The 67042-nt window shown below is 28.7% G+C and overlaps 4 protein-coding genes and 1 long non-coding RNA gene across 5 annotated transcripts; 2 read left to right on the forward strand and 3 right to left on the reverse strand.

The window, feature by feature from the left end:
* The first annotated feature begins 4549 nt into the window (after window positions 1-4549).
* LOC114397260 lies at window positions 4550-5445 on the forward strand. The gene is made up of 2 exons (XR_003663342.1): window positions 4550-4762; window positions 4883-5445. It is a non-coding gene; the product is annotated as an uncharacterized LOC114397260 (long non-coding RNA).
* A 13936-nt stretch (window positions 5446-19381) lies between these two features.
* LOC114397264 (transcription factor RF2b-like) lies at window positions 19382-22324 on the reverse strand. Its single transcript, XM_028359353.1, has 4 exons — window positions 21733-22324; window positions 20982-21114; window positions 20361-20445; window positions 19382-20251 (listed from the first exon to the last, which is right to left on the reverse strand). Exons 1-4 carry the CDS (start codon window positions 22239-22241, stop codon window positions 19884-19886), a joined length of 1095 nt encoding a protein of 364 aa, XP_028215154.1. The 5' UTR covers window positions 22242-22324; the 3' UTR covers window positions 19382-19883.
* Window positions 22325-27356: 5032 nt separating this feature from the next.
* LOC114397270 lies at window positions 27357-30627 on the reverse strand. The gene is made up of 3 exons (XM_028359358.1): window positions 29921-30627; window positions 29508-29611; window positions 27357-27779 (listed from the first exon to the last, which is right to left on the reverse strand). Exons 1-3 carry the CDS (start codon window positions 30404-30406, stop codon window positions 27524-27526), a joined length of 846 nt encoding a protein of 281 aa, XP_028215159.1. The 5' UTR covers window positions 30407-30627; the 3' UTR covers window positions 27357-27523.
* A 13515-nt stretch (window positions 30628-44142) lies between these two features.
* On the reverse strand, window positions 44143-52217 carry LOC114376695 (B3 domain-containing transcription repressor VAL1-like). The gene is made up of 12 exons (XM_028334935.1): window positions 52017-52217; window positions 51775-51931; window positions 49852-49933; window positions 49652-49753; window positions 48413-49038; window positions 47784-47880; window positions 47463-47637; window positions 47106-47182; window positions 46684-46995; window positions 46529-46578; window positions 45163-45230; window positions 44143-44673 (listed from the first exon to the last, which is right to left on the reverse strand). The coding sequence occupies exons 2-12, from the start codon at window positions 51885-51887 to the stop codon at window positions 44219-44221; spliced, it is 2157 nt and encodes a 718-aa protein (XP_028190736.1). The 5' UTR covers window positions 51888-51931; window positions 52017-52217; the 3' UTR covers window positions 44143-44218.
* A 10164-nt stretch (window positions 52218-62381) lies between these two features.
* On the forward strand, window positions 62382-63017 carry LOC114376704. The gene has a single exon (XM_028334945.1). The coding sequence runs from the start codon at window positions 62382-62384 to the stop codon at window positions 63015-63017; it is 636 nt and encodes a 211-aa protein (XP_028190746.1).
* The last annotated feature ends 4025 nt before the right edge of the window (window positions 63018-67042 follow it).

Genomic DNA, 67042 nt, shown 5'->3' on the forward strand with positions numbered 1-67042 from the left:
TAGAAATATGAAGAAAAAAAGTTTTTTTTATCGCCTCTTAATTTGATAAGTGAAAAAGAGAGTGATAAAATAAACAAGTTATACAAAATATATTTTTATAGTACTTGAAAAAAATGTTTTTATTCCGTTTTTTGTTTCTTGATATAAAATCAGTTATTAAGTGTTTATTTTTATATTTAAAAATTATATAATTTTTAAGAAATTAAATAAAAAATTAAAAAGGACAGAAATAATTTAGGGAAGAAGTATTTTCTGGTGACTCTAACGAAAATAGTTTTCTTTCTTTCTATTATTCCTCCCAAATAAATTGTAGAAATTTGATATTTTTTTACTTTCTTTCGTTCTATTTTATTTAAACAAACAGAGGGCATTACTATGTCTCATTTATATAGCATATGAAAGATGAGACATTGAGAGTAATAAATCTCAACTATATATACAGAGACATACAGGTTCTTATATTTAATATAACAAACGTACAACAGTTTCGTTCAACTTTTGATGTGGGTTTGGGGATCAATGCCAGTGCCCTTCACAAGGGATTGTCCCAAACATGGTCACATTGTCATAGCAAATTAATTAAGGATCTTGTGAAAAGGACAAAAATTAAAGAAAAATTTCTCCATCATTTTCAACCTTTGGAGTTTGTAGAGGCAAGCTAGCTAGCTAGTGAGCTTCTGAAATGCAGTGCGGTAACAATATGAAAAGTTCAACTGCTTGAAAGAGAATCGGATTACTCACTTTAGAATGAAATTCCTTATTTTTTTGATTGATAGGAATCAAAACAATACAGAGAGATTTGTAACACATGTTTTACGCTATACAATAAAAATTTGTAACATATGTTGGGAAATAAATAACTATCTTTTCATTGGTCAATTAAGTCCACAAAAAATCTGTTCATTTTAGAAAAGAGTTTTCATAAATATATTGTTCTTACTTGCCTAACCGCAAGGTGAAGATCCATGAAACAAAGACTGGGATGGGGTACCCGCAAGGATTTTGATGTTAAATACTTAAATTCAGTTCGAGATAAGATGAATTATGTTTAAACTTATGCAAATTATTTTGATATTTTAAAAAAAATAGATTTGAAGGGTTTGCTTCCATCTTGCGTTGGCTGGCTGACACTAGTGTTAGGTTCGGGACATGGGACAATGCAATGAAACTAATGACTTTTGTCCCCTTATTGTTCAAGTGAGTGACATGAATAAAAGTAATAAGAAAATACATTAAACAAATTACCCTTTCTCATTGATCAATGTAAAGGAACAACGTCTGTAGTGACCACATATAGACAAGCATGGGCATGGGTCTCCATGCTCACATTAGGGTTCCTCATATTTGTTGTGCTAGCTGCAATCAGAGGGGTGTGACGACTAACCCTAATGCTGTTACAGTGTTATGTATAACCACATCTCATGTAGCCCATACTAATAGGAGGAACTTTCCAAAAAAAAAAAAACAATACTAATAGGAGGAAATTAGAGTTAAAGGAGCGTCATCCAAAATGGGTTCAATTCAATTCTAGTGAATTTGCCCATTAGTAGCAATTATAGTCAAACTAAATTTTATTATTTCTAGTAGGGCTTGTTTTAAGTGTCTCACCCAATAAGTTATCTTAATAATGAACTTTTCAACATTAAATATCTAGATTGTTAACGACAAACCAAGAAAATCAAATATTTTGAAAACCACTACATTTTCGTGGATCAAAGTTAACCGCGTTCTACAATGGTTATAAGACAAGTTTTCTTTTGGATCCTGAGGTCTTAATTTGTTGTTATCATATCATGTTAAGGAACAAGTCCATACTAAATGCTTGATTGTTAAGAAATCTCCATGGAGTTGTTTTTGCATTCATTGATTCATATCAATTGGAAATATGTAAATTGTTGGTTATGTGATTGGTATATGAGATGTTGTTTATATAATATATGTCTTGCTGTTTGTTTCTTGTTTATGCTGATATAGTGAATGTAGACATATATCTGTACGTAGACATACATGACTTATTTTAATTTTATGTAAGCTAAATCATGTAAGTTCATCCATGCATTATTGATGTATAAATAATTGATTGTGATGATCACGATATCGTGTTTGTGGGAACAGATGCCAGAGACCAGCACGCCTGAAATATAATTGCAACCAGCACGCTTTTTTTTTTGTGAGAAAGTGCATCGCCCTAACTATCTACATCAGAAACACCCACCTTCAATTGCGACTTACCCTTTCTCCCCTTATTTTTCCTCCAAAGAGAACTTTACTTAATTTGTTTAAACTTATTCCTCATCAAATATTAATATAATGTAGGCGAATTTATAAGACAATATAACATTATTTGAATATAAAGGATTGTCAGTACCGACCGATCTGATTCCATCTGCCAAGTGGTAGAATCGTGATATCACCATTAGTGTAAATTGTAATAACCAAAGAGGTGATAATTTGTGTAAACATTATTGTTGGGCACTTTCAGGAGAAAGAAAGTACACATACTCTAACTTTCAATATTTACACTTGAATGTCGTTCATGTTTCTTACTATATATACCAAGTAAAGTGCACAATTAAACTTGTCTCATGCTTTGTTTTTCTTTTCCTCAAACTCAGATGTAATTATATGTGGAAAAGAAGGTGTTGTTTTAAATTTCAAGCTAGCATACAGAAATTAAAAGTTTTAAACACCAAGCAACAAGCATCATGAAAGTGTCCAATGACCAAAGCGTAAATGGAAAAGGTCTAGTACTGTATATCAAGATATAAAACCAAAATAAAAGCCCTAAATATTATTATTACTATAAGATACTTCATGATTCGAAAACACTACCAATACAAATACATGGAATCAAACCAAACACCAAGAAATTGAACTATGCAACAACCAAACACTAAAAGCACATACGAGACTTTTTCAATGGATAATTTAGCCAAAGACACTTTAGAGATTGACATCACCAAATTGCAATGACTAATCCACACATTGATTAAATCATTAACTAATTAAACACATCTTTGATCTCTATTGCATTAACGGCTTCCATGAGCAATTCCAATCCCTCCCCACCTTCGACAACGACACATTTCTTCCCTTTGTACTCGGTGATGACCCTGAATACCGTCAAGTTGGGGGACCGCTCATGATCCCATATTTAGAGAGGAACCAATTTTTTTTATTGGCAAAATTATATTTTTAGTCTATCAGTTTATCTTTAGTTTCAGATTTTATTTTCCAATAATTTTAAATTTAGTCCTCCAATAATTTAATTCATGAATTGAATCCTCCTATTTTATAAAATCATGTAATGTTGATCCTCATGTCACAATTTGACATTGATCGTTGGCAAGTGATGTTGATTGCCATGTGTCACGTCTTTATTGGATGATGACTATCACGTGTCATGTTCTGATTGGTCAATGAAAACAAAAAGGTATTTAATCTTTCATGGAGTTGACATCCAATCAGAATATGACACATGACAGTCATCATCCAATAAGGACGTAACACAGTGGTAGTCAACATCACTTGCTAACGATCAACGTCCAATTGTGGCCTAGGGGATCAACATTGCACGATACTATAAAATAGGAGGACCCAATTCATGAATTAAATTACTGGAGGACCCAATTCGTGAATTAAATTACTGGAGGACCAAATCCGAAACTGAAGATAAATTGGGGGACCAAAAATGCAATTTTATCTTTTATATTTAGTCCATAAGTATTAAATTTTTATGTAATGATATAATTTAATAATATCAACGTGAGTCAGAAATTATTTTGTTCAGTTAATGTAAAGAGTGATAAGTTTTAAATATAAAAAAACAATAAAAATTGAAACTTTTAAGGTTGTTCTAAGAACGGTCTTTGGTGTCATGAGCTAACCAAATAAAAATTAAACATTCATAATTATTGAAATATTGTTTAAATTAAATTTTTTGTTTTTTTAAAACTCATTAAGAATATGTTTATATTATAAGATTATTTAAAGTAACTATAGCATGAATAGTTAAATTATTCTTAAAGTTGTTACTAACAATAACATGAACAATTAATAATTCCTACAAAATTATTGTAAGTAAAACAAAATTAATTAATCTACTTGTTACATAGTAGATCACAAATAAAATTTTAATATTTAATTTCAATTTTGATAAACTCTTTTAGAACAAGCAAAAATGTTAAAATTATATTTGTGATTTACTATGTTACAAGGTAGATATATTAAATAATTTTATTTTGCTTTAAATGACTTTGTATGAATTATTAAGTATTCAGGTTATCATTAATAACGACTTTTAGAATAATATTAACCATAGTTGAAAACCTGGCTCGGCTCGGCCGATCGTATCGGTTCAACCGGAACTTGGTAGCATAATCGAGCCCGTTTGACTATTGGATCAGTCATGCATCTAATCTGGGATGACACGATCAAACCCGACCAATTTTGAGTAAACCTGACGTTGTGACCAATTTTTAAAACCCGGACTGGGTTTTTCACGTTAAAAAAAATGCTAAAAAATGACGTCGTTTTGAATCAACCCTAAAAAAAACCTCAGTCTCAGTCACTTCTCTTCTTCACGCTCACGACTCATCTTCACTCTCGACCCTTCTCTTCATCTTCACAATCGCGCTCTTCCCTTCTCTTCATCTTCACGCAACCGCACCGTAAGTCGTTGTGCCACCCACCACAAGCTCATTGCTCCACTAGACCAGGTCTACGACTTGCCAGCTGTCGCTGCACCTGGGTCCCATTTTCGGTGAGTTTTCTACTTCTGCACCTGGGATTTGAGGAAATTGAATTTGGGGGAAGATTTTTGCGCCACTGTATTCAGGATTTTTTTTTTGGGTTAATTCATGGTGAAAATTGATGTAATCAGAGGATTAGGGTAATTTGGAAGCCATTGGATGGGTTTGAACCCGGCATACGAAGTGGAGGTGAAGCGTGTGTCACAGATATTAGTGGCGTTCGTTAACGACATTGAGGAAGTGTTCGATGCGATGGTGATGCCGGCTCAAAGCATACAAAACTTGATTCCAGAAAAGGGCTAGCCCCTCGAGACGGAGCAGATGTTCCGTGAAGCAGGGGAACCCTGACCCATTGTCATCCTCGACAAGGAGCTCTCGCAAATCGCACCCCCTACCAAAGTGCGTTTCCATTTTCTCTTTTTCAATTTTATTTGTTTGGCCTGTAATATTTAAGCATGTGATTAGGCTTTCAAATGTAAGTATCAGTTCCTTAAGCATGTGATTAGGAGTTTGAGCCATAAGTCTTTGTGTATGGAAGAACATCTATTTAGAGAAATCGGTTCGTTAAATGGATCTATTTACCTCGAAAGATTAGAATTTTACTCTTGAGTGGTGGATAACTTGGACACACTAAAAAGATGGTGGATACCTTGGATACACTAGTGAATTAAATTTAAGTTTGTATGATTTTGAAGATGGAAGAGTAGTAATGATTTGAAAAGGTGTAGTTCACAAAATTGTTCTTAGTTTCGTTAGCTCTGGTTATAGGTGTGTGCATTATAAGTTGTAGTGGAGAATTTTTTGGATTCATGACATTTTAACCAAAGTTGGTGGCTATTAGAAACCTATGAATAATACCTATGTGTTGTGTGACTATAAGGCTATGACATTATAATTTCGGTTTGGGGAAAATAAAGCAAGAAACAACTAAGGTTTTGGTTCTTCATTTTTTTTAGTTTTTTTATTTTTCAAATTTTATCTACATTGTTTGAGGACTTTGGTTGACAAAGTATTAAGTTGGTTGAAGTTGTAATTGTTAAAATGCTCTCTCCACGGTCTGTTTTGTCAATTTTGTGTCATGTTGAATTTCTAACAATTTCTTTAGGAATTATATTGATTTTGTTAGCATTTAAATTTCTCATTCAACATATATAATTTAAATTTTTTTAATATATACCGGATTAAACTGTTGGCCTATCGGTTAAACTACTGACCCACTAATCTATTACCTCGTTCGGGTCAATAATCGTACCGATTTTCATAACTTTGATATTAACTATCAATGTTATTATTGTTTTAAATAATCTTTATTATGAATGAATGAATTTTGCAAAAACAAAATTCAAGGTGGTGCGGATAATATATTAATAATTATGAGAAGTTAATTTTTCTGGTTTGCCTAAGACATAAAAGATCTCAGGACCGGCCTTGACGACGATTGTAAATAGATTTTGCCCAGACTGCATTAGTTGAAGCCCATTGTTAATGGATTCTGCATTTATATTCAGTGTAATAATCTTTTTAGATTTTTTTTTCTTTCAAATGGTGCTCCCCTAACATCATTATCGTTAAGTTTTACTTATAATTGTCTTACGTCTCTATGTTAATTGCTCCCTTGAGCATCTTTGTTGAGATATTGATCATGTTGTTAAGTTCATCTTTTAAATCCAACTGCTTGTCTTCTCTTATATATTTTTGTCCTTGTTATGCCTGGTGAATGCTTTGAAAAAAATTCGCGTTGAAGAGTAAAAGAAAAATCCAAAGTATATGTTTGACCTATTTTGAAATTGTCATACAATAGCTAGCTTTAGTGCTTTCCTGAGACATTGATCTTTTTTTGTGGAGGGACTTGAAAATGGTCTCTTGGGGAATGATTTGATAAACGGAAAGTGGGAAGTGGAGAAGAGGTGAGATTTTGGCTTTGCCCACAATGCAAGTTCGATTCTAAAATGAGTACACACTCGGTGAGGATGGGTCGTGTATGGAAGCGAAAGGTGTATGCTATTAGTAACTTGAAAGTGGCCAAGGATTAATGGTGATGTGGGGGAAGGTTTGAAATTTTATGGAAAGACATTTTTTAACCATCTAGTATATGACAACTTAATTTTGATCCCCATTGTTGTTATTGTGCAAAAAAAAAAAAATCAGATTATGGATGTAATTATTTATTAAAAAAATCTTATATATTTTTTTACTTTCTATCTAATCAAATATGTGATTTTTTTTAAGTAATTGATTATACTAAACAACTTTAAAATCTATTGATTTCTCATCTTTTTCATTTTACTCTTTTATCCATTTTTAATTATTTCTTTTTAAACTAAACAAAGTCTAGGTGAATATTTCGATCTCAGATATATTCGACCCAAACTTAAGGCTTAAAACCAATAATTCCTCCTGGCAGGCCTTAGTTATTACAATATCAAACTACTAGTTTTAGTTGAAAAAAATGCTATCTGATAAAAAAAAGTTGCTAACTATATAATTAAAAAATAAATTATAATTAAAAGATCCTAATTACCTGACCCCAGGTTTAATATGCCATTAAGTCCAGTTTAAAATATTTCATTTTGGTATTTATAGTTCTAATTTTTTTTTATCCATTTGATTATTTTCATCTAAAATCACTTAATGTCGTTACATCTAAATCCTTTAAAATCGCCACAAAACTAAAATTGCAGGTGTAAAATGCCAATTTTTTTGTGACCGAAACCTTCAGTCCCTAATATCTTTATAAAAATCAATTCAATAATTATAAATTTGTGAATTCACAAAATCTAAAATTTAATATTTTAAATATAAATAATGATAATAACATAACAAATATACAATTTTTTTCATATCGTAATTTTTTACATTTTTATTTAAAAAGGAAAAGAAAACATAACATAAAGAGGTTTACAATATACAGTTTAGTTTTTATTTTAAAATAAAGAAACTTAACATGTAGGCGTCTAATAATAATAATAATAATAATAATAATAATAATAATAATAATAATATAAATTAAAGATATCAATATTAATTATATAATAAGTATTTTATAAAATTAAAATATAAATAATAATATATCTATTTTAATTTTTTTTGGCACACAAAAATTCTTTAAAGTTAGTAATATAAAATGATATTTCATATCTGTTAAAAAAAATATAACATAAGAAATATAAATAAGGTACAAGGCTCAATAATTTTCAAATGTCCAAGACTCAATAGGTCCATTATCTAAGGTCTAATAAGGCTCAAGCATAACTCTAATATTTACCACTACCAAATAATGGGTCATTAATACAATTAATTAGCCAAGCCTCAAAAGGCCAAATATAACACTAATGATTGAATTAGATCGAAATGTGACATTGATAATTGATTAAGATCAAATAGAGACTAAGTGTGAAATTAGTGATTAATTAAGATCCCATGAGGCCTATTGAAGAATGGTTAATGCTCGTTTAGTCTTAACTATAACACTAATGATGAATAAAGATCTCATGATAACAAGATCAATTATATTATTATACAAACATTATTTTTTCTTTTTATTCATCATTTTTTTTATTATAATATATAAATTCAAATACACACACCAATATCTCTTTTCTTTGTTTCTTTTTATAATTATAATTAGTGCTTTTTTTACTGAAAATAATTATAATTAATGTTAGTATTTTTTTCCTTTGATGAAATATTTTTTTAAGTGAAAAATAATAAAAATAAAATGTAATATAATTTTATTATCAATAATATAATGTTAAAATATTTAATTTTATATCTATTGATATATAAGTAAAAATACTTTTAAATTTTTAATTAAGTCTCATACTACATGTAAATTATTAGCATAATTATCACCATATCCCCTCATATTTTTACCTCCATCTTTCATATTTTATAGTTCATTTTCACTTTAATATCCACCATTCGCATGCAAAGTTCATCACTTATTCAACGGTAGGAAAATAACACAAAAATCACAAGGTATATACACATATCACAAAAATTTAAATGTAATGGTTATTTGAGAGTATTGAAGAAGTTATTTGAAATTTTTTATTTAAATGAAATGGAACTTCTTAGAGTTGGGTAGTTCATGAAAACAACTTTCATTGTTTATATTTTTTATATGCTTGATCCTTTCAATTTGATCATCGATATTGTGTTAATTCATCATCGCATGGATCTTATGTCACCCCTCCCATTTACAACTCCTCCATCCTTAAATTTTTTTCTCTCTACACTTCAAATATGATCAAAAGAATGAAAAAGGACATGTGCTTTGTGTACCACTAGAGGGTCATGTCCTCTAGTATCCTACCATTGAACAATAATGTGAAAACTATAAACACAGAAAAAAAAAGTGATAAGATGTACTACACTTTCTCCATCGAAAGGGTATGTAAGGAAGTGATTCTAATCAACCTACACTTTCATTTTCTTCCTTTGAGATTCTCAAGTTTTTTTTATTTGTCTTTTCGTCATTCACATTATTTCATAAAATAGATTAATTAATTAATTAATCTAACATTCTACACATATTATATAACTAATAACATATAAGATAATAACTTAATTTGGATAGAAGATCTGATTTGGAACTTTTTATAATCTTGTTAGCATTATCACGGATTTAGTTGTTTATTACTACTATGTAATCAGTCATAATTAAATTAAATTAAGTTCATATTTATATTATAATTCAAATTACAGAATTGGTAAGAGGAAGGTGAAAAATGAGGGATAAAAATATAAGTAATAGAATATGATAATGTCTATACTAATAATTTATATGTTACATGGGACTTAATTGAAATTTTGAAAGTGTTTTTAAGGACTAAAATGACAATGTGTTGAATTCAACATAGATAAAACATGTCAATAAGTGGTTAACTTTAGTGACCAAAATGACAACAATTTATTAAATTTAAAGACTAAATTAAAAAGTGAATTTTTAGATACTTGATCATCACGTAGATGCATGATATGTGATAATCACCTATACACTTGGTAACCACATGGATGACACGTGACGACCGTTAGTTACATGTACATTGTCATCGGAGGTGACACATAAACACAAATATTTGAGTTAACGGAAAAAATTAACAATATGAAAAATTTAATGCATTTTTTATACATTCATAAACAAAATTTTAATATCATCTTGCATGTACCTAACTTTTAGGTGTTAGTGTTTCACACTTTTAAAGATCAATATAGATATTTATTCTTAATATAATCTTATGAATCTCACTTGAGTACACTAAGATGAAAGCTGATAGATAAAAACTTCCAATTAAGCATGATTATTAAATCATAAATATTTGGTAAAACTATATTTTAGTAGTTTAAAAATATAAAATAAAATAAATAGGCATATTTAATTTATATATATATATATATATATATATATATATATATATATATATATATATATATATATATATTTAAAACATCTTTAATCAAGTTTAAAATATAGTAAAAAAATACATGTATGTAGAGATTATAATTTTATTACGTTAGTTAGCATTTAACATTTATCTTTATCAATGTTGTGAAGTATAATGTTGGAATAATAAATTAAATATGATAAATATTACAATGATTAAAATAAATAATATAATATAGAATATATAAAATATAATAACACAAGTAAAATAAACTTATCATCTATCTATAGTTATCAATATCTTGATGTATAATGTTAAAATAATAAAATAAATAATGCAGTCATCAAATTAAAAAAGGAAATTAAAAAATTTGATAAATAAGATAATAAGAAATACATATTTTAAGGATAACGAACAGAAAATAAAATATAAAAAACTGGAAGCTACAGATTATCATTTTAAAAAACACTATATCAAATAATGTTTAAAAAACATAAAAAATTACTTAAAAAAAGCATAAAAAACTGATGGAAAGGAATCATGACCGCATAACCAATTATAAGAAAATATAACATTATTTTCGCACCGCTGTGGCTTCATCCTTCTTCAGTTCCTCCATTTCTTGCGTAATTTTTTTCACATTTGCGTTAATCAGATCCTGCAACCCTTTAAGCTCCTTCTTGGTTACACCCTCAAGAACAGGAAAATTTCCTGTCTCAGCACGAACACGAAACATGTGAATGAGCAACTCCTTCGTCCTGTTCTCCTCCTCCAGCTTCCTCAGCTCCTGCTTGGCTTCCTTGATCATTTTCTCCAATTGCATCTCTTCTTTGCTCTTCGTAATTCTTCTCTGTTGCTCTTGATCTGACTTAACGGTGGTTTCGACCTCTTTAAGCTTCTCCATGATGCTATTGTTCTTCTTCCTGAATGTCGTTTTCCTCACTGACTTGTTGGTCAAAATCAGTACAAGCTTCACTCTCCTTTTAATAAATATGGCTTGTTTGTAGTGAGAAAAGAGAACTAATAAAGAGATAGGGCAAGTACTTGTTTGTTTTGTGTCGTTTTTGGATACAAAGGAGGTCTTAATTTATAGACCTGGGTGGGGTGCTGATTCTTTGACGCCTCAGTTAGTATATGCACATCTACTTGACATTCTCTATATCTATCCTTTTCTCATGTGGAGTCAACAATTTAATAAATTACTTATTTAATAAATTAGAGCAAATTAATAAATTAAATCAATAAATTTAATGATTACTATTAGTATAAATGAAATAAGTAAATTTTAATAATTATTTATAAATTTGATAAACAGTAATAAATTGATATATTTAATAATTATAAATAATAAAATAAGTATAATTCAATAATTATAAATAATGTTTATAATTAGTAATAAATGAATAATTAAATATAATAATTATTAATAAATTTGATAAATATTCATAAGTTAATAAGTTAAATATAATAAGGATTAATTATTTTCTTTAATTCTGGAACTTTTTTTAAATTTTACTTTTAGTCCATAAACAATTTTTAATATTGATTGCTTTGTTAACAGTTTTAATATTTGTTTTCAATTAAAAATATTAATTGATGATGTAATAACACTGAAAGTCTAATGATTTTCTTGGTCATTAATAACTTTTACAAGACCGTCACATATAATTTGTTTATGGTAAAACGTGTTTTGAATCTCATTTCTACTAAAGCTATTTGATGACATTTGAATTGCTAAGAAATTAAAACACAATCTATAAAAAAAATTACATCTAACTATTCTGTTAGACTTGATGATATGATAAGTTATTAAACGACCAAAGTGTAATTGTTATGTTATACTTATTACTTGACAATAAAAAATAAAACTATTCACAAAGGAAATTACAGGGACAAAACATGCTAAAAAAACTGTTTTTGACGAATATTGAAATTCACAAACACTTTAGAGATAAAAACATAATTAACAATTGTTATAATTCGTATTGAAGTTAATAATTAATAATAAATTATTGCATTTAATAATTAGTAAGGATAAACAAGTAAAATTTAATATTTATTAGCATAATAATAAGTAATAAATTAATGCATTTAATGTATTAATAATAAGTAAAATGATTAATAGGTATAATTTAATATTTTTTTATAATTAGAAAATATTAATACTATTAAATGGTTAATAGATTTTCAAAAATTTAAGTAAATTGATTCAAAATTTTAATATCATTTTGCTACCTAAACTTTTTTTTTTATTTGTGCCTTTAATCTCATTTTCGTTCAGACCAATTGATGTCGTTTAAGTTGATAAGGAATTAAAAACACAACCTATAAAAAAAAAAGTTGCAAGCAAGTATTCCGTCAGACTTCTTCTTAATTGAACTACCAATAATAGTGATATATCATCAATTAATGATGTTAATTGACAGTGAGAAATAAAACTATTAATAAAAACTATTAATAAAGGAAAATTGTGGGGAACAAAAATGCTAAAAAGTTTGTTATTCATATAGTGAAATTCACAAACATTTAAGGGAGAAAAACATAATTAACGCATAAAAAAATTAGTGATAAATTAGTACATTTAATAATTAGTAATAATAAATCAAGTAAAATTTAATCATTATAATAATAAGTAATAAATTAATACAATAATGCATTTAATGTGTTAATAATGAGTAAAAGAATTAATAAGTATAATTTAATAATTTTTATAATTTGTAAAAAATTAATACTATTAAATGATTAATAATTTTTCAAAATTTAAGTAAATTGATTAAAAAGTTTAATATCTTTTTTGGTCTCTATTTTCTTAAAAAAATTGTTTTTAGTTTCATTTCTGTTTAGACCAACTGGTGACGTTTGAGATGATAATAAATTAAAAACACAACCAACAAGAAAAAGTTGCACACAATTAAAACTATTAACAGAAGAAAATTGTAGGGACCAAAAATGCTAAAAAAAATTGTTAATTGACAATTAGTGAAATTTGCATAACATTTAGGTAGAAAAACATAATTAACGCATGTAAGAATTATTAATAAATTAGAACATTTAATTTAACAATTAGTAATAATACAATAAATAAAATTTAATAATTATTATAATAAGTAATAAATTAATACATTTAATGTATTAATAATAAGTTAATCCTATTTGTACAAATGATACCTTCAATTTGAAACAAATATAAAGAATTAAAAAGTTCAACCTACCATACCATTGATAAGGAATTAAAAGTATAATCTACCAAAAATGTTATAATGTTATTTCATTAAAATTCTTGATGATGTGACAAGTCATTGTAATATCAACGTCATTATTATTTCATAAGTTAACCATGTTATTTCATAATAGGAAATAAAAAAACTAAAAAATTTGTTTATTGACAAATAGTGAAATTTACAAACAGTTTAGAGAGAAAAACATAATTAATGCATATAAAATTAGTAATAAATTAATACATTTAATAATTAGCAATAATAAAATAAGTAAAATTTAATAAATATTAGTATGATAATAAGTAATAAATTAATACATTAGTACATTTAATGTATTAATAATAAGTTAAAACAAGTAATAGGTATAATTTAATATTTTTTATAATTAGTAAAAAATTAATACTATTAATATCACTAATTGATTAATAAATTTAAGTAAATTGATTAGATGGCTTAATATTTTTTGGTCTTTAATTTTTTTTAAAAGTTTAGTTTTTAATCGTATTTCTTTTCCGACCAATTGATGACATTTGAGTTGATAAAGAATTAAAAATACAACCTTTCAAAACAAGTTGCACATGATTATTCCTTTAGATTTGATGATATGATAAGTCTTTGCAGTACCAACGTCAATGTTATATCATCATGTGTTACTTGACACTAGGGAATAAAACTATTAACAAAGGAAAGTTGTAGGGACAACAAATGCTAAAGAAATGTTTATTTACAAATTAATAACCAAATTTGCAAACATTTTAGGGAGAAAAACATAATTAACACATATAAGATTAGTAATAAATTAGTATATTTATTAATTAGTAATAATAAAATTTAATAATTATTATAATAATAGGTAACAAATTAATACATTTAACAATTAGTAAAAAATAATACTATTAACATTACTAATTGATTAATAAATTTTCAAAATTTAAGTAAATTAATTCGTTTTTATTTTGTTTTTTTAGTCTTTGAACAATTTTTTTTAGCATTTTTGGTCTCCATACTTTTCACGTGTTCATGATTTTAATTCATGTTATTAAGAAATAATATTAATTGATTATGTAATAATCACCTTAACAACCCAATAACTTGCTATATCATTAGAGAGTTTGATGAAATGATTACATATAAGTTTGGTTTTTGATAAATTATGTTTATGCATTTTCTGGTAGTTAGGAAATGAATTGCTACAAAATGTCATTAAATAAATAAAAAATTAATGTCTTATGATCATTTGATGGCTACATTTGATGGTAGGAAAACAATTAACGGAAAAATAGTTCAAAGATTGATCCAAATTTTGATTAGAAACTAAAAACAAAAACTCAAAAAAGTTAGAGATATAGACTTGTTTGGTCCAACTTTTTCTTTTAACTTAAAAAGTAGCTTTTAAGTTAAAGCTAATTTTTTTTCCTAAAAAAAACAAAGTTAAAGCTAAAAATAAGAAGTTAAAAAACAAGTAAAATTTGTTTTTAAATTTTCATTTCTTTAAGCCTAAAAGCTTCTTTTAAGCTAAGAGTTGTTTGGAATTTTTATTTAAAAAAATCAGTTTTATTTATATATGTTTATCTTGTGAAATGAAAAAAATATATTCATAAAATAAAAAACATTGCGTAGAATAAATTTAATTTATATAAAAAAATTAATGATACAAAATAAATAAAAATATTGAACTAGAAATTTTAAAACTTTAAAAAAAAAATCTTTAATAATTTTTTAATGGTGATATGCAAATAATATTTATATATATATATATATATATATATATATATATATATATATATATATAATATCAATTAAAGTAACTGAAAATTTATAAGTTGTGATGTTCAGTAATTTTAAAGAAATAAAAAATATTTAGCAAAAATTCAATAATATTAAACTATATTAAAAGTATTTGATAAATAATTGGCAAGTAATATATATTATATTATCTTCACACTTGGTTATATATATGTCAAAACAATAAAATAATACACACTTAACTGGATATATAATAAGCAATCGAAAGAAGTTGAAAAAAAATATCAAAAGAAACTAATTGTATACGAGGCAGGATGACCTATGGGTGAAGACTGTGAGATTCAAGTATCAATGTGGGGAGTCATTCTCCCTGTTATTGATTCGGATAGACCGGGGTCCAGTCTTTGGAGAGTTATTTGCAAAAATTGGGAGCATGCATGCATGTCTAGAATATATTGTTGAGAATAGTCCCACATCCAATGTTTAACAAATTTGATAAATACTTATATAGTTGGATAAATTATTTCTTTATGAACTAGTTTTTAAGTCCAGAGCAGTTTGGTACTTGTTATTGCCTGCCTCAAGCATCGGAACTTTATCAATCTAGACTGGACATGATTTGATAAGTTTCTCTTAATGTATTTCTAGAAAAAAAAATGAATTTTTTTTAAAATGGCAGATGTTGGTTTCAGACCTTTGTAGTAGCCTTGGATGTTATATGGCAGTGCAGGAACGCCTTTATTAATGATGATGCAAATACTTGCTCAAGTTGACATATATATATATATATATATATATATATAGTGTCAAGCAGTTCGGTAGCTTGAAGCATATTGCTTCTGGAGACAAGTCAGAGATGCCATTAGTTGGATGCCTCTTCCTAATGGACAATTTAAATTAAATTGTGATGCTTCTGTTAGTTTGGATGATAGAGGAAATCCTCAACCGGTGGTGTCGTGTCTTCAGGAACTATATTTTCGTATGCAGCCAATACTGAATTGTGGGATATATATAATGGAATCGGGGGTTCAAGAGGTTTCTCGTTTGGTCAGATTCTCAGATTGCGATCAATTTTGCTGCGGAAAGGGTGTCATGTCATGCGTGAAACAAATCAAGCAGTGGACAAATTAGATTTCCAAATAAAAACCCATGAGGTTCGATTGTTCGTAGAAAAGCTCCACTTAAGCTATATTTAAGCTTTTGGAGTTAACTTTTCTAAAAAAAAACTCTTATTTTTTTAGAGAACTCTTCTTTTATTATTATTTCTTCACTAAAATTAAACTACTTTTTTTTTAAGTATTGATATATAAAAAGTGTTTGGCCCAGTTTCTCCTTTTAAGGAGAAAAAAGAAAAAGAAACCTTGGCCAAACACTACCTAAATAGATAGTAAACCATGAGAAGTATTATCAGACTAAATATTCATTATACTTCTCTTTTTCATGTTGAATGTTGCCTTCCTCATTGACTTTTGCGTCAGGAATGAAAACTTCACTCTCCTTTTAGTCATGTTTTGTTGTAGTGAGCAGAAAAGAATTCAAACAGCAAGATATTCGTTGTGAGTGATTTTTTCGTTACAAAGAATGTCTTGTCTGTACAGACCCACTTGAGCAACATAAAATTGTTTTAAATTATGCCCTAGCCGACATCATTGATGATGCATCCAATAACTATATGGTTGCATTATAATGTCTTCGTACAATATTTTGTAATTTAACATTATTACCATTTGGATTATAATTAAATATTCGTGACATGATTTATTTATTTTTATAGAAAAAAAATTGTGTAACCAACAGGTTTAAAAATCTAAAAACCTGTCCATCAGATTGGCCTAATGGCAAGAGTTTGAGTAATTTGTGTAAGGTTTTAAATTTAAATTTCATTATTATTATCATTGTGGAAAAAGAAAAATATATCTAAAACAGCCCAAATCTACAAGCATATCCATGCACCATATATGGAAGAATTAATATTTATTGAAAAACATTAACTTTTTAAATGAATCTTATAGTTGTTGGCCAAGTGGATACCCTGGTTAAAAAATAGTGCATGCAGCTGAAACGGGTGGGAATGGATTGAATTTTTAAAAATCTAATTTACATCTACTTAAATAGATTGAATTTTAAATTTATATCCAGTTTTAAAAAAAAAATAGTTTGAATTTAAGATTCAATTCATTTAAGTGAATATGGCTTTGGTTATATCCAATCTATATTCTTTTAAATGTTATAAGAATTTTTTTTTATAAATTTTAGTAATTAAACTCTAAATATCTATAATTTAAAATATGCTCTTTATAATTTATTTCTATATTTGTATCTATATTTATTATAATCTATAATATATACAAATTAGAGAAGTTTTTCAAAGTTAAATAATAGATTATTAATCAACAACGATTGACATAAGTGATAATGACTTATATTCTTTAATCAAGTGGTCCAAATTTAACTGTGGTTGGTCCTTAGGTATGAAATCATATCGGAAGGGAAACACCCACCTAATATACACTCAAAGATAAAGATTTATCCACCGGACTGCTTTGTACCAATATCATGTTCAATAAAAAAATAGATTATAGATTATAAATAATTTAATAATATTTTTTAATTAAATGTGTATTATTTAATAACTTAAAAATACGCTTTTAATGAAAAGTAAACAATAAATTATATATAATAGTTTTAATTAATTACCTTAATTATATATGTATTTAATAATTACATTAATTTTCCAATTATACATTTTCAAATAATATATTTTCCTTAATTTAAATTAATCTTACTTTTTCTATTTTTAAAAAATAAATATCCCATAGTTACCTTGATCAGCTCAAGAGAGTTGTCCATAATCAGTAAATACCATAAAAAATATAATTATTGATTTTTATCACTAAAAATTTCCATTGAAATTTAATAAAAATTAAATTGAGGTAACATTAAATTAAAATTATTTAATGGAATATCAAACAGTTTTAAAATTTCTAAAAAAATTGTAAACTAAATATATTATATTTAATAAAAACTTTTAATCTAATAGTTAAATCATAATATATATATATATATATATATATATATATATATATATATATATATATATATATATATATAATTTGTTAACGTAATCACATATCTTACATATTTTGTTCAGTACTAGTGCATTACTCAAAAACATAAATTTTGGATTAAACATATTTTTTTTTTTGTAATTCATTCATCTCAGGGTAATTTAATACTTTTTAAAAAAAAATTAGAAAAACTTGTTTCCCTCTCCTGATTCTATCTTCTTCCCCTGTTTTCATATCCCTTAATTTCCGCTACAACCTTCTCAAGCCCCCTCCCTATTCACACACCCCATTGAATTCTGATCCTTTTTGGATGCCGTGAAACCTTCAAAAGATGTGTTCATTATCGACCACTGTCATGCAAGTCGGCGTTTCCAATTTTTATTTAAAATAATTTATCTATTTTAATCCGCTGGTGATGCATCTCGTGCGGTTACATGTCAATGCATGCCGGTGTTTTGAATTTCATTCAAATAATAGTATCGTAGGATCGAATGGGAAAGATGGGTTTGAATTCAGATGTCCACTTAAGAGATTCATGTATCAAATAATGGATTTTGGATCTTCAAACCCAAATAAGATGTGAAAATAAGATATGGATGTATTTTAAAAATTCAATATATTAAAGTAATTTAAAACAAATTAGAATAGACTGAGAATTAGATCAAATTAGAGTATTAGACTTTTTTGTCCAGACGGGCTGATGAGCTTCAAAGATGAAAATTAAAGATGAATTAGAGATGCCGGCAGAGCTCAACAGTTGTGTGTAGATAAATCATCGAATCATTCGGTTAGGAATTTTCGTTTTGCCAAATGGATGAGACAATAGATTACGACATTTTGTTCAATTCTACTAAAGTCTAAAAGTCCGTATGCGTGTGAAAGGCATGTGGTCAACGTTCTACAAGCCTCTGCTAACAAAACCCAAAAAGAAAAAAAAGCATAGCCTCTGAATCTGGCGTGATTAACGCGACGTGTTAAATCTGCTCTGTCATTATTGTCATACACACATCAATATAGGTGTCAAATGACTCAAACCTAATAAACTAAAAAGGTTATAACGTGTCCGAATACTAATACATCAATGTTGACCATTTCTACTTACTAATTCAAGGATAATTACTGATACAATACTTTTTTATGGAAGCTAAACATACTTGGTAGTTGGTACAATCAAAAGTGTTCTAATACAAAGATAATGTGTTACACAGAAATCAGAACAGAGAAACTAAGAAATGCCAGTTATTCAAAAAAAAGGTCTTATCTCAGAAGAAGTTTAATACAACAAGTACCCAAAACTCTTGGATTGTACAACGACTATGAATAAATCTAAAACTAATTATACAAAGAAAAAAAAAAAAGAGTCCATCTTGGACTATGAATGAAGTAAAACACAACAATAAATCACACAGTTTACATGCTATCACGTAAACGATGATACAAATACAAAGATACAATGGGAATGACCTTTCATTCCCAATATTCCAGCGCCCAGAAACACCAAATGCCATGCTGAAACATGATTACTGTGAACTTTGCAACAAAACCCCAAGGGTGCTTCCCCTTTTTGGCGAGCAACCCTTAGAATAAATAGTTAAGAATTAATCCTCAAATCTGAATCATGAAATGAGGTACCTTCACTAGTTGACTAAATGTCAACCCTATGAGCAATGAATAGCATGGATAAGTCAGCAGGTCAAGCATTTTCTGTCAAATTCAAAATGTACTGCTACTCTCACTTGCAGAGAGCGAGGGGCCTTCAGACTTCACGAGAGTTGATCCTTTGCTACTAATGTCAAGCCCTTGGAAACGACCAAGCTGTTCATTTTGCAATATTTCTGAATATGGATGAGAACTTGTTTGATGCAGTTGATGAGTTGGCATTGTGGATGGGGAGTGACCAAATGGTGGCATCTGCATGTTCTGGTGACCAGAAGGACCTGATTGTGGCGGGATTGGAATGAAATTTGATCCGGAAAATGGCATCTGGTGCATTCCCAGATTAAAGGATTCAGTGTGGCTCATCCCCTCACCGGTAGCAACCTTAAGTCTCTCAACTTCCTTCTTCAATGCTTCATTAAGAGCTACAACATATCAAAAACTAATTTCAGTGTAATTAACTAATCTTAATAACATGCTCTAAACTTTAGTTAAAAAATTAATAAATCAAGCAAAGAAAGTGATGATGGCTACCATCGCGAAGCTGTGCTTGTTGCTCCATGGCTTGCAGACGGAGCTTAAGCTCTGTATTTTCAGTACTAAGGCCAGATGTGTCCCTCTATAAAGAATCAAGAAATATTTTTGTCATATTCCTATTAAGCCACAATTAGTTTTTGTATGGATAGAGACTAAAGTCAACCAGGGTGAAGCCTAAAAAACAAAGCACCATTTTTATTTACCATAGTTCACCAATGTGATTGGATTATGTAAGATTTTAGAAAAAATTTATATTTCTATATAATAAGGAGGAATTCCAGAAGAGAAATACAAACAGAATAATCCAAAAGTAATATTTTTTAAATTAAAATCAACATAGATATCTCTATGGTTCAAGGAAAATATTTGAAGGTAATAAGTAAAGACGGATTATAAAACTATAATCATATGCAGCAAATAGTAGCAAACAGGATTGGTATACTAAAACCAATTTGAAGCAAAATTTTCAATACTTCTGGTGTAAATCTAAACATGTAACGATCCAGTTGAATTCATTGCACCAGGCAGCATCCGGAAATCCAACAAACAAAACTGGGCCTACTCTGTAAAATGGAACTTCTAAAAGTACTTTAGTTTCAGACATATGTCAACACAAACCTGGTATAATGTCAATTGGGCAGAAAGAGTTGTGGCTTCCGTCTGAAGAGTCTGAACCTTGCGCTCAAGTTCTTGTATATAGCGCGCTTTTCTCTCCTTTGATCGAGCAGCAGATTGCCGATTTGCAAGTATTCTATTCACAACAACAACACCATGAGAATAACAATAAACATAATCAAATCCATAGCAAATACTGAATGAAACAAGCAAGCAAGCACTATCTTTCGCATAAACCCTTCTCTTCCAACATATAATTTATTTCCACTCAACAAGAAGATTCTTAGAATTGTCTCTAACAAGGTTCTGAAAGAGGGTCTGATACTGCGATTTCGGCCTCAAAGTTGAGATTTTTTTCCTGCGATTTCGGCCACAAAGTCAAAGTTTTTTGACTCATTGCAACAGCAATTGCGGCCACACCGGCTGCATTTTTCTGCAATATTAAGGATCACAATTGCAACTGCAAAGCACAATTTAAAACTTTGTCTCTAGTCATTCATAAATTAAGACTTATCAATTCAATCAAAAACACATCATCAAAACATCACAACAGAGCAGTCCAGCATTTTCGGCGCTGGACAAGCATACACATAACAAAAAGCCTCAATTTAATTCTTAAACCACTTAAATTTAAAACTCGAAAAGCAACTAAAATAAAACTCAAACAAATAAAATCCAATTGGTTATAAATCCACACGTCACATCGAAAACAAAATCAGAGTAAAAGACGCATTTTTGGATCGAAATTGAGAACCTCTTAGCACGCTTGGGATCAATTGTCCATAGCTCAGCTAACTTATCAGGAGGCATAGCTTTCTTCGCATCCATGATTTCCCCGAAATCGACGGAGCTACTTTGCCGGTGACGCGGCCTCGCCGGACTCTTCTCGCGTTCGCCGGTCGGATCCGCTCCGTTTCCGGCACCGCCCGACCCGTTCGCGCCGCTGAGCTTGTCCACGTCAATGTACGTCGAGAACAGGTCGTCCTCCGATCCGATCTCCTCCATGCTCGCCGTCGATGACCCGCCGGCGAACGGATCCGACGGCGAGAGGTCCATCATATCGTCCGGCAGCCGGAAACTCATCTCCGAGTGGGCTCGCCGGTGGTGAGGTCCGCCGGAGCGCGCGAATAGAGAGGACGAGAAGGCGCCGGCGACGGCGGTGGACGCCGTGGCCTGCGGCGGACGCGGTAACTGGGATGCGGCATTGGCGTTGTGAGGATTGGGATTTGGATTGGAATTAGGGTTTGAAGATGGATCTTGCATCTGCTCCCAATTGCTGTTCGTTTTGTCAGACAACACAACTGAACTGAAGTTGAAGTCTCTTCCTTCTTTCTCTGCTTCTAACAATTCCGATAATACAAATAATATATATATATATATATATATATATATATATATATATATATATATATATATATATATATATAATAAGAAATATATAATGTTATGATTTATTAATCCATTTATAATAATTATGGTAATTAAAACTTTGACTCTTTAGTACAAACTTTGATCTGTAGGTTTATAATACCTGATCACCTTCTCATTTTCTCTGTAAAAATATTATATGATAATCAAATTCAAATTTTTGCCTACAAACTCAATAATTAAATCTAAATTTTTTCATAAACTTAATGTATTATCAATTAAACTATATTCATTGGGTTAATGAATTTAATTATAATACATTAATGTATCTTTTCTTACATCTGCCTGTATATTGCCATATAGGGTAAATTTTTTACTTTTTTTTCCTACATATCACAAGTATTTTATATAATAAATAATTTTATTTAAGTTGGATATATTAAATATGGATGAGAAAACAGTGAAACACTTCATCTAAATATTTTAATTTAAAGGAAAAGTTTTGATTCCATAATTATGTATTTGATTCAAACTAGATAATCATTAATAAAAAATAATTGTGTAAAAAAATGTGTATGATATGCAATTAAAAGATAGATATAAAATATTTTATATGTTTTTTATATACAACAACGATAATAAGATTAGATCTTGTGTATGTCGAACTCTACAATTAGTCCAATCTTAATGGGAAACAAATATTTATACTAAAGCATTATAATTAAATGGTAAGTTTGATATTAAATTAATTACCTTAAACAATTGCATTTATTGAACACAATTGTTTTACTCGATTCAATGATGATTTCTAAAATTAAAAAAAAATATGCTTTTGATATCATAAAATTAGAAATATTTGAATTTTTTCTTGTAAAATTTTTAGTACATTATAAAAAAAAAAACAGCCATAAATTCTTCATATTTCATCCATTGCAACAAATTGCAGAAAAGCCTCAATAAATTATAGAATATAGGCTTAGATATCCAAACTTAACTTCAAATAAAAATTTATCTCATTTTAATTTTATATGAACAAAAAATTTTACTAGGACAAAATTCAAATATTTTTAATTTTATGAGTATTAGTCTTTAAAAAATACACATAGTTTTATAAATAAATAAATATATACATTAAAAGATATATCATCAATAATTTACTATTATCTTGCTTTTAAGAAAATATTTATTGTTAAACCCTTTTTTAAAATATTTTTTACTATATAATTTTATAAATTCCCTTGTGATCCCCGCCTTGTGAAAATGATGTGAATTAAATAATAGATAATTGTATATATTAAAGTTTGTATTGTTGAGGGCCCAAATGCTATTTAATTCGTTGTGCCCAAAATGTCATACTTAATTCGTATCATATACTAGTATTATATATATATATATATATATATATATATATATATATATATATATATATATATATATATATATATATATATATATATGCACATCATTTTCAAACATCAAGTAGCACCACATGCACAATCATGTGACACAGTTGAAAAGGTCCAGTGATATGTAACTATACACTGTTCGAATTGATGTTTTGATCTTATACAAGGTTTTTTAGCTATATTTAATTATGCAGGTGAAGAAGTTAAAGTAAGTATGAATTGCGTGTTTTGATTATTTTTCATTTTATTTTAAAATATCAATAGTTTTAAAAGTTAATAATTAGAAAGGTTATTAAATATTTTAAAATTAAAAATATAATTGTATTTTAATAAATTAAATTTTCACTTTACTAATACTCGTTTTCATTTGACGTAATAAAAAGATAACATTTTGTAATTTTAAAATGATAAACATTTTTTTAATGAAATTTTAACATTTTAAAATAGAGTATGAGATATAACACGATATATAAAGTGATCACAATCCTATTTGTAACTTGTTATTGTTAAGGCATTGACTTGGGACCTTCAAAGTGTTGATTGATCTATAATGGGTGACATGAGGACGTGAGGGATGAAGTTGTGTTCATTACAAAAGTTTCATTAATGATTTGTAGTTGTCTACAAAATGGATACCAACTTTTTTATATATATGGTTCACAATAAAAATAATAAAGCAACAAAAAATATTTTCTATTTTTTGGTTTTAAAATTGGAATGTCAAGAACGATTTAATTTAAAATGTAAAAGCAAAATCCAATTTTTAAAACAAGTGAATTTTGTATTTTTTTAGTGAAAAATAATTTTTAAAGGTTTAATTGTATTTTTTAATACTCGTTTTTTTTTTTAGTTTATGTGTGATTCTAGTTTTCTTTGTTGGCATAGTTTGCATTTAATTTTTTATATTTTTGAATTAATATAATAAACTCCCAGACTTTTATATTTCAGGCTCTTGGTTGTTTTTAATGTTAGATAGAATTAATTTTGAATTGTTAAATATAATTTAGATGCGTGCTAAAGTTAATCTCAATTATAAATTTTACTTTAAAACATATATAGTATGGGAGAAATAATTAATTATGAATGTGTTAAATGAACACAAATAGAAGTGTGATAAAGACATGTACCAACACGTTGTTTATAAATCTGACATAATTCATAAATAGGTGGTTTTCTTAACAAACGTGTTAACTGGTGATAGAAACTTGCAATGTACGTGACAATTTTATTCATGAATTGAAAAAGAAAATTAATTAGTATATTTTAGTTTGCATATTTAATTTACTTTATATTCAATTTAATTTTCATGATTAATTTCCTACATTTAATTTTGATAATTTTCAAATTATTGAAAAATATGTTACATCAAGAAATTTATATTAATTTATAGTTTATTATAAATAATTTATTGTAAATAATATTTTTAAAGTAATATGTGCATTTCTTAAAGATTAATAAAATAATTTTTTTATATTGATCGTAAGTAATGATAATTTTTTTATTAAAAATAATAATTTACTGAAATAATTTATCAAACACTTCATTATAGACTATATTTTAATGTGGTTTGCATATTTTTAACCTTGCACATATTTATAAGAATCATAATTGTTTTGTTGATGCAATACAACATATAACTAACTTGTATGACCATATATAGGTAGTTAAGTTCGAGACTTTGCTTAAAAAAAAGTTTGAGACTTATTAGCATCAAATTAAAGAAAAAAAACATAATTAATTGTTCATGATAAAAGAGAAGTATCATCATTAATTATTGAAAATTACTAATAATATATTCTCGAACACACTTTTTTAATACACACTTTATTATATTCTTTTTTTTTAAAAAAACTGACTATTTATCTGTTTTTATGTATTTAGTACATGTCCATTCTCCATTTGGATGTACTTTTATATTTTCTCCTTGGATTTATCTATGGCATGTAATTGGGTATTTTGAAATACTTTGATATTAAACTTTTTATTTGGGTCCTGATATGTACCGTTCAGAGGTACTGCCGTACATTATTATTCATTTTATGTTTGAAGTTTCATTATTTAGCAATTTTTTGCGATTATTTACTTTTGCTAAATCAATTATATATATTGTGTACATTTACCTCAATTTTCATAATACAAAAAATTTACACATATTTTTATAATAAAATTAAATAATATTTTCTTAAAATTAAATTACTTCTGCATTTACTAACCCACTAGGGTCAATTTAGTGGTGTAGTTTAAGATAGATAATGCATGAACACTTAGTTCCTCATTATCGACATGATAGACTAAAAAAAGTTGCATTCACTGTTTGATAGTTCAATGTCACCTCACAAGATAGGCTACATTTTTAAGTCTTTTGAGATTTTTTTTTTTTTTGTTTTCAAAAAGGCTTGCCCCAACCAATGGCTAAATTATATTAACAAATTAATAGAGAAAAACAGAAACAAACATTGGAGCACTAGCTAGACCAAACCCATAAGAAGATAAAAAAAAAAAAAACGAAGGTAAAACTAATTATATTCTATTTTTGTTAAAGTCTTCTCGGCAGAACAGGGAGACGGTGTCAGACCAACAAAAAGTTCTAATCTTGATACCATGATTAGTCAAAAAAATCTACACAAACATTTTCTTGACAATATATATATATATATATATATATATATATATATATATATATATATATATATATATGTAGAAAACTCTAAAATCAAAACTATGCAAAAGGTACACGGAATTTTCCATGTTTGATAACTTACATGGTCATGCCATTTAGTTTGAGGAATTTTCGATCTGGGCAACACATGAGAGGTTAATCTTTCCCCATGTGGTGTAAATCTACATATAAAAGCGAGTTTGATATTGATGAGATTTCAATTACCACCCACAAACTTATATATACACACACACACAATATATAGTCCTAAGTGAATTGAAGATGATTATTGATTAACCGGCCAATTTCATATCCATCCACATATCACAATATATATAGATGAGACCTGTATGTAAGCTGTATGTAAGGTATCTCGAATATTTTAGCCTATCTTCGGGCATGTCGTTTCTATTGTATTTCTTTTTAATATTCTTATCCCCACACACATTTCAGTTTATATATTAATCTACATCTTTTGGGGCTATAGAGATGAGATTACTTATGAGAACGAGAACATTAAATGGCAATACAAATCTTCATGTGCTCAAGTATAGGCTGTATAGCACCAAGACAACAAGATAATTTGATGGAACAAAATCTCTACCGTTTTGTCAAAATCAAATGGTGATGTTCATTGCATCGCTATCTAAAATATAGATGGATGATGAATTTGACGATAGTTAATTTTTTTATTGGAGATATCTAAAATATTGCTTGGCTGGAGCTAATTAATGGCTAGCAAGGGAACTTCGATATTGAAAATTATTCATTTCTTTCAAATATTTATCTACAAAATGTCATCAGGATTTCCTTGTCATTTTTGAAAAACTGAGGTATAAGTATAATTAACATGCTATCGATGATTAAGAGACGAAACAAGTACCTTTTTTTTTTTTGGTAGTTCAATATACCACCGCTGGGTAGATATATAAGCAAAAGAAGACATGGAGAAAAAAGACATATTAAGCTCTCAATTAATCTGAATCAACAAATTAAATTAAAAACATAAAATAAAGTTAAACAAAACAAAATGTGAAAACATATTCTCCCGAGGCACTGATCCAGCTATAGGATATATATATCGTTTACAATTATAAATTATATCACTCTTTTTATATAGGGAGGTTGTAATGAGGCGAGAAAGGAGAAAAGGATGAGGACATGACAAAAGAGTGTTCATTGCTACCAATAGCATTATGAGTCCTTCTGGGGCTAATAGGACTTCGTGATCTTGAGTTTGCCATTCCACTATGACCATGCCTTACGCTCTTCCTTGGTCCTTTCTCTGCACACTTGAGCTCAGCCTGTTTCAGTGTATTTGGATACCTCCAACTACAACACCCTACCTTCCCTGCTCTTTCTATATACCTGTGTCACAAATCTAATTAGGTGAAAAAAATGTTCTAAATTTTATTTGAAGCTATAACTGTTACATATACATAATACATGTATGTATATTTCTATATACTGACAAATGTTTCAGCATGCACCGGCAATGTAACTTTATCAGCAATAAATAAATAAATCGAAGTAGGATAATTAAATTAATAATATAATATACAGTTAAAGGTTTGTTAGTGAAAGATGGACCGTTGTCTAAGCCGACCGAGCTTATTGAGGGGTCGTTCATGTAGAACAATTGGGCATCTAACCTATAGAATAGAATGATTAGACCTTGAAGCTTTGACCCAATTACATCTAATAAATAAGTGTGATTAATCATCCCAGATTCACATATGTTAGGGTTTCGCTAAAGATTCTAGAGCCCACGATATTCACACTTAACAAAAGAAAAGATAGATAAATAGTTTAACATTGAGTAATGAAATTCAGACAAACTATTAATTTATAATAATTCTTACAATGTAAGAGAGATAACAAAGAGACTAGAGAGAAATATGAGATAAGATTAAAAGAATATAGATTAAGGAGTTCTAGTTTAATTGATTAATTTAAGAAAGTGTGTAAGTTATTTTAATTCTCTTGTACTTGTTTATTATTTTTATGGAGAGAAAAAAGAAAAGAATAAAAAGAGATAAAAGAAAATATGAATCATAAAAAGTTTAATTTAATTTGAAAAAAATGTTGTATATATCATTACTCTTTAAAATTATATTGTATATATGAGGACTATGCATATGCAATTTTGGCTGAGACCAACCTTGACGCAGATGTATGATTTAATTATTGTCTGTTATAGACAAATTAATGGGACGGCAAACAAAAGCCTAAATAATGCCGTCTCAAAACATAGAGACTAATTATATAAATAGTATAATTAACAAGTAATTAATTGGCTTATAGCTAATCAACCGTTGGAACAATGGACAAAGAGTCAAACAGCTACGTTCTAGAGCTTATATATGTATATTTTTAACTTATTAATTTAATATACAATGCAAACAAATGAGATAGAAATTAATTTAATAGCTTTTCAGACTGAGATGATTCAACATCATCTTTTGGTAAGGAAAAAATGACTTCATGGATTTATATATGTTTGGGTGTGGGGTAGCATATACACTAGCTACGTGTAGGGAAGCTTATGTGCTTTCATTGTGGTTGTTATCTGATTTAGCTGTGATATTTGAATCAGTGTGACTACGTACGTCCTTTCATTGTATGAGAAACTATTACATCTTTCCAAATCAACATTAAGTCAAATATGTGGCACATAATCAAATTTTTGTTAACTTTCTACTTAATAAACTGAAAAATATGACTATATGTTATGTGGAAATTAACTGACATCATGATCACTTGGAATAGTCTCTTGGTCAGCATGTAATTATTTCTTCCTTGTAGACGAAAGTTAGTAATATTATTCTTTTGCCTATTAAAAAACAAAACTGAAAAAGCAGCCAATTTCATTTAATCAGTACATAAATCTCAGTAAGTATCGTTTATCATATTTCACTATTTTAACGCCAAATATATATATATATATTTAATAAAAGTTACATCTAAAAATTCAAAGCGAGTATTGGATCAAAAGAAACTTAATTAATTAAATTGGAATAACTTGGCAATTCTCATCTGCTACTTAGCTCAAAGATTACAAACTTTTTTAAAGAAAAAACAGAATAAAATTGTTACCTTTGGCTGAATCTCAATCCAAGACACTCAATACACTTTCTTCCTTCTATCATCTCCCCCATTCCTCTTTCTGCACATTGCCTGCAATAAACCCTGCCACATACCTGCATGCACCAGAGTCATTATAAGCTAAAGGATTGAATGGTGGTTCAACTATATATATCCAGCTAATAATTATCCATGCACCTATATATATTATACATTAATTTATTATCTGTAATTCATACATACATACATGTAGATATGTTATATAAGAGTTAATTTATTGTTCAGAAACTCAGAAATTCTCAAATATGAGAGTTGATTGGCAACATTAATTTCCAATTCACTTTTCTCTATGAAAACAAAAATCTTCATGCTTTTTTCCCTTGTATAATAGTAAATTTACTTTGTTGATACATCTAAGTACGTACCAGGCATCTAGTCCGGAAGATATAAACATAGGTATTACAAATTGCGCAAATCTTAGAGTGAGGAATCCCGGGTCGGCGCCGTCGACTACCTCTTCCTGAAGCAACACTCACACCATCAAAGCTCATGCCATGCCCCAAATGATCATCATCTCCGCTAGGCTTGAGTCGAGGACTTTGTCTTTGTGCACCACCACTTGCATCGCTAATAAAATGACCAGAATGACCCAATGGCGATTCACCATGGCCAAAGTCTTGTAGATGGTGTTGTTGATTAGAAGCTTGCAAGCCTTTGGTGAAATCAAGACTAGGTAGTTTTGCTATTGAGCGTGAAGGTGTTGTTGTGAGTTTTCTCTTATCCGATGTTTTCACTTCAGCCAGGTGTTGAAAAGTGAGGTTAACGGATTCATCAGGGATTCCTTGGTACAAATCTTCAAGACCTATTAAGATTGGCTTTTCCTGCATAGCTTTATTCATGTGTTCACCCATTAGAGATTCTAGCTTGGCTAAGGATAAGATGAGATAAGGCTATTATTGTAGCTTTGAACCCTATATGACAGGAATATTTAAGCTAAGTGTTAAACAAAGGAACAAGGGCACAGAATCTTGTTAATTCGGTCCTGTTGGAAATAAAGACGACCATATGTGGCCAAGGTTACATGTTTTGAGGCCGGTCGAAAAGGAAGCTGTCTGGGTAGAGAACATTAGATTCAAAGTTCTCTGTTGGTCTTTGTAGCCATTCTCTAATAGATATATCCAAATTAGTCGTTTGAACCATTCAAAAGTAGGGCTAGGCTCCATAAAATATTTAAAATTTGGAGATGAAGTTGATGTGGAAGATTGTCACTAGTATTTCTTTTCTTTCTTCTTACCCTATCAAATGCTTGCACCTTAGTTGAATATAGTCATAATTAAATAAAGATTAGAATTATGATTCTAATTTTCCTATTATTATATATTCATATTTACTAAAAATGAAAAGAATATTATATATTTTTAATGTTTATAAGATATTAATTATATGTCACACTTGAAATTTCATTTAACATGAATTTATGGATATAAAACATTAAAAAAATTGAATCTTTTATATCTTTTACTCACATGTCATATTTTAATTTGAATAAAAAAAGATTTAAGATGAGAAAACAATTTTGACTCATTTATAAAATAACATGATCAAAACAATATTAAAAAAATGGTTACACAATTGTTAATATTGTTTTAAATTTTTTGGGCTCCTTTCTGTCATGGTCCTTGGGTCGTCTCACCTCTGAACTATGCTTAGAGCCGACCTTGATTATGGCATAGTCATAAGTAAGTTCTAACACGGAACCAAAAAAGCATGTGAAAATTTGGTATAATAAGCTGGATTTATGAGAAAATAACAAGGGTTTACCTCTTTCAAGCTTTGAGCTCAAGAGGCCCGAGATTGTTAATTGGTGACAACAAAGTGTATCCGTTGTACAAATAAATAATTAAGTGTAAGTAAACTATTGCTCTTAACAATAATTGTGGTTTAATATATAATTGACATTCCCAATTTCTTTTTGGTAAGCAAAATCCAATTAATTAGAGTTCTGGGGTACCTTAACCCATACACAGTCCAATCAAACATATAAGAACCAAAGGTTACATCATGATTAAAAACTCCCCACTGGGTTATATAATACACCAATCTAAAAATAAAGTGTTAGCCTCCTACACTTGCTTAAAACCAACACCAAAGATTGTTAACGTAAACTAGTACGTTTATCCTTACAAATATAGAGTTTGCTAATGTAAGTATACAAAGTTACACACTTGATTGAAAATTCTTTTGCTTAATCACAACTTTATTGTGAGGGATAGACCAAAGAACCACTAAACAATGCAGAAGACTTAATCTGATTAAAGTGGTCATAAGGAAATTAAATGATAGTGTTTGTTTGATAGAATGAATAATTGTTTTTGTGTGCACTTAAGGTTTTTTTTTGCATCTAACAAATGACGACTAACACTTTTTAAGTCATGCATAAGATCATTGAAGTAGAGCTTGAGTCGTTCAACAAAGTCTTTTTCCATTCACATTATCAAAATAATTGAGAACTTATTACTACATGGGTTTGTTTGCGGGGGTGAGAGATCTATAAAGAGATGAAAATGTGTGTTAGTTGTACAAATCTCCAACGTATTAATTTTAATCTCTAGTACCCGTTTCCCAAGAATGACTTGACCTTGGCAAGGACTTTAAATGCAACTGCCTTTTGGGTAAAAAAATTTCTAAATCATTTATATTGAATAAGTCGATGGATCGGGAACTTTTGGATAAATATAAAGTATTTGGCAATTTATAAGCAAATTGTTCACGGGCCTTTTTTTATATATAATTTTAGCTTCAATACTTTATTGGTTCATCCACACTGTTCTTGTACAAGCTTCTTGTTGATATGCTTGCAGGCATAGAACAAACAACTATTTTGGAAGTTTATAAATCCATGGATTATAAGAAAACATTAATTTTATTTTAACAAAAGATTGGATGTCTGTTGTATATATCCTTATTGTTTTTTTAGATCACATTATATACAGGCAACTCAAATTAATATTGAATGAGTCAATGACTTTAGATTTGTCTCCAATAACCTTTGCAGTAAACATCCCTCTTCCCTGTTCCATTTCATTTCTATTCCACTTGGTAATTTTGTATAAGAACAGGATCCTTATCTCCCTCCAATCCTGTCACTACAAGAAAAACTCAAATTAGCGTAAGTTAGTTAGTGCCAGCCTAGACATCGACACTAAATAGCGTCGATGAACAGTTGATCGTCAACTTACACCAAATAGCGTCAGTGGTCAGCTCACGTTAAACTGCCACTAAAATGCCTTTCACTATTTTTTAATATAATTTTTTGTTAATATTTTCCGGATTCTGTTGGCCATGACCCTATTTGCTATTAATATAGAAAAAAAATATTAGGGTCAAACTAACCGACACTAATTAATAATTTTTGAAAATTAAATAAATGTTACTATTAGAGTCAGCTTGGTCGACGCTTATTTGCATTGATATTGTTATTTCTAGGATTTTATTACTATGCTTCCATAACAATTTATATATTATATTTTTAACTAACTAATTGGAATAAATCAATCATTTTCTAACAGTCTAAAAACAAAAAAGAAAATGATGTATCTTTCCATGAAGAAATTAGGAGGAAAAGTCAAGAGAAGTTAATTTTTTTTTTATCTATACAAATAAAGAAATAAAATCTATTCTAAAATTGAATAAGAAATATGGGAAAAGTTATATAATATTTATTTAAACAAAAAATAATGAAATGTTAACTTTAAATTAATTTTTTTCCTTCCTTGCTTTTTTATTCATTATATATTATTTATTCCTATGCTTTTATAGAAATTTTTAAATTATTTTTAACTATATAAAGTGAATATATATATATCATTTTCTAACAACCAGAAACAAAAGCTTGATGTATCATTCATGAAGAAATTTGGAGGATAAGGAAATCGTTGTTACAACTTTATTTGTAAATTAAAATAAATTATTATTTAAAAAATAATAATAAATAAGGGAAATTTGAAAAAAGATATTTTGAAAAATATATGAAATAATATAACATTTATTTCAAAATGAAAATTTTACCTGAAAATTTTACCTTTCATCCCTTTTTAACCAAAGTTATCATTAAGATTTTATTATTTACTTTTTATTCAGATGCTTTTATAGAAAAATTTATATTATTTTTTTAGCTAATTAATGGAAAAAGATAAATAATTTTATAACAATATAAAACAATAAAAGAGGTATATTTACATGAAAAAGTCAAGGAAAAGAAAGGAGGAAAGAGATGTTCAATTTTTATTTGTAAATAAAAAATTATATTCTAAAATAGAATAAGAAATTAAATAAGGTAAAGTTATAAAATAATAATTTGTAAAAAATATGAAAAAAATAGAATATTTACTTGAAATGAAAATTTCCTTGATTTTTATCCAAAATTGCCACGAGTATTTTATAACTTACTATTTCTTCTTATTATTTTATAAAAAAAATTAATTATATTTTAAGTAATAAAGTGAATAAATAAATAATTTTATATCAACCAGAAACCAAAAATTGAAGTATAGTTTCATGAGGAAATTTGGAGAAAAAGGAATAATTTGTTAAATTATTTGTTATAAATAAAAATAAAATTGATTTTCAAAATAGAATAAGAAATAAGGGGAAAGTCGCCAATAAATATTTTGAAAAAAAATCTAAATCTTGCGTTAAAGTAAAATTTTACCTTCCTTTCCTTTTTAAACCAAAATTATCATTAGGATGTTTTTTACCTACTATTTATTCCGGTACTTTTATTGATAAATTTTAAATTCTATATCTTTTAGCTTATTAATGGAAAAAGATAAATTATTTTGTAAAAATCTGAAAGAAAAAAGTGAGGTATATTTACATGAAGAAATCGGGAGAAAAAGGAAAGAGATGTTAAGTTTTATTTGTAAATAAAAAAATTATTTTCTATAAGAGATATAAAAATAAGGGAATTTTAAAAAATAATAATTAGTAAGAAAATCTGAAATAATAGATAATGTATTTGAAATGAAATTTTCATTTCAAGTATCATATTATCACTTGAACTGAAAATTCCAATGTTTTTTTTATCCAAAATTGTCACAAGTGTCTTATAAATTACTATTTATTCTTATGATTTTATAGAAAAAAATTAAATTATTGTCTTAAGCCAATGAGTCTTGGATTCAAGACTTCAAACCTTGTCACATATAAAATATAATTGATAGAAGAAATGTATAAAATCTCGCTAAAGATGATAAATTAGATTTTCTAATAGACTTTAGTCATGTACAAAGCTAGTGAATATTTCAGCCAATAACATAATTACAATAAAAGCTTTTAAATTATTTTTTATTTAATTAATGTGAATAAATAAATAATTTTTTGTTCTTCTTTCTTATATAATAAATTCAGGTATACGGTAGATGACACATAGAGTTTAGGAGACCAACGTAATTGGGATGCTATGCTCTATCTTGATGCTTAGCATATCTTTTTCCAAAAAAAAAAAAAACAGTTTAAACAACAAAAAATGACATATCTATCATGTAGAAATTAGGAGGAAAAGTAAATAAACAAATATAAATTAATTATTTTTTAAATGAGAATAAGAAATAAGGGAAAGTTATATAATTTTTTTTAAAAAAACATCAAATAATAGAATATTTACTTTAAATTAAAATTTCTATCATTCTTTTTTATTCAAAATTATCACTAGGATCTTACTATTTACTTTTTATTACAATGCTTTTTATATATAGCAAACTTTTAAACCATTTTTTATCTAAATCTCAAACAATATAATATTTTCTGTAAATGAAAAGTATACCTTCGTTTCATATTCAAAATTATCACTAGAATCGTATTATTTAATTTTTTTTCCTATTCTTTTATAGCAAACTTTTGAATTATTATTTTTCACTGATTAATGTGAATTATTTTTCAACAATCTGAAAACATATATTTGAGGTATTTGTTCATGAAAAAGTTAAGAAGAAAAAGAAATATATTAAAAAAATTAAAAGAGAATATGAAATAATTAAGGGGAAGCTACATATTTTTTGGAAAAAAAAAATCTCAAATAAGAGAATATTTACCTTAAATGAGAACACCCACTAATTTCTATATTCTAAAATCACTTTGGCCACAATAGTTATCTACTACTAAGGCTTGTTCTTATGGGCTCAAAATCAACAAAGTAATTTTGAGATGGTTGGATCTCTTATTTAATGATGATATTCTCTTCTCCCAGCTTTTACATATAAATAACATAATAATTCAACATTCCAACCCAATATATTTAGATAATTATATTATATATTATGTTTCATTTAATTTTTATTACTATTATTTTTTAGTTTATTTTATTTCTATTATTTTTAATATACTATCATATATTATGCTTTATTTATTTTATTATTATACTAATTATATTTAATTACTAGAATATTTTATTTATATGCATTATTTATTATGTTTATATACTTTATCTCTATTATAAAATTCTTCTAATACATAATTATGTTTTTTTATTATTAGTATTAGACTAGTATTTAATTATACAATTTTTTTACTTATATATAGAGAATGGGCCAATCATATAGGCCCAATATCCATTAACCTAAAAAATCCTTATATGTTTCTCTTCATTCATCCCATTAGTTGTTACCTTTCTCCCCCTTTAAAAAGATGGTTACTCTTCAAATGGATTTGCAATTCAGAGGAAGAAACAAATCAAAATGAAGAATGGTACATTAGAAACGTGATTTGCAATTAGGAGAGGGAAACCCTTTATCAAAGAGAAGAAAAGTGATTCAGATAGAAGGAGACACAAATTCAAAAGGCATGAGCAGATTGAAGGAGATACAACCCTAAACCCACAAAATACGACCCAAACAAGACAAGTTTGACTACAAGTTAACTTGTGCCTCTCATTTTGACTCATAAGCTCAAATGATGAGCAAGTTCAATTGCGAGTTTGATAACCATGGCTGCCTCAGTTGTAGTGTGGATCTGGATCTTGACTTTAGTGGATCCAGATCTGGATCTTGATAACCAGGGCACCTGCTAAAGTTTCACCACATTTTAATTTCACAACAACAATTCTCCATGGAGGCAACATTGTTTCAAAGAGTCAATTGTGTACTATGAATTTCCCCTCTTTTATTCAACATCTTGTCTTTTTCATTTAGTTAATCTATGACTGATTGTTTAATTTTTTGTTGTGTTTTGGTTTTAGCAAATCTATTTGTGTTGATTGGATTGAGATTTATTTTGGAGTGTGCTGTTTGTTTTTGTGTTGATCTGGTGTCTATTGCAGCACACGATGGAACAAAAATTGCAGGCAACAGTTGGTGCCTCAACAATGTCATGGATATGGATCTGCCTCTCCATTGCTCCCTCTCCCTTCACTCGCTTTATCACATCTTGGTTTCGCAACTTCATTACACAATTCTCCATGGAGATAACATAATTTTGATAGGTAATCTATGTAATATAAATTTTTCCCTATAACTTTATTCCATGTCTATGCTTTTTTTGTATTGGTAATCTATTGCTTCTGAATGATTGTTTAATTTTTGTTGTGTTTTTACTTCAACGGATCTTTTTGTGTTGACTTTATTAGATTTATTTTAGTGTTGTTTGTTCTTGCCTTGATTTGGTGTCTATTGTGATACACGGTGGAACTGTGGTTATGGACAACCGCTGGTGCCTCAACGACAACATGCATCTAGATTTTTCCCTTCCTCAAACTTGCTAGGGTTTTCTTCCATATCATCTTGATTTCACAACTTCATTACACAATTTTGTATCAAGGTAACACTGTTTCGATAATTCAACTATGTACTCTAAATTTTACACTCTTTTATTCCACATCTTTTTTTGTTTATGTAATATATTTCTTTCAAATGATTGTTTTATTTTTGTTGTGTTTTAATTTTAGTGGATGATCCTTTTTGTGTTGATTCGATTGATATTTTTATTGGAATCTTGTTGTATTTTTGTGTGCTTCGGTTAGGTTTTTTGTTTTGCAAACTGGCATGCATTACCTCAATTCTATTCAAAACCAATGTAAAAATTTATTACATAGGTTCTAAAAAAATGGATTTTAAAAAATTGACATTTTACATCAATTAATTCTACATGATTCTACCACCAATTTAGATGCCCCAAATAACAAACAAAAAAAAGGGGGGTTTTGTAGTAATGTAACCCTATGTATATATAAATACTTTTAGAGCAAATTTAATGAGAGGGCATTTTAATGTGAGGATAAAAAAATAAACATTGATTTTTAAATTTCTCGTCATAAATGGTTTGCAATAAATTTTATCTTTATCATGATATCTATTAACATTTTTAGTGGATTTTTTTAAGCAAGTAATATTTATTAGCTATATGAATGTATTTTTTACTGAGGAGCACCATTGTTTTTCTTGTGTTTAGTTTTTGGGGTGGGGATAATTGTACCAAACTCAAATTAACAAAAAGATAAATATTACTCACTTAAAAAAACCATTTAGAAATATTAATAGATAGATTTGGATTCTTGCATGCATGCATTCACACGATCATGAATATGAACCATTTGATTTCATCAGATAGTCATTATTTTAAAGGTGTTTTTGAAGTTGAATTTACTGAAATGATATATCAATCGTTAGATCTCTATCAGATGATTCTAATCGTCTAATTGTGTGAATATATGATTTCGTTGACTGTAGAGAATCCAAATCCATCTACACATAAAGAGAGAGACAGAGTTAAGTTGTTTCTCATATTTGTGGAAAAAAATTAACGTATAAAGTTTTCACACACCCTTACTTTATAGTGCTATGTATTGGATTTCTCTTAATACTAATTTTTGGCTTATAAGAAAATGAAACCTTATTTTGAGATCTATGAACGAATTAGTATTTAATGACTTTAAACTTTCAACACCTTTTAATTATTTTCCTAGTTTAGTACACTTAATTGTAGTATAATTTTGAATAGTATTTTGTTGTATTGCACTACCTCACTTAAAGGAATTAAATCATGTTGTCTAATGAGTAACTTTTATGTTTGACTTAATTCAGAATCTTTTGAAATGTTGAGAAAAATACTATATTTTTGTTAAAATATTTGCCAAAATTTATGTTTCATTTTATGTTGAACTTGTTGATAATCGTATATGACATGCATCACATTGTAGATAAAAAAAATGACATCATGTTTTAAATGTTGAGAATCACTCTAATTAATTTTACCATAGAAGATTTTAGGTTTAAATAGAGGTAGATGCGAGTTGTTCTTTGAGTAGTGGACAAAAGATTTTATTTTAAAAGAGGTCCACTTTAGGGTTTTGTAGTGAAGACGCCATGTTGTTGCTTACACTACAATTGAGCATGGAAAGGAGTTAGACTAAGGACGACTAACAACCCGAGAGGTAGATTTGAGTTGTTCACTAAGTAGTGCAAGTTTTGTATCTTCCGTTCATCAAAAGAGATGACTTCAACTTCCATTATCTATGTTGGTCTAGCTTCACTATCATAGGTACGTATGTTTTCTTCATCATTGTTTTTTTTTCTATACATATTTTTGTGAGCGATACCGCAATTTGAAATTGTTCAATTTACTTGAATATTATTTATGAACTCCTTGCATCAAGTGCTCTTATTTTTTTTTCAATCTTCTTTTATCTACAAGATTTGATTGTTTTATAACACAAATCTTGTAATACATTCAAATCTTGTAGCAAAAGAAGATGGGCAAAAAATTAAGAGCATTTTTTGCAAGGAGTTTATAAATAATATTAAAGTAAGTTGAACAATTGCAACTTGCGGAATCACTCACAAAAAAGATGTATAGAAAAAAAAAACAATGATGAAGAAGACATATGTACCCATGATAGTGAAGCTTGATCAACCTAGATAATGAAAGTTGAAGTCGTCTCTTCCAATGAATGAAAGACACACAAAACTTCCACTACTTAATTAACAATTGGAATCTACCTCTAAGGTTGCTAGTTTTCCTTAGTCTAACTCTTTTTTGTGCTCAATTGTAGTGTAAGCAACACAATGGTGCCTTCACAACAAAATCCTAAAGTGAACCTCTTTTAAACAAAAATATTTTGTCAATTTCTCAAAGAACAACCTACACCTACCTCTATTTAAACCTAAAATCTTATATGGTGAAATTAATTAGAGTGATTTTCAACATTTAAAATGTGATGTCATTTTTTCATCTGTAATGTGATTTCATATAAATTATTAGCAAGTTCAACGTAATGTGAAACATAAATTTTGACAAATATTTTAACTACTTTTCTCATTTAGACAAAAGTTCTAAACTAAGTCAAAAATAAAAGTTAGTCATATTAGACAAAAGAATTGAATTCCTTTTTTAAGTGAGGCAATGCAATACAAAAAAATCATTATTCAAAATTATATTGTAATTAAGAGTACTAAACTAGGAAAATAAATAAGGCTAACTCTTCTTCACCTAAGGCTAACAACTAATGTTGTCACTATAATTACTAATAAAGCTTAAGACGAGGTTGATCATTTTTATCTAAGCACTAGCAAAACTATGAGAATCAATATGGTTATGGCTATGGAATGAAAGGAAATGAGAATTAAATACAGGAGAATACCCTTCTGATGTTAGTGTTTGATGTTGATCTTCCTAAATTGCTTCTTGGAGGCAACAATTATGGTTTGGATTTTATCTTTTATATTTGTTTCATTTTTAGGTTTTTTTATTTCTTTCATAAAAACTACTTAAGTTTTATCTCTTGTGTTTTTTTCTAATGTATTTTCTTAAAAAAATTTATTGGAGATTGTAAGTAAATAAGTAATTCTATCTATTTATTTATATCATAAAATTAAGTAAAAAATTATTATACTTATTTATTGTATCATAAAAATAAGTTGAAATTTTAATTATTGTAAAACTTAAGAATTATTTAATAAATTATTTACCTTATACTGGAATAAATATTTTCATGTAAAAAAAATACTAGGATTTATTGTTTTATTAAACTTTTTTTTAGTGTTGTTTGTTTTTGCCTTGATCTGATGTTGATCCACTTTAGGGTTTTGTAGTGAAGGCACCATGTTGTCGCTTACACTACAGTTGAGCATGGAAAGGAGTTAGACTAAGGACGACTAACAACCCGAGATGTAGATTTGAGTTGTTCATTAAGTAGTGCAAGTTTTGTGTCTTCTGTTCATCATAAGAGATGACTTCAACTTCCATTATCTAGGTTGACCTAGCTCCACTATCATAGGTATGTATGTTTTTTTTATCATTGTTTTTTTTTCTATACATATTTTTGTGAGTGATACCGCAATTTGAAATTGTTCAATTTACTTGAATATTATTTATGAACTCCTTGCATCAAATGCTCTTATTTAAATTTTTTTCCAATCTTCTTTTATCTACAAGATTTGATTGTTTTATAACACAAATCTTGTAGACAAAAGAAGATGGACAAAAAATTAATACCATTTGTTGCAGGGAGTTTATAAATAATATTAAAGTAAATTGAGCAATTGCAACTTGTGGTATCACTCACAAAAAGATGTATAGAAAAAAAAATAATGATGAAGAAGACATATGTATCCATGATAGTGAAGCTTGATCAACCTAGATAATGAAAGTTGAAGTCATCTCTTCCAATGAACAGAAGACACACAAAACTTCCACTGCTTACTTAATAATTGGAATCTATTGTTTGGAATTTTAAGGGATCTTAATAAAATACCAATAATCATCGGATCCATGATAAGCAACGAAATTGATGAGTCTGAGGAACTGTTGGTTTTGTGTTCTTCCTCAACTAAATCATTATTTTCCTTTTGTGACCTTAGGTTTCTCGTCAGATGGGGAGAAGAGAATACAATTTCTGATTTTGATGTTTTGGGGACCACAACCTTACTTTGGGTTTTAACTTGTTAGAGTTCTCATTATTCCCTAACGAGCCAAACTAATTTTTGCTTATCAAGCCCATATTAATTTTTTATGATAGTTCAATAGGCTCAGCAAATTAGATTACTTTTATTGAGTCCATAAATGTAAATAACTAATATAAATGATAAATATAATATGTAGCTCACACTAATTAATTAATTAGGAAATATAAAATTCCTAACATCTACCTCTCAGGTTGCTAATTTTCCTTAGTCTAACTCATTTTTGTGCTCAATTGTAGTGTAAGCAACACAATGGTGCCTTCACAACAAAACCCTAAAGTGAACCTCTTTTAAACTAAAATCTTTTGTCCATTTCTCAAAGAACAGCCCACATCTACCTCTATTTAAACCTAAAATCTTATATGGTGAAATTAATTAGTGATTCTCAACATTTAAAATGTGATGTCATTTTTTCATTCGTAATGTGATTTCATATAAATTATTAGCAAGTTCAACATAATGTGAAACATAAATTTTGACAAATATTTTAACTACTTTTCTCATTTAGACAAAAATAAAATTTAGTGTTAAATAAATGTTTGTCATACTTTTTAAAGAAAAATAGTGTTAAATTAAATAATAAAACAATAAACTATCTACACGTGTATTTTTTTAATAATATTCTTAAAAGTATCATGTACTAAAAAATTTATAATAACTAAAAGATATTGTTCAATCAACTGAGTTAGACTCTTTTGATATATTCTTAAAAGTCTATAAAAAATATTTAAATAGAACATTTTTAATTTAACTTTTGAATGGTTGTGGTTCATTATAGGCTTACATATATTTTTTATTCTTAATATATGAATTTTGTGTTTGATCTTTAATAAATATTTGCGTTATCAAATATTTAACGATTACGTCATTACCTAACTAACGCCAAGAATATCTAAAATGAAACTTTTCACATACCAGGGAATAGATATGAAGAAAAAATTTAGTATGGATCAAACGTAAAATTCATGTATATATATCAGAAATCAAACACATGTTTATGCCATCATTATATTATTAATTTTATGCATTGATGTTTTTTAAATTAAATATGTAAGTGATAAAAAAGGTATAATAGAAATATTACATAGTATGTACAATGATATAACCTATTTGTTTTAAATTTTCCATATAGGTTGAATTATTTTATTGATTTTTTTAAAAAAAGTAAAACAATTAAAAATATAAAATTAAGTTTTGATTAAACTATATATTTATAAATATTCGGATTTATTTAACTACCAAATAGGTTTAAAATTAATTATTTGAAGATATTACATAGAAGTATAAATAAATCAAATAGATTATAAAATAAAAAAATGTTTAATTTTTATACATAATGTAAATTCTTTTATCCTATCATTGATTAAAATTCACCCTAAAATGACTTTTAAATTAGTTATTACAAATTTCAACAATTTTCTATTATATAATAATTTATAATTGAATGGTAATAAAAAAATCTTAATTTTTACAATATATTTCACCTAGTAAAGGTTTAAAGGGCAAGACTAAGACTAATCTCTCAACAATTACAGAGTTTACAAAGAAAGCTTATATAAGATGGAAAAGAGTTATGTTTTGAGTAACAATACTAGGTCTTACAGCAATTCTAGCATTGAGGTTCTCAATTCATCTTCATTCTTGTATTTATAGGCATGTTAAGGATGTTTATTGTAAGACCGTTTAGATGAGATGAAAATGTAAATGTTGAGGTATTTATTGTAAAATTAAATACATTTCACCTACTAATTATCATTTTGACTAGATAAAATAACTCGTATTGAATCCATGCTACAAAGAACAAATTTTGTTTTGGTTCAATCAAGTACTCTATTGTACATTTGTACTCTTCTTTTTAGTCAATGCACGCCTTTTGATTAGGGTTGTTGACTTTTAATTTAAATAAACATATTAATTTTATTCTTAATAAGAAACTCTCAGCTTTTTCTTTAAAATAAATTCCATAAGTTAAAATTAAATCTTCATAAGTTAATTTGTAAAAACTTACTCATATTAGCTTCTCCAAAATCTTATTTTAGTCTCGTATAAATTAATTTTAACTTATGAAAATGTTATCTTTTTTCTTATTTTCTTCTCTATGAATATTCTTAGAAAAAATTATTCAAATAGATCCTAAATGTTTTTCAAATTGTATATCACACACACAAGATTTAGTTTAAACAAAATTATGCAGGATATATTAAAAATAATTTCCACCCAAAAAAACCATTTTGCCTGAAAATAAGAGTTACCCAGCCTAACTATTTAATGGCGAGAACAAGTACTAAATGCTTTTTTTTAGATTTAAATATATTTTTAATACCTAATAAATATTTGATTTTTATATTTGTTCTCTAATAAATTTTTATTGTGTTGAGTTCCTAATAAAATAAAATTTTTATTTTTTATTCTTGATGTTTTAATTTAATTTATGATAAATTAGAAGATTTTATATTTATTTTTTAATAAATTAATAAATTTTATTTTAGTCTGTATTAATAATAAATAAGAAATATTTGTCATAGAACAAATATAAAATTTATTAATTTTTTAAAGACTAAAAATAAATATCAATGATCAAAAATAAAATTGTTGTTTAAATAGAGACTCATTGCTTTATTAAAAAACAAATACAAAATCAAAATATTTAATAGAGATAAGAAAACATATATTTAAGTATTTTTTATACAGACCATATAAGTATTCGTTATAACAGACAATCATGTAATCAAATAGAAATGATAAAATTTTCCCTCTAACAACTGAATCGAATCACATAGCCACTTGCATGTCTTCATGATCGGGATGACTATTCAGGTCTATTTGTCCTGCACCAAGTTCATCCATTCTGTTGAGGCTTCCCTCATTCTCCAAGTTACTTGCAATTGCACCATCTCTTGATGCACCACCATTGGTGTCTCCCTCATCACTGTGATGAATCTGATCCTTTTGGGTAGCATCTGATTCGCGTTGCTTCTTACGCATCATAAGGGTCTTGAACCGGCGCCTCACGGTCATGCAGGCAAGGCAAGTGCATGTTGGCCTATGCCTCCCTTTTCCACTTGGGGGCTGAATGCACACAATACAAGTGCATCCAGAACGGTGCCTTGGATGCTTGGTTGTGGCACCAGCTGATGAATCAGTAGGGTCAATATGATCATCTAAGCCAACAGACTCGTGTTCTTGGATTGACTCAGGTTTTTCCATAATTCTTCGCTTTTTAGTATCTGAGGAAGATCATGCAGCCAGAAAATTCAATAAATATTTATCTACTAATTAGCAAGGACAAATAGAATATAGAAATTTAGTTAAATCGACTGGACTAGGGAATGAATTAAAAGCATTGAAAGGACTCAATTCAGGAAGCAAATTTTGCAGTCTGAACATGACATTTCTACCACCAAAGAATTACTTGGTATGATAATAATAATAATAATAATAAAAATAAAAGGCTTGTTATTTTAATACCCACAAACATGTAGACCCCATACAACTTTGAAATCTAAATATAAACACCAAACATAGAATTTAACTAAGATATCAATCCACCCACCCCAATATAAACTTTAGGAATGTAAAAACTAGCATGTGCTTCCTACACTATGAGCATTGAATCAATTGTACTGAAGCATCAAACCCCAAAACCCCGTTGCGACAAACAAGACAATTTGTCAAATGCAGAGAATATGTAAAAAGTTACAGAGTAAGATCATCACCTTTGCTGGTTACAAGAATATTTTCCAACTCCCTCGAACTCATTTCCTCTGATGCAGAGCTCAAAGACCTGAAAAGCCATTGTTCGTAATAAGAACAGTAGACTATACATTTACTACCATCAAGGTCTAAAAACACAAAACAAAGTTCACCCGCTAGCACCCCAAACATTTGAAATAGAACAACAAAACAAAAGAGAGAATTATTTCTATAAAATCTCTTTGATGAAAGAGTACTTCTTGATATCTCTCTGTCTTACATTTTCAGGTGCTAAGATGAAAAAAAATATTGAATCTAGTACTAGCTTGATGCCTATTTGTTTCTAAACCCATATTCAAATACTAGTACCTCCCACAATAGCTTTCAAGTAAACATGGAAATTCATCAACCCATAAATCCCCAACCTTAATCGCCTCAGATACCAACATTAATTTTCGCCACACAATCCAATGGAAACAATCTACTATACTTTCTTTAACATCGATTGCAAGAAAACTGAATAAAAATGGTCTCACAAAATTGAGTTATAGTGAAAATTTGGTCTTTAACTGAGCCTAATAGCACTGTCAATCCATGTAGCCGACCTCATCAAGTTAGATAAGGCTTTGTTGTTTTTTAAGTTGTATTTGATAGAGTCATATTTGATTCTATTAATATAGATGGAAACCAGAATGTCCAACAATTACCTTGGCAAACTATCATATTAGCAACTAAGGACGTTGCTGTATTTATCCTCTTAACTAACCTGGTCCACGAACAAAGAAAATTCCAATTTTCGTTCAACAGTAAAAATACATTTTGGTTCCTAATCACATTTTGTAAAAGAATAAATAAAGTGCATTACAAATAAAAGATCAAATTTTATCAAAAAAAATTCACTTCAATATGGAGAATTTCAAGTTAGAAGACATTAAAAACTATATAAATTCCTCCTAGATACTACAATAAAAAGCGTTGTTTAACTGCTCTTTCAAATTACTTTTTAATCCATTTAAGTTGCAACAATGATAAAGTATCTATTACCTAAGAAATCTAGGAAAAAATTAATAAGAGCAAATAATTTAAGGATAATAGTTTACATGTCACATACAACTAAAGCAGTGATTCTTAAGGATAAAAGGTTTACCAAGATTGCACTATGGTTTTACAGCTAAAGCAGAGATTATAAATTTATTAAACAGAAGCTGGGACATCAATGGATAAAATACATGGATTCAGAAATGTATAAACACCATCATCGTCTGTTTGGAAAAATTTGAAGGCAAGATCGAGCTACAAACAACAAATAGAACTGCTAGTACCCAATCAAGATTTTCTACTGAATCAAATACTAATATGATGCTAAATATGCAATGTATTTAATCTTACCCAGATGGGTGGTCATTGATTGTAGTTCCCTTTCCAAAAACCGGGGGTTCCTAAATAAAATGCTCCAAAGTCCACGCCATATCAGTCCATATTCTCCTTGAAATAGAAAACCAATATAATAGAAAGATGCACTATCATGACATTGTCACACTTACCTCAAATTCCTCAAATTCTTTGTCCTCAATTGTTTCAACACTTGGCTTGACACAAGGTGGTGGATGAAGCAAGTCTTGTGCTTCTTCCCACGTAACTCTCAACTCCATATCATTTTCAGTTTGTAGACAATTAGCAGTTTCGGTACTGAAACGCAAATGTTCTGAATATCTGTTTAAGTAAGGTTCGCCATTCCCTTTCGTTGTGCGGAGAAGATCAGGATAACTGTTTCCTGAGTGCAGATTTGCAGTTGCACCAGAAAAGGTTGCTTCCTTTGTTGCAAAATCATTGGAGTGAGAAAAAGTAGAGGCCTCCTGTTTCAATTATGATCATTTATCACATTTACCCAAAGAAGAAAATAATATATAGATGTATTATCTAAAGAAGAGGCAACATATAGTAAAATGGAAAATAATCTCACAACCTGTGTATCTATAGAATCTGATGCCCTTCTGGAACCCATAACAAATTTGCCTCCGGGATCTATCCGACTAAACATTACTGTAGCAAAAAAAGATCATATAAATCCATGATAACTTCAAATGTGCAATATATTAGTTGCCCCATGTATATATGCACTTAAACTACATAGTGCACAACAAATACTTTACAAGGGAAAAATTCTAATATTCTATAACAATCTGCCTATGTATGACTGTATGAGTATAAAACTCATGTACTTTAGATAACATTTTCACAAAAATCAGAATACTAAATAAATTTTAACAAATGATAATGAAATAAGTATGTGCATCAATTCATTGCCAAGATGGATGTATACCAGTATCACCAGCATTTAATTGCATGGCCTGCATGCAAGGGGTTACTCCCTCCAATACATACATTCTACTATTGTTATTAGGCCAAAATCTGAACTGAAATGTCCAGTCATTTCCCTTCACATCTTTGAACTGCAAAGGAAGACCTTCTGACTGTGAAATAGGAGGAAAGTAAGCCTGAAATTCCGGTAAAAAATTGTCAGATTAAATGTGCTGCAATTACAGGGTGATGATATTTTTCTCTGATAATAAGTAATTTAAAAGAACTGCGTAAACATGTACACAAAAGGATTGAGATAAAGATTAAATTAATAGAGCCATACCTCAGCGCAAGATTTTGGGAGAACAAGTCGACCAATTCGACCTGCATCGCTGGCACTCAATACCTTCTCGAACAATGGCACTATAGTAGACTTCAAACTGTGATGATAACATCAAGGGAAACTAGTGATGAATCAAATTTATATCGAAGTATAATGTAGACGGTGAATAACAGGCCAAATCTACTCCTATATTATAAATTAGAATACATAACTAGTAAGACTCTCTTAATTAGACATTTTCAATATTCTTTCTCTTCTCTCCTTTGGAAGTGTATTTCACACACTACCCCTGCAGCAGCTAGTCAAAACGTTTCTTCTCAACCATCTCCAAAACTCAAACTACCATATTTTTATCTTTACTTGCATACTTGATCTTCTTAACTATCTAACTATTTCAATCAACTCTCTTTTTATGTCTATTTCTAATTTAAATTTCTGTAGCTTTGTTTAAAAGAAATTGTCAATGGTTAAAAGTAACCGTCGATCACAATTTAAATTGTTAATTGTAAATCTAAAATATAATTTATATATTCAAAAATATTTATTTATTGATTTTTATTATATAGAAATAAAAATTTATCATGTGCAATGCATAGGCTAAAGAACTAGTTAATAACTATAAAGGATACTCTCCGGACAATTTCTCCAGCTCTTGATCAGTAATCCTAGGCCAGTATCGAGAAAGTAACAGATTCTTGGTTTTCCCATTAGCAGGTGGCCGGGCAACGCGTTCCTGAGAAATCACACCTTTACTAGCTTCCAGATTAATGGCTATCCCATCCATCAATGGTTTAGATATGGAGAAAAGTCTTTGCCCTTGATGAAAGGGACAAAACGATGTTTTACCCTCAAGTCTCCTTTCTGCAATGTCTAAAGCAGAAGGCAGGACAGAATTTCCTGATGAGGTTCCCAGAGACATATTCTGTGAACTTGATTTGTGCATAGTTTGTGTCTCCCATGTTGGTCTGTTATTATCTAATGTTGTAAATGTTAATGAGTGACCAGACAGTTTCATCACATTTGAAAATCTTCTATCATCTTGCCTGTTTGGACCAATACATGAATCTATGCCATCTCTCTCAGCTCGTTGCCAACGGCTGGATTCACTAGCTTCAACATGCCTACGCAACTGCATAAGGTTTCCTTTGCCAGCACCATCCACCAATAATCTAGAATCCATATGTTCAGTATGACGATCACTTGCATTGTTTTTTATTGATCTAACAGACCCGATAGTGTTTTCAGTATCCCGTATCTGCAGCAAATAAATAATAGGAGTCTTAGAACTTCCCATGTGACAGCAGCAAGGAATCAAATAACATAATATGTCTAAGTGTAAGTGGAGCCTTTTGAAAAATAGTGCTAACTGCATCTCACGCTATGTCAAATAAATGATGAAATCATGGCAGTAACAGGAAATCAAGGAAAGACATCACTAACTGCAACAATTTTCTAAACATAATTAGAAAATTTGTCTTCCAAATACATAATTGACATTACATTTGTCTTCTTTTTATAGACAATATTATAAGTTTTACTTTACTAGTACTTGGCAAAAGTTATTAGTATTAACAGGCGTTACGTTTTCTGTTTTATAACACATTACAATTATTTGAAGGCTATTAGTGACATGTTTGCATTCTATCCTTATGATTTCAACAATAGTATTCTACTATTTGTCACCACTCTTGTAGTGAATAACTTTAAAGAAAATTTAGGCATCCATGCTCAAAAATTGCAAATCTAGAAGTGCAACTTTACTACAATATGAGATAAACTAAAAATAGCAAGCAACCATTAATTATAAAGGAAATAAACTTTAGGCTTGGAAATAATTCTTCAAAAATGAATATTCGGATTAACCTTACCAAATTAAGTTGCGAAGTCTTTACACAGGTAACACAACCTATGCCTCCATAATCAAGGTACTCAAACATAGAGCTCGATGCAATACATCCGCAGTGTAAAGTCTGCAAACCAAGTCAAATAATACACTTCAAAGTCTAAAGAGAGAAAGACAAGGATCGAATAGAATTCAAATTGAAAATAAAGCATGTTATCTATTTACCTTGTTGCAAAAGGAACACTCTCTCCACCCCGTTTGATGTAGGTGAAATTTCTGACAGAAAATTAAATTTTCATAGGCAGATCTGAAGCATACAAAGTGACACATTAAGGATTTCCAAGCGGAAATTAGAACCAATAAATGAATTATTACTAGCAAAAATTCATTGCAAGATTTAATATGTAAGATGGAAGAGAAAGGCAAAGGTAGATTACTAATGCATGTTTTAGAGACAACTTGACAGCAAAAACCAAACTTATAGAGTCGATGCATCACATAAGCTGACAGTTTTTTTCTCTAAATCCAGGATACTTATTTCATATTCCCTATTCCCTATATCATAAACTAAGTACCCCATAAGTTCAAGCTACTAGGTTAAGGTTCATAAATGGTTTTATATTTAGCATGCCCCTTCATGCATCTTTGGACTTTCAGGCATGGAATTATGGACAATGCACAGCGCCAACTGACCTTGTGTTGTACTCATTTGTCTTAGGCTTAAATATAATGTTATAAACTAACTGTCCCTGTGTCCCAAGAGCCTAAGTTATTAAGCAAAGGCTCATGAATAGTTTTACACCTAAGAAAACAGAACACTTTTATCTTTAGAAACAGGATTTTGTTAACATCAACACTTAGGGATGATTTTAAGAAACTAAGAGTATAATGTTTTTCTTAGAAAATATAACACTTTATATCAGACATAAAGAACTATAAATAAATATCTCCTTTTCCAATAAAAACTTTCCAATTTGTAGTTACTTAAAATACACAAATAAGCTAGATTCATCCCCATGCATCCTTAGAAAAACTATTTCATTGTTACCATATACCCTGGCCTCCAAAATACATCACCAAACATATTAAAAAATGCTTTGAATGTAACTCAGAAAGTAACATATAAAGACGAGAAAAATGCTCCCATTAAACTTTCGAACGTGAATTGATTTTAAAAAGAAAATAAATAAAAAAATGAAAAAGAATCTTGTTAGAGAGCAATAGCTCATTACTAGCTCCTTTTCTTACATTAACGAAGAAGAACTACAATTGTTCATAAATTATGCAATTATTATTATTAGAGGACAATGCAACCAGTTTCTTTATATCAGTCACACCCACATAAAACCAGAAAATCTCGGAAAGAAAATGTGTTGAACCATACTTATCCAATTTGAGGTTATAAGAAGACCCAAGTCAAAGCCCAAAAAATCCCGAAAAATAAGTCACGTCAAAACGACTCAAAACCCAAAGTTATGATATTGTAAAATCAGGATCCAGCTCCTCTAGAGTAAGAGGGTAAAATAACAAATTAAATCTCAAATGATGAAAAATCAAACGTTTGATATTCCTTGCACATGGATAACAAATCATGAATTTGTTAAAATATCATCGCTTGATTTTCTTATGGATAACCAAGATTTTAAATTGGGATCACAATTTCTTCATGTTACTTGATATCATGAGAAATTGTGAATAAATATAACTCACGCGGACCCATGCGACCACAATTGTGATCAAGTTACTTGATATCGTGAAAAATTATGAACAAATATGACCCATGCGGCCACAATTGTCATCACATTACTTGATATCATGGGAAATTGTGAATAAATATGACCCATGCAGATCCATGCGGCCACAATTGTGGTCGCGTTACTTCATATTGTGACAAATTATGAACAAATATGACATGCAACTCCATGCAGCTACAATTGCAATCGCGTTGTAAACATCCCAAAAACTTTGACATTTTGGCCAAAATCACAGTCGTGAACCATGTTTTAAAACCATTTTCGACAACTTTGCTTATATTCACTTTAGAGAAGTCAAATTCGTGAAATAACCCCCAACAATGGAAAAACCATGGAATTTCAGCAATAGAAAAAAAATTAAAAAAAAAAAAAGAGGGAGAGGAATCAAATTTACCCGCACTTGTGGCAGAGTCTAGCGAATCCACCCGATCGCAAAGGCCACCCCTTCTTCCATTCTCTAGCATAGCCATTCTTGCACGAAACGTTCATGCAAACCTCAACCTCCATCGCACACAAATCAACCCCTCACTCCCACTGCAAAAGTCAAAACCCTAAAAACAAAAATATAGTAAATTAGACAGACACACGAAATCATTCGAGATTTTTTTACGATAAAGGGATAGCAAAACCAATTACCTCGAAGAGAAAACAACTAGGCGATGCTTTCTCGGTGCTGCAACAAAACAACCATGCACACACAGAGAAAAAGAGACGTCAATTAATGTTGTGATGTTGTGTTTTGGGAAGAAAGAGAGAGTGTTGAGGGTGTGAGTTTATTTTAGAGAGAGAAAGTGCATGCAAAGCACCGTTACATAAACGCTGAAGAGAAGTGCGAAAAATGCATGCACGAGACGAGACTGCTTATCTTAGTGGCAGGTCTTATATATTATGACTCCCTTATGCCATCGCTTCACAATAAGCCTACTGATGCTTTTCCAGGTTGACTTTCCACTCTAACGCCTCTTGCCTTTGGACTCCTCCCCTCTCTCACCAATTTTCCTTTAATGCTTGAATAAATCAAAATATAATCTACATTTATGTCATAATTAATTTTCACAGAAAACAAATATGTTAATAATTGTTATATTTATGGACCAACCATACTACCATACAGTTAGTAAATAACTGGTTTCTTAAGTATGATCATGAAGGTGGGGTGGATGAAGACTATATTATTGGAAAAAAGAGATTAGTTAGAAAAGGACAAAAGGAGAAGAGAGGAATGAGAGGTTATGAGTTTAAATTCTTTCATTAGCATTTACAATAAAAATATATTAGCTTCAGAAAGAAAAAAAATTAAATATATTTATGGAAATTTGACTATTATAAAAGTAATTTATGTTAATACTTTTTTCTTCTGAAATAACATGGATCATCCCTTCTCTAACACATTAATTTGTAACAACTCCAATTGAACAATACACATATCAAATTCATTTAAGTAATAAAAAAAATAATTAATTAAAATATAAGAAAATTTTAAAATTTGATCAAAATTATAAAATTTTTAAAATAAAATACAAAATACTTTTATTTTAAAATAAGATGACTAAAATTACATTAAATAAAGTAGGAGACTAATTGTATTTAAATATTTTTTATATACAATGGTCATGCTGAAATTTGAACCATGACCTTATACATATTATCTTAATCTCTTTCCACTAAGTTCACCCTAGTGATTTATTTTTCTATTACAACAACTCATGTATTTTGTTTAATCAACTAAGTTATATGTATCTTAAATCCCTCAACCCCTAAGGGAGAGTTTGTTTCAGGGATAGTTTTTTTAGTCCCAAGAATATATGAGGGAAAATAATGTTGTGTTTATTACAAAGTAATAAATTAATTAATTCTGGGATTTCCATGAAACAAAAATGTCTTTTGTGAGTAAAAATACATATATATCATCCTCTTACCCACTATCACATTATCCTCTTAATGATCCATTCATTTTTGTTCTTTAATTTTTGTCGTTCTCAAAAAATTTGTTCCTCTGCCAATTTTTATTTATTGTCAATTTTATGAATTTTACCTATAATAATTTTTCGTTTTTCCTCCAATTGTTCCTTGTTCATGCCTGATGTGATGCAAATAGGTATATCTATATTTTGGGTCTTACTCTAATGAATAGTAAAGGAGTAGTGAGAGCGATTTTGTCATGAAAACATAAGATATATAGCATTTTGAGTGCAATTTATTTGTTAGTCTTATAATAAAATTGTTTGTATTATGAAAAAAATGTTTTTAAAATAATAAGGATAATTTAATAATTATGATATACGCTTAAAGGAAAAAATAATTTAACCAAATTTATGTCTTAATTATTTCCAGTAATATAAAAATATTCTCAACTAATTTTGTAATTAACCAAACACATTTTTATTAAATATAGGAGAATAACATTCCCATATTTTATTCCTCGGAATAATATTCCTGTGACTAAAAATGTTATTTGTGAACAAACACTCCCTAATAGTTTGTTTATTAATAGAATTCATTGATAAAAAAATTAATTAATATATATATAAGTGATGAAAAATATTAAATATATAATAATAATAATAGATAACAACAGATAAAGATGATGCACAAATGGAGAATAATTAAATATAACAACGGTCATGTATAAATGGAGAATAAAAAAATGAAAATTATTTGATGTGATCTACATTTTCATCTAACCAATTTTAGTTCTTTCTCTCACTTCTATCCACTCTCTCACCAACCAAATCTACCTAGCTGTAGTTCTCTACCACTACAACTTCAAACGTGAAAAACTATAGACTTACTTTTTTATGCAAATTATCTATAAACATTATTACACTATTCTTCAAAGTTTTCATTCAATTATAGTTACTTCTAGTTTTCTTTCTTTCTGAGTTATATCTGTGTTCTTTTTTCTCCCTATTATTTCAATGTTATTGCATTCTTCATTCTTTTTATAATTTTGATTAAAGGCACTTCCCTCAATAGCAAGAATTTTGGCACATAGCACATTTTTTCTCCCACAGTCATTTTTTATTCTTGTCCTTCTCATCAGTTAATGTATTTATTCCCAATTTTTTTATTATAGTTCATTCTTACACATCTTTTTATATTTTATTTCTTTTTTTGTTATTAATTATTGTTTTAATTAATTTAATAAGTCTTTCATGGAATATGCACTTGATATCATTATCAACTAGGAGACAATTTATGGAAAAAGGAGGAGGGGAAATATTTTTTCAAAGTCAAGATTATTGTGGTTTCCTATGACCAATTAATTATTTTTATTTTTAGTTGTGCTATTAAATTTATTTTTAATTGTTCCATTTGGAGTATCATTCATTGAATACAATTCAAAAATTATAATTAAAAATTATTGTAGTATATTAATTTTTAACACAATAGTACAATAGAAATACGGATATAGGTGTTATGTTTCCGCTAGTAATAATAATAATAATAATACTTTCAAAAAATAAATAATGAATATTAAATACACATGAAATACATAATAAATGTTGATTTAAGTCATACACGTTATTCCTTGATATTATTGAATTTATCAATGATAGAATTTGTATGAAACTTTTCATCAGTAATTTTTCTCTTAATGTAATTAAATCATTCATCTTATTTTTAACCTATTTTTTATAATTTTAATAGTTAAAAATATCTTACAATTACTCCTTTCAATCATTAATATAAGACATCATTTAAAAGAAAAGAAAAAATTGATTATTCTTTTTATAAGGTATTTTATAATTCATATCCAACATTTAATTAGTTTTTCACTAGTTGTCCTTGTTAAATTTTTTAATTAAGTTTTCATACCTGGAATATAGGTCATTTTGAGATTGCTACCTAACATTTAATATTTTTCAACCAAGTACCTGAAAAAAAATTCAGTTTTATTTTACTATCTGTCATTAGTCGTCTTTTGTTAAGTAATGACACGGCAGACGAAGTGTTACGTCATCAAGTCTTGTTATGAATACCTCATTGTCACATCATCACGCCTTATTATGGGTACTTCATTGTCACATCATCACATTCAGACGGATACTTCATTGTCACGTCATCACGCCTTATTATGGACACTTCATTGTCACATCATCACATTCAGACGTGTCAGTGATTGAACGTGATAACGTGACATTTTGTTTGTTATGTCATCACTTAACGGAAGGGGATTGACACAGGTAGTAAATTGAAACACAAAATTTATAGGTAGTTATTTGACAAAAAATAAATTTTTAAGTAGTAATATGAAAACATTCTATTTTCCAGGTATGAAAACTTAATTAAGTCAAACTGAAAAATAATTGTTTAGTTAACAAATGATAAGGAGGAGTTTTATTAAAATAAATAATTTAATTTTAGATAAAATGATAAATGATAAATTTTATTATTTTATTGAAAATAAAAATAAAAATGGTAATCGTAAATTTAAGTTATGTTTAAAAGTAAATCTTATAAGTCAACAAGAAAAATCATTTCTTAAACACTTTTATTTGATTAAATATTTGTAAACTTATCAAAAAACTAAAAACTAATTAAAATAACTTGATGAACATATCTATAATTTACTTTTATATAGCCTTAAGAAATTTTATCCTATTTATTTTTTTAAGATAATTCTTCATTCAAAATAAGAAATACATTAAATTAATAAGATATTTTTTATTGGTAGGAATAAAAAAACACTTTGAAATTTACCATAACTCACCTATCAATTGATTATGTTTAATGAACTAAATTATGTTAATAAGATAGTGTTAAAGGTGAAATTAAAGAGTTAAGATACATACATTTAACATGAGGTCAAAGCTAAAAGAGAACCAACAATATTAAATGGTGAGATATATATTTTGGGCCCATAGTGAAGGAACAGTTAGGAAAAACATAACATGTTACATGTGTACATTGATCATAAATCACAAAAAATCAATTATATATGGTTTAAATAAATTTTTCATACCAAAAAAATAGATCGTTTTCATATTACTACTTAAAAATTTATTTTTTGTCAAATACCAACCTGAAAAGTTTTATGTTTCAACTTACTATTTGTTGTTAATCTCTTTCCGTCAAATGATGAGGTGACCGACAAAATGTCACGTTATCACGCCCAATCACTAACGTGTCATTACCACGTCATTGAAGGCAATGACGTGACAATGAGGTGTCTGTGACACGGCGTTATGATGTGACACTTAGTTTGCCACGTCGTTACTTAACTGAAGGCGACTAACGATAGGTGGTATAGTAAAAAAATTTTAAAAAAAATAGGTATCTGATTGAAAAAAAATAAATATTAGATAATAATCTAAAAATAACCTATATTTCAGGTATGAAAAACTTAATTAAGTCAATTCTTTAAGTTGTTCATCTCAAAATATCCCAATAAATAAAATACCCCCTCAGTTATGTTGGGGTATGTTTTTCTAATAATTATCATCACTCTACTAAAATTTCTTCTAATAAATTTGAGGTTAGAGTCTCTTGCCAACGGTGGTTTTATATGTGCCTTTGCATCAAAACTGAATTGTGTTTTAGTCATTAGAACAGAAATATTAATACCGTTTCTTCTTTCAATTTTCTACTTGTGCTTAGAATTAAAGAAGAGTATGTACAACGCCAGAAACGTGATCTATTGCATGCCTAATTAGTGATTCACTAATCAGCAATAAAAACAAAGATATGTGTTATGGATAGAAGAATACTTACAACCTAATTAGTGATTCACCATATATACTACAGAAAATGCATGCATGTGTAAGATTTGATGGTACGATACTGGCGACTATCGAGAGTAATGTATGAGGCACATGTTTTTAATAAGATTAAAGGAAAACCGACTCCAAAATTACTTTTGGTGTGTAGTGCTTGTGGACTTTAATTCTTACTTAATTCAACATAGGAGATTGTGATTAGTTAAAGAAATTGAAGAAAACTTGAACACAGTAAAACTACTGAGTAACGAAGCCATGTATAAAATTTATGTAGCAGATCCATAAGATTGTTATTGCTAGTCCAAGATAAGATTAATTCTTCTTCGCAAGAGAAGAATTATTAGCTATCTCAGTCAGATTGCGATTAGGATCCCGTAAAATTCAAAATAGAACAGCACATGTGAGATCATCTTTGATTAAAAAATTCTAGATTAATTTTTATGCCAATGACTTCTCTTTCTTTTGGCTTTAAACTCTTTCCAACCTAACCCATGTGAGATCATCTTTGATTCTTCATCTCCTTCCTAAAGAAAAGTTCTTTGTAATTGAGTACGCATCACTTTCTTAAGTGCTTTACAGAAGAAAAAATAGTAAGTAGGTACACTCAATAAAATAGTTGAGACTTGAGAGTAAACCCACCTCCCAGAGACAAATGTTTGTTTGTTTTTCTATTGCTTCTTCTTATTTTATTAAGCATTGATCTTGATTAGTGATTAGACTATAATTTTATGGTAATTTATCTTTAATTCAAAAACCAATTCAAAGCATTTAATTAAGAATCACCTTGATTAACCATAAGTTTTGATGATATTTACAGAATGATAAATAGATTGTCATCTGCATAGTCATATAGAGGATTCGAGTTTACCACTTCGTTAATTCAAAATATTGACCTCTTAATTATACTTTGTCAACCACCAAAATGTCATTCTACTCTAATAATTAAGGAGCAAATTAAAAAGGGAGTTAAAGGATTTTCTTATTGCCTTAACAATTTTTTAAATTCTAAATTCTCCGGATGAACTTTCATGATCATTTATACAGGCGCCCCAGAGAACACACAACATGAGAATATAATGACATAATTGATATATATATATATATATATATATATATGTGTGTGTGTGAGAGAGAGAATTCTTAATACATGAAACATGTTAAATCGCTATCCGTTTCAATAACATAAACTAAGTCAACAAAAGCAAATTAATCTTGAAAAAATTGTAGATTAAAGAAATATTTACAAGACTTTTCCGCTAATTTTAAAAAAATATTACTTCTACTAATAAACAAACTTTTCCACGCTTCTTATTATAGACCAAACTTGCCAAATTTCAAAACTAATTCAAAGTGAACCCAACTTTTATCATACCATTTTCATTTCAGCTGCATTGTGGCCCATTTTCAAACCGAACCCAATAAATGGGCCTATTAAGAAAAAATAATCACTACAGTTACGGGGATGGTCCTCGTTTCCATCATCAACTATGGAACTCTCCCTGGTTCTTGACTTCTTGTCTCAGTTTTAGAGCACTTTCCAGTACTATGTATATTTATTTTTCAACTTTATGTATGGTTCAAGTATTAAATTTGAAATGTGCATAATAAACCGATTGATGCTCGGGTTGGTAAGGAAGCACGGTACAATGCATGTGCATTGAATACCTTGGGTCAACATGTACTCTATTTCATTAAAATTGAGGACATGGTTACGACCCCCACCATTAAATAAAAAAAATTCTAACATGATTATCATGCATTTAACCAATCTCTAATTTTAATTTGTCACAAAGAAGTGAAACGTGAACATTCCTCTCTGCATGTTTTGAATATGAGAACATTCTCTCCATAAAAAATAAAAAAAGAATTACATGATTCATAAGGAATGGTTGAATTAATTTTTAAGTTATCTAATTTTTACTGTCAATTCATTTTAGTCATTCCGTCTTAATTAAATAAATTGATGGTGTTAAAAAATATGTATTTTATGACAATTTTAAATTATCATAAAATATAATTTTTTAATATTATTTTTCAATTTAGAAGGTAGAATTAAGTTGAATTGATTTTAAAAATTAGAAGATAAAATTAAATTTAAAATATAAATTAGAAAAAAAAAACTAATTTAAGCTTAATTAATATTTGAATTGATGAATTTTTGGCAGAAAGCAGATAAGTGATGTTGAAATTGTATTTATTATTGTTTTAAAAATGACTTTACTGCAAAGTGGCAGTCAGTGCAGTAGCAACTAGGTTGAAAATTGCAGCCTCCATGCAAGTTGGTTTTCAATTAGGATTAACGATGGAAAAGGACAACTACTAATCCACCGTTAGGGGTGGGAATAGGTCAGGCCAGGTCAGGCTTTAAAAGGTCTGAGCCTAGCCTACAATCTAGCCTACAATTAATTTTTGAGGCCTGAGCTTGACCTATAGCCTATCAAAGACTTTTATTTTGGCTCGACCTAGTCTTTTTAAAAGCCTAGCCTGACCTGATAGCCTATTTAAAAGTCTATTTAAAAGTCTTCTTTACATTAAATCTTTAATATTCCTAATTGTTTTTACCAAAAAATAAATAAATAACACACCTTCTATAATAGGCTAAACATAGAATGTTAATTACCTCTATCAAAAAGCTTGAAGTGAAAAGGATATGATTTTTGTTTGGTTAGGAGCGTAATAGGAAAGTTAAAGAAAAGGAAACCTGATAGAAAAAGGATATGATTTTTGTATAGGAACTTAATAGGATATGATTTTTGTATAGAAACGTAATATGATATGATAGGATATGATTTTTGTTTGGTTAGGAACGTAATAGGAAAGTTAAAAAAAATAAAAAAACCTAGGAAAAGGATATGATTTTTGTATAGGAACGTAATAGGATATGATTTTTGTATAGGAATGTAATAGGATACGATAGGATATGATTTTTATTTGTTCTAGAATACAGGAACGTAATAAAAGAAAAAGGAAACCTAATAGGAATAAAAAAAGGAACTGTTAACAGAAATAGAAAAACTAATAAAAAAATGAGAAATATAAAGGAACACTTGACTCACCTTGTAATTAAAATTTACTTAATTATAGGGATGGAATCTGCTAGTTTTTAAAAAAATAATATTAATTGTATCCAAAAAATAATATAAGTATATATATATTTCTCATTTTTTAGATTATATTATAATAATATAAGTATATATATTAATTGTATCCAAATAATAAAAGGAATCTGCTAGTTTAAATTATATTTATATATATATATATATATATATATATATATATATATATATGTCGACCTATCAGGCTTTTTAATAAGCCTAAACCTGGTTTATTTAATTTAATAGGTTTTTAAAAAAGTCCAAGCCTAATCTTTTAATTAAATAGGTCAGATCAGGCCAGATTTTATGTAGGCCCGGTCGTAGGCCCATGTAGGCCGGCCTAGCTTATTCCCACCCGTATCCACCGTATTGAAATGAAAATGGACCCTGACGTGAAAATGCACCGGACGTGAGTTTCATTGTAAAGCAAGAATGTTTTTGGATAGATAGTAACCATACATTTAAGACTTGCATTTGCATTGTGTTAGCTAAGCAATAATTAATGGCGTGTGAATAAGTTAAGATTTTTTTTCTTTTGAAAGGATGAGTTAAGATATTCATACTAATTATTCGAGTTCAATTCAAAATTTATAATTTCATTTATTTTAATTAATAAATAAAGTTAAACTTAATTTTAAATTCAATTATATAAATAGTTAAGTTTAAATTTTATAAATTTAATAATTAATCATTGCTCAATGAATAATAATCCAATTTTATAAATTTAATAGTTAATCAAAGCTCAAATAATAATTCAATCAAACCTAAGAATGAAAACTAAAGACCTTATTATCTTCATAATCATGTGCATTTAACCAGAATCATTAGGATAATAATGAGGTCTTTAACTTTGATTCTTAGGTTTGAATAAGTGCACTGTACACTAAAACAAAAACTCATGAATAATTTGTCTATCTTTAAAAATATAAAGGAGCTATACTTAGTAAATTATAATTTTATCTCAAATAATTATCATTATTTTTATGTTTAAATATTTTTTATTCTTTTATCTTTATCTTCTCTTTTAACATAAAAGTATATATTAAATACTTATAATTAATGAATTTAAAAAAATTGAAAATAATATTGTTAAATAAAAGAATAATAAAATTATAAATGCGCTAAACTAAAGAACATAGCTCGTACACCTAGTGTCCCAAATAATAAATTTATAAGGGGACCCAACCTATCATTCCATTCTCCTCTGTTATACAATAATAGCTATAAGCTATTTGCTAGTCACTTTCAGATTCTCTGCGAGGAAACCTTTCGGTTACAATAATGCTTAGTTCATCTAATTAATGTAAAACCGAAGTGGTTATACATATTTCTGGAAAAATGAAGGATGGATGGTTCGTTGTAGTGTTATATACGTATATTATACGGCTGTCTCATTATCAAAACTTGATTGTCCAATCTTCAAATATCTTAGTATACATTTTATTTTTCTTTTTATAGTAAAGAGATTTATATTACCATGACTTGAATTTGAATTTGATTAATTATATATGATTATGCTTTATAATATTTTTTCAATAATTTAAAGACTAATAATAATGATAATGTAAACCAACATAAATATAAGCTATATTAAAAAACAAAGAAATTAATAAAAACAAATTAATAAAATATAAGCAAAATAGAGTAGAAATAAAATAAAAAATTATTTGGTTTGAATGAAATGAGATGAGAGATTTTTTAAGAAAATGTGAAAGTTAAAATGTTGCTCATATTATTCTTGTTTATCAAAGGATTTAGTTTAATTGGTCGAGTGTGAATTATAATAAATCATTTAATATTGTCTTTTATTCTTATGATTAAAAAAAATATTATACTTGTTCCAACATATCATTGTTAGAAGATATGATAATATTTTCTGATTTTATATAGTTGTTATATGTATTAGATTTATCTTTAATTATATCTTTAGCTATTAGGCTTATCTTCAGTTTTATAATTGTTATATCTATTAGATTTATGTTTAGCCATATCTTTAGCTTATATATCTTTAGTTTGTAATCTTGTATATAAGCGAATGGTGCTTAATGAATTATTCAAGGAAATAATTTCTTTCATGGTATCAGATTGCTTAGGAAAAGATTTTTGAACCTTCCTCAGCCTTCCGCACACAGGCCCTAGCGCTGTTCAACCCCTTTCTTCTTCTTCTCCCCTTCTTCTCCATCACCATGTCTGACTCAAAATCTATCTTTCACCCTGGTCTTGTTGTATCCAACATCAAGAATCATGTCCCAATCATTCTTGAGATGGAAAATGTCCAATACGCGACATGGGCTAAACTTTTCAAAATTCGCGCACGATCCCATAGGGTAATTGATCATATAATTCCTCCGCAAGATGGCAAGCAGAAGGCACCACCAACGGAGGAGGAGACAGAACTCTGGTTGACACTAGACGCCATCGTTCTACAATGGATTTATGCCACCATTTCTCATAATCTTTTACATACTATTCTTGAACCCGACACCACGGCAATGGAGGCTTGGAATAGGTTGCGTGATATATTCCAAGATAACAAACACTCTCGTGTCGTTACACTTGAATATGATTTCACCCACACAACCATGGAGGCCTTTTCAAGTGTCTCTGCTTACTGTCAACATCTCAAGTCATTGTCGGATCAACTCAAGAACGTTGGCTTTCCGGTCGATAACAGTAGGTTGGTTCTACAATTGGTGTCCGGTCTCACTGAACCCTACAAGGGAGTAGCCATACTCATCGATCAAAGTGATCCCTTGCCTCAGTTTTATCAAGCACAGTCGATGCTTGTTCTCGAAGAATCCGGCCTCAAGAAGGCGGCTTAGACCTCGTCCTCCGCCATGGTGGCTCGTGACTCGGATGAATCTTAAGAGATGTTTGATCATTCATCAGCACGCCACACAAATAATGGTGGAAAATGGTATTCAAACCGTGGCAATTCTAGAAAGAATCGCAACAAAATTTGTGGTCGTGATAACTCAAGTGCTGGCAAGGGAGGCTCGGGTGGCGGGGGTAAAGGTGGCGGTGGCAACAATCGTGGGGGTGGACAGCAGCAGCCCCAGAACAACCCCTGGCCTGCAGGTCAGCAATGGCCTTGGCCATGGATGCAGTGGGTCGTTCCTCCTTGTCCGTACTCAGCTGCTCAATGGGCCAGGCCCAATTATCAGAAACCTTCGTGCCAACAGCCCGGTATTCTTGGGTCCAGACCTCAGCAGGCATACGCAGCCACAGCTCCTACTCCAACAGACATCGAGGCTGCAATGCACACCCTCGGTATTACTTCTCCGGATCCGAATTGGTATATGGACACCGGTGCCACCTCTCATATGACATCCACCTCAGGTAATCTCACGTCTTATTTTAATAAGAGCAATCATCGTGGTATCACTGTTGGTAATGGTCAATCAATTCCTATTTGTGGTTATGGTCAAACTAACTTTCCTTCCCCACATCCTCCTTTAGCCTTGAAAAATATCCTTCATGCTCCTAAACTAATCAAAAACTTAGTGTCGGTTAGAAAATTTACCACTGATAACTCTGTGACTGTTGAATTTGATCCCTTTGGGTTTTCTGTGAAGGATTTTCAAACAGGGATGCCTCTAATGAGGTGTGAGAGTCGGGGCACACTTTATCCTATCATTGAGTCCACCACTCCAGCGACTTCTTCCTCTACTTTTGCTGCCTTAGCTCCTTTTCTTTGGCATGAGCGGTTGGGACACCCGGAAGTATCTATCTTGCATTCTCTTAGGAAGAATAAATTTATTGAATGTAATCAAATTAGAGATTCTCGTATTTGTCATTCATGTTCTCTTGGAAAACATATTAAGTTACCTTTTGTTTTGTCACATTCTCATACTCTTATACCATTTGATATTGTTCACACTGATCTTTGGACATCAACTGTTTTGAGTTCCTCAGGGCACCGATATTATATCTTCTTGTTAGATTATTATTCTAAATTTTTGTGGAATTTTCCTTTGTCAAACAAATCATATGCTTATTCCACATTCATAAATTTTAGAACTTTCATCCGAACTTAATTCGAACGAGAAGTAAAGAATATACAATGTGATAACGGTAAAGAGTTTGATAATAAGCCTTTTGGGGATTTTTTTAAAGTGAATGGTATTTCTTTCCGATTGCCTTATCCTTATACTTCTCCTCAAAATGGGAAAGCCGAAAGGACAATTCGTACAACTAACAATATTGTTCGTACTTCACTTGCCCATGCGTCATTATCTCCTTCCTTTTGGCATCATGCCTTGCAAATGGCAACTTACCTTCTCAATATTCTTCCTCATAAGTTATTAAACTATAAATCTCCTCTTAGGGTTCTTTATCATAAGGATCCGACCTATTCTCATCTTCGGGTTTTTGGGTGTTTATGTTATCCTCTATTTCCTTCCACTACCATAAATAAACTTCAACCTCGCTCTACTCCATGTGTTTTTTTGGATATCCGTCAAATCACTGTGGTTATAAATGCTATGACTTATCTTCAGGGAAAATAATTATAAGTCGTCATGTCATTTTTGATGAGACACAATTTCCATTTGCTAAATTACATACTCCTCATATTCAGACTTATGATTTCTTAGATGATGGCCCAAACCCATACGTGGTCCACCATTTAGTGTCTCAATCCACTACTCCTGGTCTAGTTCCATCCGGGCCCAACTCCCCTAATATTGGGAAATACCCAAGTTTCACATTGGCTAGAGATAGTCTCAAGATATATTTTATAAGGTGAGGGCAACCCTCACCCTATGAGCTAGCTTTTGGGGTTGAGTTTAGACCTTAACTCACACATATCCTAGATCCATCCAAAGGACCACCCATCATTTGTTGTTCACGCACCAAGCCCAATAAGTGCTGGGCGTGAAGGGGGTGTATTGTGAAATACCCAAGTCTCACATTGGCTAGAGATAGTTTCAAGATAGAGTTTATAAGGTGAGGTCAACCCTCACCTTATGAGCTAGCTTTTGGGGTTGAGTTAGGTCTCTCACATTACGCATTCTAAGATGGTATAACAATACAACCATATTAGAATTTATAAGTGAGAGGCAACCCTCACCCCTTGAGCTAGCTTTTGGGGTTGAGTTAGGCCTCTCACATTATACACTCTAAGATGGTATCAGAGCAGGTTCTGATCACGCTTCTGCTAGCCCTCGCTTGTGGTGACAAACATCCACCATTTGTTGTTCACGCATCAAGCCCAAGAAGTGTTTGGTGTGAGGGGGTGTGTTGGAAATAATCCAAGTCCCACATCAGCTAACAATACAGCTATATTAGACTTTATAAGTGAGGGACAATCCTCACCCCTTAAGCTAGCTTTTGGGGTTAAGTTAAGCCTCTCACATTATACACTCTAATAAAATTAGAATACATTATTATATATTCTAACAATCATCAATAATAATCGATTAAAAGTTATATATAATTGATAAAATTGATAAATTTAATCAATCATATAACTCAAATAATGATTTTTATCTGAATTTCAAGTCAATGTTAAAAAAACAAATTTGGGCTCAAGTGCAAAAAAAAAGGGACAAACACCAAAAGATGGTCTTTTTTCAAATTTACTAAATGGGATGAAATTTAAATTAATACTCCAAAAAGTATAAGTCATAGGATAATCTATGACTTCTTCTGAATTGAAAGTCATAATCTATGTTATAACTTTTTTTTTCATTGAAATCGTAAAAAATTTTATAATTTTTATTTTTATTTTATTTTAAACACTATTTTAAAGTCGTAAGAATTTTTTTTTGTATTTTTTTTAACACGACTTTCATGTCCTAACAAATTTTTTTATTGAAGTTGTAAATTATTTTACGACTTCAACTTTTTTGCATATTTTTTAAAAATCGTAAATAATTTTTATTTTAATTATTTAATGAATTAATGTATGTTTTCTTTTTTTACTTTTATTTAATATTTTCTATATATTTTTTGGTATTGTTTTATTTAATATATTTTTTATATTTTTAATGATGTTAAGGATTATTATTTGTTTTCTAAATTAAAAAAAATAATACAAAAGTCTTAAATTTAATTAAAAATATTAAAATGTACAACATATTTCTTTAACAAAAATATTAAAATATTTTGTCACTAATATATAACATATAATTTATCAAATAATATTAAAATATACTACTTCTATAATTACTCATAATATTATTCACTTAGTGAAAATAAATCATGACATCCAAATCAAAACCTTAATGGTAGGTATGTTATTTTTTTAAAAAAATTAATATTGTTTGATAAATTATAAGTTAATATTATTTATCAGTAACAAAAAAATTTAATATTTTTGTTAAATAAATATGTAGTACATTTTCATGTTTTTATTTAAATTTAAGTTTTTTGTATTATTTTTTAATTTACAAAACTAATAATAATCCATAACATTTGTAAAAAAAATATAAAATATGAAATATAGAAAATATTAAATAAAAATAAAAAAAAAACATATATTAATTCATTAAATAATTAAATTCAAAAATTATTTCTAACTTCAATAAAAAAATTCTTTACGACTTTAAATTCGTCTGAAAAAAAATACAAAAGAAAAAAAATTATTATAACTTTAAAGTCATAAGAGTAAAAAAAATATAATTTTTTTTTGTAATTTTAAAATCATGTTTAAAAAAAATAAAGTTACAAAATTTTTTAGGACTTTAATGAAAAAAAATAATAACACATTTTAGGAATTCAAAAGTCATAAGTTATCCTACCATTTATCAAATTTGGAGTATTAATTTAAATTTTATACTCATTTATTAAATTTGAAAAAAAAAACATTTTTGTCGTTTGGCCGAAAAATACAGAGACAGTCACT

The sequence above is a fragment of the Glycine soja genome, chromosome 2 (genome assembly GCF_004193775.1).
Source record: "Glycine soja cultivar W05 chromosome 2, ASM419377v2, whole genome shotgun sequence".
Lineage (NCBI taxonomy): Eukaryota > Viridiplantae > Streptophyta > Magnoliopsida > Fabales > Fabaceae > Glycine > Glycine soja.

Bases quoted from the DNA above. Each gene is read 5' to 3' on its own strand.
- LOC114397264 (XM_028359353.1), bottom strand. From the start codon at position 22,241: ATGCAAGATCCATCTTCAAACCCTAATTCCAATCCAAATCCCAATCCT. The intron at 21,115-21,732 runs GTTCTCAATTTC...TGTTGTGAATAG, and splicing joins GATCCCAAGCGTGCTAAGAG to AATACTTGCAAATCGGCAAT. The intron at 20,252-20,360 runs GTAGCCATCATC...GATATGTTGTAG, and splicing joins ACAAGCACAGCTTCGCGATG to CTCTTAATGAAGCATTGAAG.
- LOC114397270 (XM_028359358.1), bottom strand. From the start codon at position 30,406: ATGGGTGAACACATGAATAAAGCTATGCAGGAAAAGCCAATCTTAATA. The intron at 29,612-29,920 runs GTACGTACTTAG...TGGTGCATGCAG, and splicing joins TCTTCCGGACTAGATGCCTG to GTATGTGGCAGGGTTTATTG. The intron at 27,780-29,507 runs GTAACAATTTTA...TTTGTGACACAG, and splicing joins GGATTGAGATTCAGCCAAAG to GTATATAGAAAGAGCAGGGA.
- LOC114376704 (XM_028334945.1), top strand. From the start codon at position 62,382: ATGTCTGACTCAAAATCTATCTTTCACCCTGGTCTTGTTGTATCCAAC.
- LOC114376695 (XM_028334935.1), bottom strand. From the start codon at position 51,887: ATGGAGGTTGAGGTTTGCATGAACGTTTCGTGCAAGAATGGCTATGCT. The intron at 49,754-49,851 runs GTAAATAGATAA...CTTGGTTTGCAG, and splicing joins AGTGTTCCTTTTGCAACAAG to ACTTTACACTGCGGATGTAT. The intron at 46,579-46,683 runs GTAAGTGTGACA...CATTTTATTTAG, and splicing joins AAGAATTTGAGGAATTTGAG to GAACCCCCGGTTTTTGGAAA.